This window comes from Salvelinus namaycush, chromosome 8, assembly GCF_016432855.1.
Source record: "Salvelinus namaycush isolate Seneca chromosome 8, SaNama_1.0, whole genome shotgun sequence".
NCBI lineage: Eukaryota > Metazoa > Chordata > Actinopteri > Salmoniformes > Salmonidae > Salvelinus > Salvelinus namaycush.
Window position 1 is genome coordinate 64,020,378 of NC_052314.1, and position 72,089 is coordinate 64,092,466.

Consider the following 72,089-nt stretch of genomic DNA (forward strand, 5'->3'; position numbering starts at 1 on the left):
ACTACAAACAAATACAACAATAGGTGTGTGTGTATGTGTGTGTGTGTGTGTGTTTGAGAGAGACAGCGACAGAGACAGAGACAGAGAGACAGAGACAGACAGAGACAGACAGAGAGAGAGAGAGACAGACAGAGGCAGACAGAGGCAGACAGACAGAGACAGAGGCAGACAGACAGACAGAGACAGACAGACAGAAAGAGAGAGACAGAGAGACAGAGAGACAGAGACAGACAGACAGCGACAGACAGACAGAGAATGAAGGAGGAAGTTGTCTGTACTGTAGGCTGCTGTGTTTTACAGTATAATGTCATGGTGATGATAAACCACTTTCTCACAAATCCAGTTGAGTTTCAGGTAACATGACAAGTCATTCCATGCCTCCAGAGGACTCTGATCAGTACGTATCTCAACACAGTCCTCGTCCCCATTAGGACCTGCATTATCAGGCTGTGGATTATGCCAGTACTTACAGGGTTAACAACAGTCAGATATCATGGTTAATACCAGTACCTACAGGGTTAAAACAGTCAGATATCATGGTTAATACCAGTACCTACAGGGTTAAAAACAGTCAGATATCATGGTTAATACCAGTACCTACAGGGTTAAAAACAGTCAGGTATCATGGTTAATACCAGTACCTACAGGGTTAATAACAGTCAGATATCATGGTTAATACCAGTACCTACAGGGTTAACAACAGTCAGATATCATGGTTAATACCAGTACCTACAGGGTTAACAACAGTCAGATATCATGGTTAATACCAGTACCTACAGGGTTAAAAACAGTCAGATATCATGGTTAATACCAGTACCTACAGGGTTAAACACAGTCAGATATCATGGTTAATACCAGTAACTACAGGGTTAAAAACAGTCAGATATCATGGTTAATACCAGTACCTACAGGGTTAACAACAGTCAGATATCATGGTTAATACCAGTACCTACAGGGTTAAAAATCGTCAGATAGCATGGTTAATACCAGTACCTACAGGGTTAAAAACAGTCAGATATCATGGTTAATACCAGTACCTACAGGGTTAAAAACAGTCAGATATCATGGTTAATATCAATACCTACAGGGTTAATAACCGTGAGATATCACAGTTAGAACATTACAATCCTAAAAAATATACATGTTAATATACATAACTAAAGATATCTTTGTTGACTGCTACAATCAATGACAATAACCTGTATAGAAACATTTTCATTGGAGCCTTATTGCCAGAGTAGTTAACATCTCTTACTTTGTGGTCAGTGGTGTTCCATCCACCCATTTCCAGGTCTTCTCTGTCTCTCTGTCAGTCAGACCAATCCAGACTCTCTTCTTGAAGGTGAAGAGAAACTCCTGTGGTTGAGAAAGATACAACTGCATTGAGTAAGCTCCAACGTTTTGGGACACTGACACATTTTTGTTGTTTTGACTCTGTACTTCAGCACTTTGTATTTGAAATTATACATTAAAGGTTAAAGTGCGGACCGTCAGCTTTCAGTTTCGAGTTTTTTCATCCATATCGAGTGAACCGTTTAGAAATGACATCACTGTTTGGACAAATTCACATATATGTGTATTAAAGTAGTCAAAGTTTTTAGTATTTGGTCCCATATTCCGTAGCACGCAATGACTAAATCTAGCTTGTGACTCTACAAACTTGTTGGATGAATTTGCTTTTAGTTTTGGCTGTTTCAGATTATTTTGTGCCCAATATAAATGAATGGTTAATAATGTATTGTGTCAATTTTGAGTGTAACGTTACATGTAAATAAGTATATAATATGTTTTCTAAACACTTCTACTTAAATGTGGATGCTACCATGACTATGGATAGTACTGAATGAATTGTCAATAATGATGAGTGAGAAAGTTAAAGATGAACAAATCCCATAAACTGAAAGCTGTCAGTCTGCCCGTTAACCTCATAGACATTGTATATTTCCAAATCCAAAGTGCTGGAGCACAAAGCCCCCCCCCCCCACCCCCCCACAAAAAAAACCATTTGTCAACGTCCCAATACTTTAGAAGCTCATTGTTTGACCATATCTACCCCCGACAGACCTATATCCCTCCTCCCCCCACCTCCCCCTTCTCACTATCTCCTCTCACCTGTTCCTCCCTGCTGTTTATGATCACCAGGTCTGTTCCTCTCTCCAGACAGTCCTGTCTGCTCTCCTCCCAGGTTTTCTCCTCATTAGAGATGAATTAACAACTGCATTCAAACTTCTTCCATCTGTCAGAACATGTTTTTTCTGTTTGATGACACAACACAACACTGATTCAATATGATACAATACAATAAACATCACATTTTATTTTCCATGATTCACTGAACTAGATCTCAATGAAACATTGACTTTATAATAAAGAAAGGTATGAAAACCAGCTCACTGACCACAAAGCAAATTCTGAAGCCTGTCTTTCTCTGTAGTCAGGTTGTTGTATCTGGTCTGTAGCTGGTCTCTCTCTTCAGTCAAGTTGTTGAATTTGGTCTGTAACTGGTCTCTCTCTTCAGTCAGGTTGTTGTATCTGGTCTGTAACTGGTCTCTCTCTTCAGTCAGGTTGTTGTATTTGGTCTGTAGCTGGTCTCTCTCTTCAGTCAGGTTGTTGTATTTGGTCTGTAACTGGTCTCTCTCTTCAGTCAGGTTGTTGTATCTGGTCTGTAACTGGTCTCTCTCTTCAGTTGTGTTGGTCTTATAAAGGGAAAAACTCTGTGACAAGTTGTTCCTTTTATCCTCAGAATCTTTGATGGCTCTGTTATCTACAAAATATTAACACATAGTTACTAGGTAAAACACCAGGTAAATAGGCTTAGTAACCAGCACTTAATACAACTATGTGAAAAGCAATGAACTTGTACACAAACTCACAGTAGACAGACAGGCCTATGATCCAAGCCAGAAGAACACACAGCAGCCCCAGACACACTGCAGCAACTAGGAAGGGTCTCTTCCCTGAGCTATCAGGCTCTGTGGACACATACAAGAGACTGTTATGTTTTGTGAGCGTGTGCGTGTGTGTGTGTCTGTGTGTGTGTGTATGTGTGTTACCTAAGTGCTGGTCTCCTGGTCCATTATTAGGAGCAGTGTCTGCTCTCTCTTCTCTCTTGGTGCTGGTCTCACCGTCTCTCAGTGTGTCTGCACTGACGTAGATATCCACAATCCTCTCCTCCATCTCACCTCTGTTAAACTTGACCTTCTTGGTCATATCTGGCACAGCATAGATGACCTCAGATATCTCCATGTAACTCTGTGTTGTTGTTTCTGTCGCACTGCTTTGCTTTATCTTGGTCAGGTCGCAGATGTAAATGAGAACTTGTTCTCAACTAGCCTACCTGGTTAAATAAAGGTGAAATAAATAAATAAAAATAATCTATAATAACTTACTGTGTTTTCTGTCTATATAGAGATTCTGGTCCTATAGTTGCCTCTGTCTGTTTCTTTACTGTACCTGTCTCTGCCCTGAGTCTTTGACTAACTGTTTATGATGTCATCCACAGAATAAAAGGGACATTTCAAAAGAGGAAGGTGATGAAATAGTAACATGGTGGTTGAGGTTAGGACATTTTCTTCTCCTGTTTGTAGTGTCTAATGTCCTGACCTCATGTTGTGTCTAATGTACTGACCTCATGTTGTGTCTAATGTACTGACCTCATGTTGTGTCTAATGTACTGACCTCATGTTGTGTCTAATGTCCTGACCTCATATTGTGTCTAATGTACTGACCTCATGTTGTGTCTAATGTACTGACCTCATGTTGTGTCTAATGTACTGACCTCATGTTGTGTCTAATGTACTGACCTCATGTTGTGTCTAATGTCCTGACCTCATGTTGTGTCTAATGTACTGACCTCATGTTGTGTCTACTGTACTGACATCATGTTGTGTCTAATGTACTGACCTCATGTTGTGTCTAATGTACTGACCTCATGTTGTGTCTAATGTACTGACCTCATGTTGTGTCTAATGTACTGACCTCATGTTGTGTCTAATGTCCTGACCTCATGTTGTGTCTAATGTCCTGACCTCATGTTGTGTCTAATGTACTGACCTCATGTTGTGTCTAATGTACTGACCTCATGTTGTGTCTAATGTCCTGACCTCATGTTGTGTCTAATGTACTGACCTCATGTTGTGTCTAATGTACTGACCTCATGTTGTGTCTACTGTACTGACATCATGTTGTGTCTAATGTACTGACCTCATGTTGTGTCTAATGTACTGACCTCATGTTGTGTCTACTGTACTGACCTCATGTTGTGTCTACTGTACTGACCTCATGTTGTGTCTAATGTACTGACCGCATGTTGTGTCTAATGTACTGACCTCATGTTGTGTCTAATGTACTGACCTCATGTTGTGTCTAATGTCCTGACCTCATGTTTTGTCTAATGTACTGACCTCATGTTGTGTCTAATGTCCTGACCTCATGTTTTGTCTAATGTCCTGACCTCATGTTGTGTCTAATGTACTGACCTCATGTTGTGTCTAATGTACTGACCTCATGTTGTGTCTAATGTCCTGACCTCATGTTGTGTCTCATGTCCTGACCTCATGGTGTGTCTAATGTACTGAACTCATGTTGTGTCTACTGTACTGAACTCATGTTGTGTCTACTGTACTGACCTCATGTTGTGTCTCATGTCCTGACCTCATGGTGTGTCTAATGTACTGAACTCATGTTGTGTCTACTGTACTGAACTCATGTTGTGTCTACTGTACTGTCCTCATGTTGTGTCTAATGTACTGACCTCATGTTGTGTCTAATGTCCTGACCTCATGTTGTATCTAATGTCCTGACCTCATGTTGTGTCTAATGTACTGACCTCATGTTGTGTCTAATGTACTGACCTCATGTTGTGTCTAATGTACTGACCTCATGTTGTGTCTAATGTCCTGACCTCATGTTGTGTCTAATGTACTGACCTCATGTTGTGTCTACTGTACTGACCTCATGTTGTGTCTAATGTACTGACATCATGTTGTGTCTAATGTACTGACCTCATGTTGTGTCTAATGTCCTGACCTCATGTTTTGTCTAATGTCCTGACCTCATGTTGTGTCTAATGTACTGACCTCATGTTGTGTCTAATGTCCTGACCTCATGTTGTGTCTAATGTCCTGACCTCATGTTGTGTCTACTGTCCTGACCTCATGTTGTGTCTACTGTACTGACCTCATGTTGTGTCTCATGTCCTGACCTCATGTTGTGTCTAATGTACTGACCTCATGTTGTGTCTAATGTACTGAACTCATGTTGTGTCTAATGTACTGACCTCATGTTGTGTCTAATGTACTGACCTCATGTTGTGTCTACTGTACTGACCTCATGTTGTGTCTCATGTCCTGACCTCATGGTGTGTCTAATGTACTGACCTCGTGTTGTGTCTAATGTACTGAACTCATGGTGTGTCTAATGTACTGACCTCATGGTGTGTCTACTGTACTGACCTCATGTTGTGTCTAATGTACTGACCTCGTGTTGTGTCTAATGTACTGACCTCGTGTTGTGTCTAATGTACTGACCTCATGGTGTGTCTAATGTACTGACCTCAAGGTGTGTCTAATGTACTGACCTCATGGTGTGTCTACTGTACTGACCTCATGTTGTGTCTACTGTACTGACCTCATGTTGTGTCTAATGTACTGACCTCGTGTTGTGTCTAATGTACTGATCTCATGGTGTGTCTAATGTACTGACCTCATGGTGTGTCTAATGTACTGACCTCATGGTGTGTCTTATGTCCTGACCTCATGTTGTGTCTTATGTCCTGACCTCATGTTGTGTCTAAAACAACACAGAGTTGCAAGTGGGATAAACAAACATACAGTCAATAACACAATAGAAAGATATACATACAGTGTGTGTAAATGTAGTAAGATTAGGGAGGTAAGGCAATAAATAGTCCAGAGTGGCGAAATAATTACAATTTAGCATTAACACTGGAGTGATAGATGTGCAGAAGATGAATGTGCTAGTTGTCAGGAAAAATATATGTAGTAAAAAGTATTGAAGTAAAGTGAAGTGAAATAAAATTTGTCAAAAATATAAATAGTAAAGTAAAGTACAGATACCCCCAAAAATGACTTAAGTAGTACTTTAAAGTATTTTTTCTTAAGTACTTTACGCCACTGCTCATTACTGTAAGTCACTCTGTTAAATGATGAAATTAGAGAGAGAGAGAGAGAGAGAGAGAGAGAGAGAGAGAGAGAGAGAGAGAGAGAGAGAGAGAAAGTTGTGTGCACTAGGCTGCTGTATATGTCACAGGATGTTGTCATGGTGAGGTTCAACCACTTTCTAACAAAACCGGTGAAGATTCTCCTCACGTGTTTCTGTGTTCGTCTCAGCATAGTCCTCCTCTCCAGCAGGACCCAGATTATTGCATTTGGATAGATACCAGTACCTAGATGGTTAACAACACAGAGGACCAGCGAGTCAGACACTGTGGTAGAAAACATGCTTGATAAGTACAGTGCCTTCAGAAAATATTCACACCCCTTGATTTATTCCACATTTTGTTTTGTTACAGCCTGAATTAAAAATTGATTCAATTGATTATTTGTCTCACCCATCTACACACAATACCCCATCATAACAAATTGAAAACATGTTTTAAAAATGTTTGCACATTTATTGAAAATGAAATGCAAAAAATAAGTGTTTATACCCCTGAGTCAATACTTCGTAGAAGATCCTTTGGCGGCTATTACAGCTGTGAGTCTTTCAACACCTAGATTGTGCAATATTTGCCCATTATTCTTTAAAAAAAATAAAGCTGTCAAATTGATTGTTGATCATTGCTAAAGAGACATTTTCAAGTCTTGCCATAGATTATCAAGCGAATTTAAGTCAAAACTGTAACTAGGCCACTCAGGAACATTCAATGTTGTCTTGGTCAAACTGTGTTTTAGTTTATTGTCCTGCTGAAAGGTGAATTTGTCTCCCAGTGTCTGTCGGAAAGCAGACTGAACCAGGTTTTCCTCCAGGATTATAGCTGTATTCAGTTTCTATTTCCTCTAGGATTATAGCTGTATTCAGTTTCTATTTCCTCTAGGATTAGAGCTGTATTCAGTTTCTATTTCCTCTAGGATTATAGCTGTATTCCGTTTCTATTTCCTCTAGGATTATAGCTGTATTCAGTTTCTATTTCCTCTAGGATTATAGCTGTATTCAGTTTCTATTTCCTCTAGGATTATAGCTGTATTCAGTTTCTATTTCCTCTAGGATTATAGCTGTATTCAGTTTCTATTTCCACTAGGATTATAGCTGTATTCAGTTTCTATTTCCTCTAGGATTATAGCTGTATTCAGTTTCTATTTCCTCTATGATTATAGCTGTATTCAGTTTCTATTTCCTCTAGGATTAGAGCTGTATTCAGTTTCTATTTCCTCTAGGATTATAGCTGTATTCAGTTTCTATTTCCTCTAGGATTATAGCTGTATTCCGTTTCTATTTCCTCTAGGATTATAGCTGTATTCAGTTTCTATTTCCTCTAGGATTATAGCTGTATTCAGTTTCTATGTCCTCTAGGATTATAGCTGTATTCAGTTTCTATGTCCTCTAGGATTATAGCTGTATTCAGTTTCTATTTCCTCTAGGATTAGAGCTGTATTCAGTTTCTATTTCCTCTAGGATTATAGCTGTATTCAGTTTCTATTTCCTCTAGGATTATAGCTGTATTTAGTTTCTATTTCCTCTGGGATTATAGCTGTATTCAGTTTCTATTTCCTCTAGGATTAGAGCTGTATTCAGCTTCTATTTCCTCTAGGATTAGAGCTGTATTCAGTTTCTATTTCCTCTAGGATTATAGCAATATTCAGTTTCTATTTCCTCTAGGATTATAGCTGTATTCAGTTTCTATTTCCTCTAGGATTATAGCTGTATAAAGTTTCTATTTCCTCTATGATTATAGCTGTATTCAGTTTCTATTTCCTCTAGGATTAGAGCTGTATTCAGTTTATATTTCCTCTAGGATTATAGCTGTATTCAGTTTCTATTTCCTCTAGGATTATAGCTGTATTCAGTTTCTATTTCCTCTAGGATTATAGCTCTATTCAGTTTCTATTTCCTCTAGGATTATAGCTGTATTCAGTTTCTATTTCCTCTAGGATTAGAGCTGTATTCAGTTTCTATTTCCTCTAGGATTATAGCTGTATTCAGTTTCTATTTCCTCTAGGATTATAGCTGTATTCAGTTTCTATTTCCTCTAGGATTATAGCTGTATTCAGTTTCTATTTCCTCTAGGATTATAGCTGTATTCAGTTTCTATTTCCTCTAGGATTAGAGCTGTATTCAGTTTCTATTTCCTCCAGGATTATAGCTGTATTCAGTTTCTATTTCCTCTAGGATTATAGCTGTATTCAGTTTCTATTTCCTCTAGGATTAGAGCTGTATTCAGTTTCTATTTCCTCTAGGATTATAGCTGTATTCAGTTTCTATTTCCTCTAGGATTATAGCTCTATTCAGTTTCTATTTCCTCTAGGATTATAGCTGTATTCAGTTTCTATTTCCTCTAGGATTATAGCTGTATTCAGTTTCTATTTCCTCTAGGATTATAGCTGTATTCAGTTTCTATTTCCTCTAGGATTATAGCTGTATTCAGTTTCTATTTCGTCTAGGATTATAGCTGTATTCAGTTTCTATTTCCTCTAGGATTATAGCTGTATTCAGTTTCTATTTCCTCTAGGATTATAGCTGTATTCAGTTTCTATTTCCTCTAGGATTATAGCTGTATTCCGTTTCTATTTCCTCTAGGATTATAGCTGTATTCAGTTTCTATTTCCTCTAGGATTATAGCTGTATTCAGTTTCTATTTCCTCTAGGATTAGAGCTGTATTCAGTTTCTATTTCCTCTAGGATTATAGCTTTATTCAGTTTCTATTTCCTCTAGGATTATAGCTGTATTTAGTTTCTATTTCCTCTGGGATTATAGCTGTATTCAGTTTCTATTTCCTCTAGGATTAGAGCTGTATTCAGCTTCTATTTCCTCTAGGATTATAGCTGTATTCAGTTTCTATTTCCTCTAGGATTATAGCTGTATTCAGTTTCTATTTCCTCTAGGATTATAGCTGTATTCAGTTTCTATTTCCTCTAGGATTATAGCTGTATTCAGTTTCTATTTCCTCTAGGATTATAGCTGTATTCAGTTTCTATGTCCTCTAGGATTATAGCTGTATTCAGTTTCTATGTCCTCTAGGATTATAGCTGTATTCAGTTTCTATTTCCTCTAGGATTATAGCTGTATTCAGTTTCTATTTCCTCTAGGATTATAGCTGTATTCAGTTTCTATTTCCTCTAGGATTATAGCTGTATTCAGTTTCTATTTCCTCTAGGATTATAGCTGTATTCAGTTTCTATTTCCTCTATGATTATAGCTGTATTCAGTTTCTATTTCCTCTAGGATTAGAGCTGTATTCAGTTTCTATTTCCTCTAGGATTATAGCAATATTCAGTTTCTATTTCCTCTAGGATTATAGCTGTATTCAGTTTCTATTTCCTCTAGGATTATAGCTGTATAAAGTTTCTATTTCCTCTAGGATTATAGCTGTATTCAGTTTCTATTTCCTCTAGGATTAGAGCTGTATTCAGTTTCTATTTCCTCTAGGATTATAGCTGTATTCAGTTTCTATTTCCTCTAGGATTATAGCTGTATTCAGTTTCTATTTCCTCTAGGATTATAGCTCTATTCAGTTTCTATTTCCTCTAGGATTATAGCTGTATTCAGTTTCTATTTCCTCTAGGATTAGAGCTGTATTCAGTTTCTATTTCCTCTAGGATTATAGCTGTATTCAGTTTCTATTTCCTCTAGGATTATAGCTGTATTCAGTTTCTATTTCCTCTAGGATTATAGCTGTATTCAGTTTCTATTTCCTCTAGGATTAGAGCTGTATTCAGTTTCTATTTCCTCTAGGATTATAGCTGTATTCAGTTTCTATTTCCTCTAGGATTATAGCTGTATTCAGTTTCTATTTCCTCTAGGATTAGAGCTGTATTCAGTTTCTATTTCCTCTAGGATTATAGCTGTATTCAGTTTCTATTTCCTCTAGGATTATAGCTCTATTCAGTTTCTATTTCCTCTAGGATTATAGCTCTATTCAGTTTCTATTTCCTCTAGGATTATAGCTGTATTCAGTTTCTATTTCCTCTAGGATTATAGCTGTATTCAGTTTCTATTTCCTCTAGGATTATAGCTGTATTCAGTTTCTATTTCCTCTAGGATTATAGCTGTATTCAGTTTCTATTTCCTCTAGGATTATAGCTGTATTCAGTTTCTATGTCCTCTAGGATTATAGCTGTATTCAGTTTCTATGTCCTCTAGGATTATAGCTGTATTCAGTTTCTATTTCCTCTAGGATTAGAGCTGTATTCAGTTTCTATTTCCTCTAGGATTATAGCTGTATTCAGTTTCTATTTCCTCTAGGATTAGAGCTGTATTCAGTTTCTATTTCCTCTAGGATTATAGCTGTATTCAGTTTCTATTTCCTCTAGGATTATAGCTGTATTCAGTTTCTATTTCCTCTTGGATTATAGCTCTATTCAGTTTCCATTTCCTCTAGGATTATAGCTGTATTCAGTTTCTATTTCCTCTAGGATTAGAGCTGTATTCAGTTTCTATTTCCTCTAGGATTATAGCTGTATTCAGTTTCTATTTACTCTAGGATTATAGCTGTATTCAGTTTCTATTTCCTCTAGGATTATAGCTGTATTCAGTTTCTATTTCCTCTAGGATTAGAGCTGTATTCAGTTTCTATTTCCTCTAGGATTATAGCTGTATTCAGTTTCTATTTCCTCTAGGATTATAGCTGTATTCAGTTTCTATTTCCTCTAGGATTAGAGCTGTATTCAGTTTCTATTTCCTCTAGGATTATAGCTGTATTCAGTTTCTATTTCCTCTAGGATTATAGCTCTATTCAGTTTCTATTTCCTCTAGGATTATAGCTCTATTCAGTTTCTATTTCCTCTAGGATTATAGCTGTATTCAGTTTCTATTTCCTCTAGGATTATAGCTGTATTCAGTTTCTATTTCCTCTAGGATTATAGCTGTATTCAGTTTCTATTTCCTCTAGGATTATAGCTGTATTCAGTTTCTATTTCCTCTAGGATTATAGCTGTATTCAGTTTCTATTTCCTCTAGGATTATAGCTGTATTCAGTTTCTATTTCCTCTAGGATTATAGCTGTATTTAGTTTCTATTTCCTCTAGGATTATAGCTGTATTCAGTTTCTATTTCATCTAGGATTATAGCTGTATTCAGTTTCTATTTCCTCTAGGATTATAGCTGTATTCAGTTTCTATTTCCTCTAGGATTATAGCTGTATTCAGTTTCTATTTCCTCTAGGATTATAGCTGTATTCAGTTTCTATTTCCTCTAGGATTATAGCTGTATTCAGTTTATATTTCCTCTAGGATTATAGCTGTATTCAGTTTCTATTTCCTCTGGGATTATAGCTATATTCAGTTTCTATTTCCTCTAGGAGTATAGCTGTATTCAGTTTCTATTTCCTCTAGGATTATAGCTGTATTCAGTTTCTATTTCCTCTAGGATTATAGCTGTATTCAGTTTCTATTTCCTCTAGGATTATAGCTGTATTCAGTTTCTATTTCCTCTAGGATTATAGCTGTATTCAGTTTCTATTTCCTCTAGGATAATAGCTGTATTCAGTTTCAATTTATCCTGAAAAAGCTCCCTTGTCCTTGTTGATGACAGGCATACCCATAACATGATGTAGCCACCACCATGCTTGAGAAAATGAAGAGTGGTACATAGTGGTGTGTTGGTTTTGCTCCAAACATAACACTTTTTATTCAGGTTTATTCAGGTTAGTATTGTGGAGCAACTGCAACGTTGTTAATCCATCCTCACTTTTGTCTCAACCATTAAGTCTTTGTCTCTGTGTGTGTGTGTGTGTGTGTGTGTGTGTGTGTGTGTGTGTGTGTGTGTGTGTGTGTGTGTGTGTGTGTGTGTGTGTGTGTGTGTGTGTGTGTGTGTGTGTGTGTGTGTGTGTGTGTGTGTGTGTGTGTGTGTGTGTGTGTGTGTGTGTGTGTGTGTGTGCATGCGTTTGAGAGCTTTCTTAACTCTTACCTGAACGATGGGTCTCAGTCTTCACTCTCCTCTCTGCTCTCATTTTCTTGAATGTTATTGTTTAATTTAATAACCTGGTCACTGACATAGTCATCCATCTTAACTGACTGTATGATTACCTTTCTAACTGACTCCCAATGGTAATATCTACTGTATGATCACCTTTCTAACTGACTCCTAATGGTAATTTCTACTGTATGATTACCTTTCTAACTGACTCCTAATGGTAATTTCTACTGTATGATTACCTTTCTAACTGACTCCTAATGGTAATATCTACTGTATGATTATCTTTCTAACTGACTCCTAATGGTAATATCTACTGTATAGTTGCCTTTCTAACTGACTCCTAATGGTAATATCTACTGTATGATTACCTTTCTAACTGACACCTAATGGTAATAGCTACTGTATGATTACCTATCTAACTGACTCCTAATGGTAATATCTACTGTATGATTACCTTTCTAACTGTCTCAAGTTTATTGTTTATATAGGCCTTCGTACATCAGCTAATATCTCAAAGTGCTGTACAGAAACCCAGCCTAAAACCCCAAACAGCAAGCAATGCAGGTGTAGAAGCACGGTAGTAATCTCCTAATGGAAATATCTACTGTATGATTACCTTTCTAACTGACACCTAATGGTAATATCTACTGTATGATTACCTATCTAACTGACTCCTAATGGTATTATCTACTGTATGATTACCTTTCTAACTGACTCCTAATGGTAATATCTACTGTATGATTACCTTTCTAACTGACTCCTAATGGTAATATCTACTGTATGATTACCTTTCTAACTGACTCCTAATGGTAATATCTACTGTATGATTAACTTTCTAACTGACTCCTAATGGTAATATCTACTGTATGATTACCTTTCTAACTGACTCCTAATGGTAATATCTACTGTATGATTACCTTTCTAACTGACTCCTAATGGTAATATCTACTGTATGATTACCTTTCTAACTGACTCCTAATGGTAATATCTACTGTATGATTACCTATCTAACTGACTCCTAATGGTAATATCTACTGTATGATTACCTTTCTACCTGACTCCTAATGGTAATATCTACTGTATGATTACCTTTCTAACTGACACCTAATGGTAATATCTACTGTATGATTACCTTTCTACCTGACTCCTAATGGTAATATCTACTGTATGATTACCTTTCTAACTGACTCCTAATGGTAATATCTACTGTATGATCATCTTTCTGACTGACTCCTAATGGTAATATCTACTGTATGATTACCTTTCTAACTGACTCCTAATGGTAATATCTACTGTATGATTACCTTTCTAACTGACTCCTAATGGTAATATCTACTGTATGATTACCTTTCTATCTGACTCCTAATGGTAATATCTACTGTATGATTACCTTTCTAACTGTCTCCCAATATTAATATCTACTGTATGATTACCTTTCTAACTGACTCCTAATGGTAATATCTACTATATGATTACCTTTCTGACTCCTAATGGTAATTTCCACTGTATGATTACCTTTCTAATTGACTCCTAATGGTAATATCTACTGTATGATTACCTTTCTAACTCACTACTAATGTTAATATTTACTGTATGATTACCTATCTAACTGACTCCTAATGGTAATATCTACTGTATGATTACCTTTCTAATTGACTCCTAATGGTAATATCTACTGTATGATTACCTTTCTAACTGACTCCTAATGGTAATATCTACTGTATGATTACCTTTCTAACTGACTCCTAATGGTAATATCTACTGTATGATTACCTTTCTAATTCACTACTAATGGTAATATTTACTGTATGATTACCTTTCTAACTGACTCCTAATGGTAATATGTACTGTATGATTACCTTTCTAACTGACTCCTAATGGTAATATGTACTGTATGATTACCTTTCTAACTGACTCCTAATGGTAATTTCCACTGTATGATTACCTTTCTAATTGACTCCTAATGGTAATATCTACTGTATGATTACCTTTCTAACTCACTACTAATGTTAATATTTACTGTATGATTACCTATCTAACTGACTCCTAATGGTAATATCTACTGTATGATTACCTTTCTAACTGTCTCCTAATGGTAATATCTACTGTGTGATTACCTTTATAACTGACTCCTAATGGTAATATTTACTGTATGATTACCTTTCTAATTGACTCCTAATGGTAATATCTACTGTATGATTATCTTTCTAACTGACTCCTAATGGTAATATCTACTGTATGATTACCTTTCTAACTGTCTCCTAATGGTAATATCTACTGTGTGATTACCTTTATAACTGACTCCTAATGGTAATATCTACTGTATGATTACCTTTCTACCTGACGCCTAATGGTAATATCTACTGTATGATTACATTTCTAACTGACTCCTAATGGTAATTTCTACTGTATGATTACATTTCTAACTGACTCCTAATGGTAATATCTACTGTATAGTTACCTTTCTAACTGACTCCTAATGGTAATATCTACTGTATGATTACCTTTCTAACTGACACCTAATGGTAATAGCTACTGTATGATTACCTTTCTAACTAACTCCTAATGGTAATATCTACTGTATGATTACCTTTCTAACTGACTCAAGTTTATTGTTTATATAGGCCTTCGTACATCAGCTAATATCTCGAAGTGCTGTACAGAAACCCAGCCTAAAACCCCAAACAGCAAGCAATGCAGGTGTAGAAGCACGGTAGTAATCTCCTAATGGAAATATCTACTGTATGATTACCTATCTAACTGACACCTAATGGTAATATCTACTGTATGATTACCTATCTAACTGACTCCTAATGGAAATATCTACTGTATGATTACCTTTCTACCTGACTCCTAATGGTAATATCTACTGTATGATTACCTTTCTAACTGTCTCCCAATATTAATATCTACTGTATGATTACCTTTCTAACTGACACCTAATGGTAATATCTACTGTATGATTACCTTTCTAACTGACTCCTAATGGTAATATCTACTGTATGATTACCTTTCCTAACTGACTCCTAATGGTAATATCTACTGTATGATTACCTTTCTACCTGACTCCTAATGGTAATATCTACTGTATGATTACCTTTCTAACTGACTCCTAATGGTAATATGTACTGTATGATTACCTTTCTAACTGACTCCTAATGGTAATATCTACTATATGATTACCTTTCTGACTCCTAATGGTAATTTCCACTGTATGATTACCTTTCTAATTGACTCCTAATGGTAATATCTACTGTATGATTACCTTTCTAACTCACTACTAATGTTAATATCTACTGTATGATTACCTTTCTACCTGACTCCTAATGGTAATATCTACTGTATGATTACCTTTCTAACTGACTCCTAATGGTAATATCTACTGTATGATTACCTTTCTAACTGACTCCTAATGGTAATATCTACTATATGATTACCTTTCTGACTCCTAATGGTAATTTCCACTGTATGATTACCTTTCTAACTGACTCCTAATGGTAATATCTACTGTATGATTACCTTTCTAATTGACTCTTAATGGTAATATCTACTGTATGATTACCTTTCTAATTCACTACTAATGGTAATATTTACTGTATGATTACCTTTCTAACTGACTCCTAATGGTAATATCTACTGTATGATTATCTTTCTAACTGACTCCTAATGGTAATATCTACTGTATGATTACCTTTCTAACTGTCTCCTAATGGTAATATCTACTGTGTGATTACCTTTATAACTGACTCCTAATGGTAATATCTATTGTATGATTACCTTTCTACCTGACGCCTAATGGTAATATCTACTGTATGATTACATTTCTAACTGACTCCTAATGGTAATTTCTACTGTATGATTACATTTCTAACTGACTCCTAATGGTAATATCTACTGTATAGTTACCTTTCTAACTGACTCCTAATGGTAATATCTACTGTATGATTACCTTTCTAACTGACTCCTAATGGTAATATCTACTGTATGATTACCTTTCTAACTGTCTCAAGTGTATTGTTTATATAGGCCTTCGTACATCAGCTAATATCTCGAAGTGCTGTACAGAAACCCAGCCTAAAACCCCAAACAGCAAGCAATGCAGGTGTAGAAGCACGGTAGTAATCTCCTAATGGTAATATCTACTGTATGATTACCTTTCTAACTGACACCTAATGGTAATATCTACTGTATGATTACCTATCTAACTGACTCCTAATGGTAATATCTACTGTATGATTACCTTTCTAACTGACTCCTAATGGTAATATCTACTGTATGATTACCTTTCTAACTGACTCATAATGGTAATATCTACTGTATGATTACCTTTCTAACTGACTCCTAATGGTAATATCTACTGTATGATTACCTATCTAACTGACTCCTAATGGTAATATCTACTGTATGATTACCTTTCTAACTGACTCCTAATGGTAATATCTACTGTATGATTACCTTTCTAACTGACTCCTAATGGTAATATCTACTGTATGATTACCTTTCTAACTGACTCCTAATGGTAATATCTACTGTATGATCATCTTTCTAACTGACTCCTAATGGTAATATCTACTGTATGATTACCTTTCTACCTGACTCCTAATGGTAATATCTACTGTATGATTACCTTTCTAACTGACTCCTAATGGTAATATCTACTGTATGATTACCTTTCTAACTGACTCCTAATGGTAATTTCTACTGTATGATTACCTTTCTAACTGACTCCTAATGGTAATTTCTACTGTATGATTACATTTCTAACTGACACCTAATGGTAATATCTACTGTATGATTACCTATCTAACTGACTCCTAATGGTAATATCTACTGTATGATTACCTTTCTAACTGACTCCTAATGGTAATATCTACTGTATGATTACCTTTCTAACTGACTCCTAATGGTAATATCTACTGTATGATTACCTTTCTAACTGACTCCTAATGGTAATATCTACTGTATGATTACCTTTCTAACTGACTCCTAATGGTAATATCTACTGTATGATTACCTTTCTACCTGACTCCTAATGGTAATATCTACTGTATAATTACCTTTCTAACTGACTCCCAATGGTAATATCTACTGTATGATTATCTTTCTAACTGACTCCTAATGGTAATATCTACTGTATGATTACCTTTCTAACTGTCTCCTAATGGTAATTTCTACTGTATGATTACCTTTCTAACTGACTCCTAATGGTAATATCTACTGTATGATTATCTTTCTAACTGACTCCTAATGGTAATATCTACTGTATGATTACCTTTCTAACTGTCTCCTAATGGTAATATCTACTGTGTGATTACCTTTATAACTGACTCCTAATGGTAATATCTACTGTATGATTACCTTTCTAACTGACTACTAATGGTAATATCTACTGTATATTACCTTTCTGACTGACTCCTAATGGTAATATCTACTGTATGATTACCTTTCTAACTGACACCTAATGGTAATATCTACTGTATGATTACCTTTCTAATTGACTCCTAATGGTAATATCTACTGTATGATTACCTTTCTAACTGACTCCTAATGGTAATATCTACTGTATGATTACCTTTCTAACTGACACCTAATGGTAATAGCTACTGTATGATTACCTTTCTAACTGACTCCTAATGGTAATATCTACTGTATGATTACCTTTCTAACTGACTCCTAATGGTAATATCTACTGTATGATCATCTTTCTAACTGACTCCTAATTGTAATATCTACTGTATGATTACATTTCTAACTGACTCCTAATGGTAATATCTACTGTATAGTTACATTTCTAACTGACTCCTAATGGTAATATCTACTGTATGATTACCTATCTAACTGACTCCTAATGGTAATATCTACTGTATGATTACCTTTCTAACTGTCTCAAGTTTATTGTTTATATAGGCCTTCGTACATCAGCTAATATCTCGAAGTGCTGTACAGAAACCCAGCCTAAAACCCCAAACAGCAAGCAATGCAGGTGTAGAAGCACGGTAGTAATCTCCTAATGGAAATATCTACTGTATGATTACCTTTCTAACTGACACCTAATGGTAATATCTACTGTATGATTACCTATCTAACTGACTCCTAATGGTATTATCTACTGTATGATTACCTTTCTAACTGACTCCTAATGGTAATATCTACTGTATGATTACCTTTCTAACTGACTCATAATGGTAATATCTACTGTATGATTACATTTCTAACTGACTCCTAATGGTAATATCTACTGTATGATTATCTTTCTAACTGACTCATAATGGTAATATCTACTGTATGATTACCTTTCTAACTGACACCTAATGGTAATATCTACTGTATGATTACCTTTATAACTGACTCCTAATGGTAATATCTACTGTATAGTTACCTTTCTAACTGACGCCTAATGGTAATATCTACTGTATGATTACCTTTCTAATTGACTCCTAATGGTAATATCTACTGTATGATTACCTTTATAACTGACTCCTAATGGTAATATCTACTGTATAGTTACCTTTCTAACTGACGCCTAATGGTAATATCTACTGTATGATTACCTTTCTAACTGACTCCTAATGGTAATATCTACTGTATGATTACCTTTCTAACTGACTCCTAATGGTAATATCTACTGTATGATTACCTTTCTAGTTGACTCTTAATGGTAATAACTACTGTATGATTCTAACTGTACTGACAAGTAGTTTAGTAGTTGTCCTGATATGCGTCTCCACCAGGTACTTCTCTGATATCGGTCTGTGGTCCACTACAGTTGATAGAATGTCTTAAATATCCAATCCCCTCAAACAGGAAGTTATACTTTGCAAGGTTATACTGTTTGTGGCATCGTTCATAAGGAAGTCATGTGATGGCTTACACTCGATGGACATAAAGTCATCATTGTGAAGAGATATTGAGAAGTGTGTGTGGGAAATGTGTGTATTAATTCATACGCATGTGGATCTCCGTCTCTCTCTCTCTCAGTGCATGCTGGGAGTTTTTGGGATTTTGAGTGTGGAGGGCTCTTCTCTCTCTCTCTCTCTCTCTCTCTCAAGTTTTTTTGCGTTTTAGTGTTTGGTGTGGAGGTCTCTGTCCTAACTAACTTTCGGATTAATGCACTATCTGTTTTAGCGGTATCCACAGTTTTTGTCAAAGTTAGGGTGGAAGAGGACAGAGTTAGTTCCCTGGGATTTGGAAGGTGTGGTTTAAATGATGGGTGGTCAACAAGGGTGGTAGTTGCAAATTTGCCTCAGTTTATTACGGATGATCAAATCAGGAAAGAGCTGAGTCGTTTTGAAAAGTTTACTAGTAAGTGTTTATGTTTCCGAATAACAATGAGCAACAGCTAAATGTGCATTTTTAAGTGAGGCATGGGTAGGGGCTCTCTACGCAGGGTTTGCCAGCACAGATAGTCTACGTGTTTTGAGTGTGGGGATTTGGGGCATAAGAACTTTACGTGCCCACATAAAGGCCATAGAGAAGGTGAGGGCACAAGTGCCAGTGGAGGAAATCGAGGTCAACGTGCAGGGGTCAATGATATGCAGACAGCAGAGGCTGGGCCTAGGCATGCAAGGGATGGTGGTGTAGATGAGGCTGGGCCTATTCATGCAAGATATGGTGGTGTAGATGAGGCTGGGTCTCGTCATGCTAGAGATGGTGGGGTAGCTGAGGCTGGGCCTAGTCAGGCTAAAGATGCTGAGGCTGGGCCTAGTCATGCTATGGATGGTAGTGTAGATGAGGCTGGGCCTAGTCATGCTATGGAGGGTGGTGCAGATGAGGCTGGGCCTAGTCATGCTATGGATGGTGGTGTAGATGAGGCTGGGCCTAGTCATGCTATGGATGGTAGGGTAGCTGAGGCTGGGCCTAGTCATGCTATGGATGTTGGTGTAGATGAGGCTGGGCCTAGTCATGCTTTGGTGGGTGGTGCAGATGAGGCTGGGTCTAGTCAGGTTATGCTAGTGGATAAGGAGAGTATAGTGGGGAAGTGTAAGAGATTAGGGGGGAGGAGGAGGGTGTCAAGCGGAAAAGGAAAAAGGGTGTGGACAAAGGCACCATGGAACCTTTGCCTGTTGCTGTGGGTGAGGCCCTAACCAGAGAGGAAGGGCAGGTGGTCAGGATGGGAGATGGAGATGAGGAGGAAAGTGAGTCTGTCACGTTCTGACCATAGTTCTTGTGTGTTTTGCTTGTTTTAGTGTTGGTCAGGACGTGAGCTGGGTGGGCATTCTATGTTGTGTGTCTAATTTGTCTGTTTCTATGTTTGGCCTAATATGGTTCTCAATCAGAGGCAGGTGTTTTGTGTTGTCTCTGATTGGGAATCATATATAGGTGGCTTGTTTTGTGTTGGGGTTTGTGGGTGGTTGTTTCCTGTCTTTGTGTTTTCTCTGCACCAGATAGGGCTGTATCGGTTTGCCACATTTGTATTATTTTGTATTGTTGTAAGTGTTCACGTTATTCGTAATTAAACATGTTGAGCACTGGCTACGCTGCGTGTTGGTCCGATCCCTGCTACACCTTCTCTTCTTGTGAAGAGGAGGAAGGCTGCCGTTACAGAGTCTGAGGAAGAGGATGATGAGTTTCTTTTTCAGACTCTTCAATAGGTCCGGAGCTGGCAGCCAGTCAAGCAGAGGGGTCAAAGTACATGTTGAGGGAACTGACAAGGTTACCGAATGATACCAAGGGGGGAAAAAAGTTAATCTTGAGGCTTTTTTTCCTGATCCGAGAAAGTTTGTAAGATCAGTACAACATGCTATGAAAAATGAGGGGCATGGTGTCCTCTCACCCAGGAAACGGTTTAGGTTAAGAAAGTGGGTCACAACAGTGCGTAAGGGTCTTCCTTCAGACACTGTTTAGATGTATAGTTTTTTTCTGGCACTGGGGCTTTTTGAGCTTTGCTATTGGTCTCTTTCTCTGCTGGCTTTTCTCCCACTTCTTATGGAGACTCTTCGGGTAGGCTCGCTTAATATAAATGGCGCCAGAGATGCGGGAAAGAGGAGTGTGTTGGGTGAATATGTAAAACAAAAAAAAGTACATGTGTTGTTTCTGCAGGAGACACATAGTGATGTGGTGAATGAAGTAGATTGGGGGCTCTGGTGGAAAGGGGCAAGTGTGTTGAGCCATGGGACAAATCTTAGTGCAGGGGTGGCAGTCCTTTTTGCACCGGGTCTGTCTGTAAAAATTTACTCCTCAAAGGAGGTGTGTAGGGGTAGGCTGCTTGTTGTGAAAGCAGAAATTAACAACATGGGTTTTGTCTTTATAAATGTGTATGCACCTAACACAGGGAGAGAGAGGGGGGTTCTATTTGGGAGTCTTAGACAGGAACTCTCACAGGTAGTGCCTGAGGAGACGCTGGTGGTCGGCGGGGACTGGAACTATACAATGGATTTTACAAAAGACAGAAGTGGGGAAGATCCTCATTCAGTGTCAGTGGGAGTGTTAAGGGACATCATTAATCAGTTCAACCTAGTGGATGTTTGGAGAACCAAACATCCCAACACAAGACAGTATACATGGGTGAAGGTTTTTGGGGCTAGGGTGAGTGCAGCCCGACTTGATCGGTTTTACATGTCCAGGAATCGGAGCAATAGGAATTGGGCGCTACCATTCTCCCGGCTGGGTTTTCGGATCACCACATAACCATGGCTCGCACGTCTATTTCACCAGGGCCCCGGCAGGCATCCTATTGGAAGTTTAATGTAAAGCTCTTACAAGATGACACTTTTTGCTCAGGTTTCCAGACCTTTTGGGAAAGGTGGGGGCAGCAAAGAGTATGAGTCCCTGAGTCAATGGTGGGATGTGGGGAAAGTCCAAATTCGGCTTTTCTGTCAACAGTATACAGCTCTCTCATCCTCAGAGGCTATGGGAGTATTGGGGTAACTAGAGCGTTGTATTAATGAGATGGAGGTAGAGATGGTGGGGCAAGGCAATGTAGGCCTCCAAGCTAATTTGGCTGAATTACGTAGGGACCTGGGTAGTTTTTTCCAGGTTAAAGCAAAGGTGGCACTTGTAAGAGCTAGGTTCTCCATGCTCAAGGAGATGGATGCTCCCAGCTCCTTCTTCTTTGGTTTGGAAAGACAGAGCGGTGAAGCTAAGGGTATGCATTGTCTACGGCTGTCTGATGGGCGGGTGACCTCTGTGGTGGGAGAGATGCGGGAGTGAACTGTGGAGTTTTATACTGAGTTGTATAGGGCAGAAATGTGTGATCCTATGTGTGCTCAGGTCTTGTTCGCAGGACTCCCTAAGCTTTCTCTGGAACAGAGGGATGAAATGGGCATTCCTCTGTTGTCCCATGAACTGGCAAAGGCCGTAACCCAGATTTCCCCCAGGGGTCGATGGACTCCCAGTGGAGTTTTATAAAAAATTCTGGGGAATAATTGGACTGGACTTCTTTTGCGTGTTGCGTGAATGCGTTGGGGTAAGAAAGTTGCCGGTGAGCTGCCGTCGAGCTTCTCTGACTCTCCTGCCCAAAAAAGGGGACTTGTGTGAACTTAAGAACTGGAGGCCTGTGTCATTGATCTGTGCGGACTACACAATATTTGCCAAGGTCCTCTCTAACAAACTGAAGTCCCATCTGGACTCGATAGTACATAAGGTCCAAACATATTGTGTACCGGGACGCTCAATCACGAACAACTTGTTCTTAATCAGGGACATGTTGGACTTATCGAGATGTTCTAATGTGAACTTAAGACTGGTCTTTTTAGATCAAGAGGAGGCTTTTGATAGAGTGGACCATAAGTATCTGTTTAATGTGATGTCTGTGTTCGGGTTTGGAAAGAGTTTTTTGACCTGTGTGAAGATGTTGCATGCGGGGGCATCATGTATGGTCAAGGTGGGAGGGGGGCTCATTAGGCCAGTCTGGGTGAGACGGGGCATTAGACAAGGATGACCTCTATCTGGCAGTTATATACACTAGCCATTGAGCCTGTTTTGGGCCTGCTGCGCAGGAGACTGTAGGGAGTGTGCTGGACAGGCATGGGTGTGGTGACGGGCATAGCAGTGTCAACATATGCTGATGACATTTCTCTGATGGTAGAATATGCAGGTACTAGAGACCAGTCGGAAGGTGTACGAGGGAGCTTTGTCAGCTAAGGTAAACTGGGGCAAGAGCAAAGCTCTGTTATGTGGGGCATGGGGGGATAGGGCCCCTCCTTTGATTCCAGTGGGGTTATGAAGGGCTTAAAGTTTTGTAGGTGTACCTGGGCTCGGAGAGGTGGGTCAGGAAGAACTGGGAGGGGCTGTTACAGGCAGTGGTGTCAAGACTGGCCAGGTGGAGGTGGCTCCTGTCCCAAGTGTCATATAGAGGGAGGATGGCCGATAGATGGTGTGCAGAGTGGGGGTTTCGGTACTCAGGGCTGAGCGGTGCTTGTACCCAAGGGTTCCGGCAGCACTCTACAGCCATCAGTGGTGACATCAAAGCCATGTTTCATCAGATTCGTCTACTGCCTTCCGACACCACACTGCTCCGGTTCATATGGCGAGATATGGAACGAGACGCAGAGCCCACCATCTATGAATGGGAAGTACTCCCATTTGGCACCACCTGCAGTCCTTGCTGTGCCATATACGCTCTGCAGAGACACGCACGGGAGCACCCAGACAGTGACCCAGAAGTATGGGATTCAGTGGAAAATGCCTTCTATGTGGATAACTGCTTACAGAGCATCCCATCCACGGCTGAAGCGAAAGCACTCCTCGATAAAGTACGGACTCTCCTGTCCAAAGGGGGATTTGAGGTCCGACAGTGGGCGAGTAACAGAGCGGAGGTTATCCAGCACCTCCCGACACAAGCTAGGTCCAGTAGCAGTGAACTATGGCTATCGCAGTCTGGTGCTAACCCACAAGAGCCCACTCTAGGACTGAGATGGAGCTGCATACCGGATACCCTTGGGTACAAGCACCGCTCAGCCCTGAGTACCGAAACCCCCACTCTGCGCACCATCTATCGGACACTGGCCAGTCAATACGATCCCCTTGGGTATATCCTGCCATACACAACCCGGCTGACCTAGTGGAACGATGGATCTGTTGGGAAACAGAGTTATCGGAGCTCTCTGAAGTCCAAATGCCAAGATGTTATGTACCACCCTGTGCTGATCAACTGGGATCATGCCTGGAATTGCATGTGTTCTGTGACGCTTTGGAGCGAGCTTATGGGGCGGTTTCCTATCTAAGAGTGGAGGATAAGGCAGGACACACCCATGTCTCCTTTGTCATGGCCAGGTCCAGGTTCGCACCCAAGAAGCAGTTGTCAATGCCTAGGCTGGAACTCAGTGCTGCCCTTTCCGGAGCCCAGTTGGCCTCTACCTTGCGAGCCGAGCTCACCTTGCCAATCCAAAGGGTCATCTACTGGAGTGATTCGACCACTGTATTGACCTGACTCACATCGGAGTCCTGCAGGTATAAGGTGTTTGTCAGAACTCGCATTGCGGAAATCCAAGACCTGACAGAAGTCCAGGACTGGAGGTATGTTGATAGCATAAACAATCCTGCTGATGACGTTACTCGCGGTAAAACCCTTAAGGAACTGGCTCAACCCCATCGCTGGAGCTTGGGACCACCATTCTTGTCCCAACCAGAGAACGAGTGGCCGAAAGCCCCCAGGCGTGCGGCTCCTCCGCAACCATTTGAAGCTCATGAGTTAAGGAAGTCCGCCCAATGTTACAGCATCTCTACGGAACCAACAACAGCTCTCCCTGACCTAGCACAATCCCAAACACTGCCGGATCTGATCGCCGCCACAAACCAGACCTCAGATGGGGTGGCTTCTATACCCACCTCCCTCGCGGCAGAGACACTACTCCTCCAGCATGCACAAGCAGTTAGCTTCCCTGAGGAGCTAAAAGCTCTGAAAGCTGGTAGGGAAGTTGCTAAGGAGAGCCGTCTTCTCTCTCTCGCCCCAGAATATGATCAAATCCTTGGAGTAATCAGAGTCGGAGGGAGGCTGTGCCGAGCAGAAGTTTTGGACCCCGACGCTATCCACCCAATTATCCTTGACTCCAGACACCCTCTTACCAGGCTCCTCATCAAGAGTTATGATGAAAAGCTTCTCCACCCAGGGCCAGAGAGGGTCTATGGGGAGATGAGGCGGAAGTACTGGATACTTGGAGGACGAGGAGCCATTCGTAAGCACCAATACGCCTGCGTAGAATGTCAGAGATGGCGGGCTGGAGCCACTGTGCCCAAAATGGCAGATTTACCCCCTGCTCGCTTGCGCCTTCTCAAACCACCCTTCTGGTCAACAGGAGTAGATTGCTTTGGCCCCTTGACGATCAAGCTAGGTCGTCGAGTGGAAAAGCGCTGGGGCATTCTATTCAAGTGTTTGACGACTAGGTGTGTCCACCTGGACCTACTGGAGAGTTTGGATACTGAAGCCTTCCTCATGGCCCTACGGCGGTTTATCTCCCGACGGGGGAAACCCTACGAGAACCTGGCTGACAGAGGCACAAACTTCAAGGCAGGAGAAGCCAGGTTGGAGGAAGCCTTCCAAGCCATGGAACCCAACCTCCAGGATCAGCTGATGGAAAAACAAATCTTATTCAAATTTAACCCTCCGGGAGCTCCTCATTTTGGAGGAACATGGGAGCGAGAGATCAAATCTGTAAAGACGGCCTTACGAGTCGTCCTGGGGGACCAAACTGTCACTGAAACTGTCTTGCGGACCGTCCTGATAGAGGTGGAAGGGATATTGAACTCCAAACCCTTGGGATATCTCTCTGCAGATGTCGCTGACCCCGATCCGGTTACACCGAATATGCTCTTGATGGGACGCCGAGATGCGTCACTTCCTCAAGCCATGTATGCTGATACCAACCTCGTTGGCAGACGCCGGTGGCGACACAGCCAGATCTTGGCTGACCATTTCTGGGCCCGATTCATTCGGGATTACCTACCAAGCCTACAGCACAGACGGAAATGGCGGAGAGAAATGGCCAGCCTGGAAACTGGCCAAGTAGTAATGGTGGTGGACCCTCAGCTGCCTCGAGCCTCCTGGCCGGTGGGACGTATCACTAAGACCATGCCTGGGACCGATGGTCGCGTTAGATCAGTGGAGATCCAGGTAAAGAACCGGACATATATTAGGCCAGTTGCTCGACTAATTCCTCTTCCTGAGATGACGGAGGACGGGGAGCAATGAGCCTTTTTGAGGAGTGTGGAATTTAACACATTTCCAGGGTGGCTGTAGAAAAGGCCCATGGAGTTGGTGGAATAATCCTTTAATTCATGGCCACTTACTCAGCTGGGCCAGGGGCGCTTTAATTAGGTCAGGTGGCAATGACCGACAGATCTCATCCACATAAAAGGAGGAAAACGGCATCGCCTGATCTCGCTGCTTTCTCTTCCTTAACTCCGTCTGCTCGAAGTTCTGTGCGTCCATGAATCCACGTAAGTCCACCGACTGTTACCTTTCATCTGAACTATCTGTTGCGAGCGGGAGAGTGGGCCATCAGTTATTGTTTATAGTTATTATCGCGGCGCGCGGCTTGGAGCGCACGCTTCAAACATATTGTGTAATGTGAATTGTAAATGATCGCGGCCATACGGATCCTCATAGGCCAATTATGCAATCGATATGGTTAATATGTAATTCAATTAATTCCATGTACACATGAAGACCAATTGAAAGGGTGAAATGAGAAACGTCATTGTTTGCTAACTGATCGACTTTGATATCAAACTAAAGGAGATTATAGATTGAATGACCATTCACTGTTTGTATTTATTTCATGATTTATGATAAATAGTTAAGAGCCTAAATGACTCACAGGTGATTACTATTGACTTCTTAATGAACTGGATTGTTGAATTCCCTAATTATGTTAATAATGAATGATTGTTATGATTTGATCTTTGTGATTATGAATTTGATTGGATACATGTTATTTTGTTTCCTTTGTTATGCAGCACAGACTACTCAGTAAATATACAACTTTATGGTTAAAGAAATTCCTGCCTCAGTCTCATCCATTCTTCTGTCACCTGACACATGACCACCTGTTCACCTTCACTGTCAGTCATCCTACCTGTCCAGCTACCCACACAGATTCCACTAATCTTTCACTGATAATCAACAACCTGGTGGCATAAACTGGCTGTCATCAACCCTTCCGCCGGTCTGCTCACAGACCTGCAACGCAAGCTGGTGGACTTTTTCTGGTTGGGCCATCACTGGCTGAGGGCGGCAGTGTTGTACATGACCGTCCACGAAGGAGGACAGGGCCTGGTGGAACTGGAGAGCAGGATGGCTGCTTTCCGACTAAAGGCGGCGCAGAGACTGCTGTTACCATGCTGATGTTGGCTGGAGGGAACCAGCATGCGCGCTGCTGAGGAGAGCTGGCGGATTAGGGTTGGACCGGCAGCTGTTCCTCATGAAGCTGGAGAGGCTTTGTACAGCAGGTCTCTCAGATTTTTACTCTGCAGTGCTGAGGGCCTGGCAGCTGCTAAGGCCCACAGGAGAAGGGGGTGTAGAGCCTGGGCTGTGGGTGTGGGAGGAGCCTATCTTCCACAACCTAGCCATCCCTTTGAGATCGGTTCAGTCGGTCACCCTGCAGAGGCAACTGAGGGCAGCGGGTTTACAAAGGCTGGGTGACCTGCGACTGCAGGGAGAGGAGGGGTGGAAAACTCCGGAAGTCCTGGCACAACAAACAGGAATAACGTCTCTTAGGCTGCTGGAGAGATTCCTGGAGGAGGTCCAGGAGGCACTGTCTGAGCAGGTAAGGGGGATGTTTGAGCAGCCAAAGGGAGAGGGGCCACCAATGTTCCCGCCACTGCAGGTGACGGCAGAGACTGGAGACTGGCAAGGGGGTCTGGAGGACTTGTTAGATTTTAACACTCCGAGCCTGGGGGAGTTTGAGGGGGTGGGAGGTAAAGCCCTCTACAACCTCTCCATTAAGGTAAGGAACATTAGGAGCCTAACAAGAGTGAAGGCACATCAGTGGCAGGGGTATGTGGGGCGGAGAGTATGGTGGGTCTTAGATGGAGGGGGATTTACAAAGGGGGGTTCTTCATGGAGCCCTTGCCACTAACAGCTGGTTGGTACGGTTTGGAACGGGAATCGGGCAGGGGTGTCCTTTCTGTGTTATGAAAGAAACTGTGATTCATGTGTTTTATGTGTGCGCCAGGTTAATGCCACTGTTGGAATGTCTGTGTGAGAGGTTGGGGGTGGTTTTTACTGTTGGTATGTTTTTAATGGGGTACAGGTATTCGAATAAGGAGAAGGCCAAATGTGCTTTTAATGAAATGAGAATGTTTCATTAAAGAAAGACCAAAAGTCAAAAAGTCTCTCTCTCTCTCTCTCTCTCCCCCCCCCCAACCCCCTGTTCCTCTCTGCTGTTTATGATCACCAGGTCTGCTCCTCTCTCCAGACAGTCCTGTCTGCTGTAAGCCCAGGTTTTCCTCTCAGTAGACAGGAAGCAACATCTGAATCCCAACAGCCTCCATCCTTCAGGACACCTCAACACGGTACTCATCGTTGGGACTGCAATGTCCCTCTCTTCCACCACTGTTCTAGTACCTACATACAACACAGTGTCCACCATATTGGTTTTTAAATATTCTAATCTGAATTGCGTTCAAATAATATCTCCTTTCTCCAAAAGTGTTTGTTTGTCCAGTAATTCCCACAAATCTAAAAGCATTGGGTTGGTGTAGGTATGGGCACTAGAGTGAATTCCCATGTACCAGTCATTTACATTCCATTCATGGAAAGAGAACACGTGCTCACACCTGGAGAAAGTAGAGATTATTGTGACAAGTTTCCTTCAGGACAGGTTTTCCTGATTTTCAGACAACTGTTTAGCTCTGTTGAAGAAATCTTCTGTATGTCACACAAATTCTAACGCGGTATTTAACTGGTACACTCCACCCCAATGAACTAGTGTGAGGAATATGGTGGAAACTCCCCCCAGCCATGTTTGCACCAATGCAATGCACACTTCTGGAAAAGGGTAGAGAATCAGAATGCAGCCAGTGTCTAAGTCTATACTGCATGTGCACACTTCAGGAGAAAGAAGGTTAGAGTAGAGGAATTGAGTCCTAGTAACTGACTTAACTACACACCAAACTCGGAGAGCCTCTTCTCCAGCGCCACCTTCTCATTGGTCTAAACACTGAACCTGACCTTGACCCACTCTGCCTCAGTAACTGGTCTATCTCCCTCAGTAACTGGACTCTCTGCCTCAGTAACTTATCTCTCCCTCAGTAACTGGTCTCTCCCTCAGTAACTGGTCTCTCTCCCTCAGTAACTCGTCTCTGCCTCAGTAACTGGTCTCTCTGCCTCAGTAACTGGTCTCTCTGCCTCAGTAACTGGTCTCTCTGCCTCAGTAACTGGTCTCTCTGCCTCAGTAACTGGTCTCTCTGCCTCAGTAACTGGTCTCTCTGCCTCAGTAACTGGTCTCTCTCCCTCAGTAACTGGACTCTCTGCTTCAGTAACTGGTCTCTCTCCCTCAGTAACTGATCTCTCTCCTTCAGCAACTGGTCTCTGTCTGTAAACAGGTCAGTGATACCACTACTGGTATCTGGCTGGTCTCTGTCATGTGCCAGGCCAGTGGTGTTGTAACAGGCCTCTATTTGGTCTCTTTCTTATGTGGAGCCGGCTAAAATAACACATATGGAGTCAGATGTTTTCCCTAGACGCTGATCTTGGGTCAATTTTGCTTTTCCCCCTGCTAAATGGTTAAGGTTAGAATTGGGGGAGGAGAAGTTGATCCTAGATCTCAGTTCTCTATTGACGTTGTCTACAGTTTTTATGTTTGTTTCAATCTACAGTTCCCACTAGCTATGTAACGTCAAGTCTCATCTGTATCTGGTCTCTTGTGATACTTGCTGTAGTGAGATAATGAAATACAATTTATGTTCCAAATTGCACCCTATTCCTGGCAGCCTATTCTGGTCAAAAGTAGTGTACTAAATAGAAATAAGGTGCCATTTAGGACACAGAACTCACTCACAGAAAGCCAGTCTCAGGGAGATGTTGAGAATGACTTGTAGAACACACAGCACTCCTAAACACACAGCAGCCAGCCTGTAGAGTCTTGTTCTTCCATCTGCAGAGGAACACGCACGGACACACACTAACACACCGACCTACACGCACGCGCGCACACACACTCAACTTACATCACTAACGATGACAACTGAACCAAGTGCAAATCAAAACTAGACGTTGAACTGATGTCTGTACCCAGTGGGATGATTTTACCAACTGAGACACAGAAGAAAATCTGTCAAAACTTCACTAGTGTTGTTTTATTATATGGTATTAGTGTTTGTCTAGTTATGTGTGTGTGTGTCACAGGAGGTTGGTGGCACCTTCATTGGGGAGGACGTGCTTGTGTTAATGACTGGAGCAGAATAGGTGGACAACACCAGAATGAAGGGTTGGATCATAAATAACCTTCCAAAAACATTAAAAAGAGGAAGAAAGATGTCAGGAACAGAATGAACAAGGGATGGAGAGGACGTTATACACAACAGTCTGGTCTTTAAGGGTGCGTCCCAAATGGCATCCTATTTCCCTATGTAGTGCACTATATAGAGAATAGGGTGCCATTAAGGACACATTTCAGGTCTGTTTCTTATTGGTGGATAGAGCCTTGACACATCCTGTCACCTGCTGTGGTCCACAGACAGAGAACAGAGAGGGAGAGGGTGGAGACCCCATTAGACACCATGATGAGTGTGTAGCAGACAGGTCCTCTGGTGCTTGGTGTTGCCATTGGTTACCTACACGTTGTCCCTTGTACAGTGAAGGTTGTGAGTCATTCTCACCTATCATTAGCATTGTTTTTGTTTGTGTGTGAGTGTGCCCTCTCAGTATCCAATCAGGAAGCTGGTATACCTTGTTAAAGACAATTGTTCCTTTTTTTTCTCAAAAGTGACTTTGTTATTCATATCATTAAAGTGATAAGCATTGGTTAATAATTGGTCCCAATTTTATTTTACTAAGCATAAGTCTATGGTAAATCACATGACATGTTTCTAATAAAAATAAAGAATAATCATTTTACAGAGGACAGTACGTCTACATACTCTCCTCTAAATCTAAACACAACAATCATTTGTCTTATTGTTTCTCTCTTCCTCATTCTCTTAAGTTTCTTCCTCAACCTCTATGTCTCTCTCTGACGCTAAGGCTCTATCTCAATTAGTCTTTCCTAGATTCCTCTCCTCCTATCTCCTATCCTCCTTTCAACCCTATTAGAGGAGAAGGTCCAAGGTCCCTCCCCTAAGATTCTATTCTCCAATGTGTTTTGATAAGTCTGTAATATCATTATTTCACCTCTATGGTGAGTTCATCTGTCACTTTAACCACTAGGTGGAATCATCACTTAACCATTCAGGACCTTATCCAACCATTAGAGGGAGAGAGAAAGAGAGACAGAGATAATGTTTGTTACTGTGGGTTATTGTTACACCACTTTCTCACAGATCCAGTTATGATATTTGTCACATTTGTCATCATTCCATGTCTGTACAGGGTCATCTTGTCCATAGTATATCTCAACACAGTCCTCTTGCCCACTATTATCAGGCTGTCCTGTCCCCCAGTACCTAAACAACACAGAGAACCAGACAGTCAGACACTGTGGTACAAACATCCTCCTCAATTATACACATAGTCCTATGTTTTACAAACACACTCTGTAAGATGATCATACCATTATCAAGAATGGACCATCAACACATTTAGTTTACATTTTCACATGTAAATATTACCTGGTTTCTATAATACATCTATAGTTCTCTTCAATGACATTCATGAGTGGAAACATACCTTTTTATTGAACATGATTGGAAGCAATATATCTTTGTTGTTTTTTATCTCCATATCACAAGGTAAAATGGTCAAATCTCTCACCCTGTGGTTAGTGGGGTGTCGTCCACCCACTTCCAGGTCCCCTCAGTTACAGAGTCAGTCAGACCAATCCAGGCTCTCAGGTGGAGGTTGAAGACAAGTGTATGTTGTCGAGAAAGATGAAGATTATGTCACAATTGATAATTTTTAAAATACTGCACACATATTAGTGTACTGATGAAAAGTATACTTGCTCCACCTCTCTCTCTCTCTCTCTCTCCCTCTCTCATTTATGATCACCAGGTCTGCTCCTCTCTCCAGACAACCTGGGAGGAGAGCAGACAGGACTTTCTCCTCAGTAGAGAGGAAGTACAAACTGGAGTCAAAGTATCTCCATCCCTCCTGACAATGCTGCTCTGTTGAAGAGCAAAGGTGAACACATTGAGAAACTTAGTCAGTATCTTTATACTCATAAACCCATTGATATATAATTATTGTTGATTTATCTTCTAATTTATCAGAGTTTATATCTCAAAAAGCTTTGCCTGAATATGGCCTTTCTCTTCAGTCAGGTTGTTGTATCTGGTCTGTAGCTGGTCTCTCTCTTCAGTCAGGTTGTTGTATCTGGTCTGTAGCTGGTCTCCCTCTTCAGTCAGGTTGTTGTATCTGGTCTGTAACTGGTCTCTCTCTTCAGTCAGGTTGTTGTATCTGGTCTGTAGCTGGTCTCCCTCTTCAGTCAGGTTGTTGTATCTGGTCTGTAGCTGGTCTCTCTCTTCAGTCAGGATGTTGTATCTGGTCTGTAGCTGGTCTCTCTCTTCAGTCAGGTTGTTGTATCTGGTCTGTAGTTGGTCTCTCTCTTCAGTCAGGTTGTTGTATCTGGTCTGTAACTGGTCTCTCTCTTCAGTCAGGTTGTTGTATTTGGTCTGTAACTGGTCTCTCTTCAGTCAGGTTGTTGTATCTGGTCTGTAACTGGTCTCTCTCTTCAGTCAGGTTGTTGTACTTGGTCTGTAACTGGTCTCTCTCTTTAGTCAGGTTGTTGTATCTGGTCTGTAACTGGTCTCTCTCTGCAGTTGCGTTAGTCTTATAAAAGGAAAAATTCTGTGACAAGTTGTTCCTTTTTATTCTCAGAATCTTTGATGGCTCTGTTATCTATAAAGTATAAACACATAGTTACTAGCTGAACTCCAGGTAAATAGGCCTAGTAACCTATACTTCTTACAATTAGGTGATAAGCAATGAACTTGGACACAAACTCACAGTAGACAGACAGGCCTATGATCCCAGCCAGTAGGAGAACACACAGCAGCCCCAGACACACTGCAGCAACTAGGAAGGGTCTCTTCTCTGAGCTATCAGGCTCTGTGGACACATACAATATAGTGTTATGTTTTGTGAGTGTGTGTTTTACCTGAGTGCTGGTCTCCTGGTCCATTATTAGGAGCAGTGTCTGCTGTCTCTTCTCTCTTGGTGCTGGTCTCACCGTCTCTCAGGGTGTCTGCACTGACGTAGATATCCACAATCCTCTCCTCCATCTCACCTCTGTTAAACTTGACCTTCTTGTTCATATCTGGTTCAGTATAGATGACATTTGACATCTTTAACAATGCCTGGGTCTTTCTATGTAGGTCTACTGCAGGGGTGAAAAGCTGATATCAACTTTGGATTGGACAATTACATGACATCTTCTCAAGAGCAATTCCTGAGGGTGACACCAAAAGTAGTGCTGTAACACATACCCTACGTTTTAATATGTTAAATGTAAAATGTTACATGTATATTGAGGAACCATAATTACTACAACTGGATAATTGATAGGTACAGTAGTTAACTGAAGGGTTGTCCCAACTTGTTCAAATGTTTAAATCATTATAATACTACTAATAATAATAGTTATAGCAGTGTTCCTTATCAGTCCAGTATGTAGGCAGGTATTTGTATTTACAACCAGCAATACCAAGAAAGGCCAGTAGGTGGCAATGGTACTGTAGACTGTGTATTGGTGCAGTTTTCAGAAATACAATGAACATGGTGTGATCTCATCTAAAATAATCTCTATTGAGAACCATCACAAAGTTGGTCTCCGTATTGAATTGACCTTTTTATTTTACTTTTTTATTTATATAGTCATTAAATATGTGCCACAGTCTACTACAATAGCTTTACATGAACAAAAAGCTCAAAATGAGTACAGTTCTAAAAGCAAAATAACTACTTCAATGAAAAACCCAAATAAATCAACCAAAATATCCTTCAAAAATACTTATTGTTCAGTCAGTGTCTCAACTCTTCAAACAGCAGCTATGGACAAGTATGTCACACAATGTATGTAATTTTAAATACAATAACATTAAATAAATAATTAGTAAGTGTAATGTCATGTACTAAAAACTACTAAACAAAAGCACAAATATCATAATATACACCAGGGGTTCTCAAACAGGGGTCCGTGGACCAAAAGGGGTCCCTGGTGTAATTGCAAAGGGTCGGTGAAATAAAAAAGTGTAATGAACATATTCAGAACCACAAGGATTCCAGTAACTTTACATATAATATAGAGGGGTTGGAGGTCCCTGACGACCACTCAAAACCTTGCCTCAAAATATGCAGGGGTTCCAGTACCCAAAAAAGGTTGAGAACCACTGCTAAACACACTACTGAACAAAATAAACAAACATATGTTTCTAGGTTTCAAAGGATCTTTAATGGTCTCGTTGCAAAAGATAAATCATTTCTACTGTTTACCCCACGCGCTGGATAACTGGGCACTGATTGGATTTAGCTGGTGTGCTGTTACATCTACAAAGTGGCGGTGGGTTTGGCAGTTTTGATGTGCTGTGAATTTTACAATGGCTTTTCTCCAGGTCCTAAATCCTGCACTAATGAAGGCAACATCCGCTCTTTGGCCAAAAGATGTCTGGCTTGAAAACCCTTGACTACAGTGAAAACACAACACTCCTTTTATTGATGGATTATAATGTAGCCAGGGGAAACCGCAAAACCATCTCTCTTGAAACCTCAACACTCTGTAGGCAAGAATTTGTGGTTCTATAAATTGTGCGTGTGGCTGATATGGTTTTGTGCCATCGCTGAGGTAACTGGACAATGCTGTGCCACTGTCCCTTATACTGGTGCTGCTGGCAACAAGGGTGACACCTGGTCCTGCCGTGGCTGTGACACTGTCCTCTGAAGTCTCTCTCCGTGGCTCTTTCCCTTTCACCACCCTCACTGCCTCACAGTCTGTCTCCTGGAAAATAAATAAGGTGCCATACTCCTAACTACTGGTACCCAAAACTACACAATTAATCACAACAACAATACCATTGCCTTTAACATATCTTAGTTCAGTCACCAGTTTAAGTTGAGAGTGGGGGTATCCATGGCATTTTCCAATTATGTCCCAATTTTACAAGTCTTAATAAAAAGAGAGAACCTTTCAGAATGTTGCCAAACAAAGACTCAACAAACTTACCTGAGACTCCCCGTCTCTGCCAGTCTGTCCCTAGCTCTGCTGTCTGTGTGCCATCTGTTGCCTGCTCTGCCTAATGACATCATTATGAAACATTTACATTATCATTTCACTTCTTTCAAATGATTATTTTATCAACTAGTCTTTGAGATATTAGGCTAGTAGGGGGTTCTTACTTTGCGTTTTGGTGTACTGAAAAATACTCTTGATGTCCGTCTTTTTTCTGCCATTTTTCTACCTGGCTGGCTGGCTACACACGCACAGTGTGCAGGTTATTTACAGTAGGAGATGGGCTTCTATCATCTTCTATCATTCTAGATGTTCTTCTACCATCTATCATTCTAGATGGGCTTCTATCATTCTAGATGTTCTTCTACCATCTATCATTCTAGATGGGCTTCTATCATTCTAGATGTTCTTCTACCATCTATCATTCTAGATGGGCTTCTATCATTCTAGATGTTCTTCTACCATCTATCATTCTAGATGTTCTTCTACCATCTATCATTCTAGATGGCTTCGATCTAAAAGGAAGCTAGCTAGTCAGCTAGCAAATGTGAAACGGATTGCAGTGACAAGGGTTGACAGCTGTATGAGTTCACCATTTACACAACGTATGCTGCAACCTTTTGTAATTTTAATATAGTTTATGTTTTATATTGGCTGGCTTCCAACAATAGCTGAATTTGCAGAGCTAGCGAGCACCAATTCTGTTTCTGTGGTGTTTGCTATAATCTTTGCTATCGTCAGTTTACTCCAAGATCGGCACACATGTGCTTCAAAGACCCCCAGCAACAATTTAGCTTTTGCAACGAGACCATTAAAGATATTTAAGACAATGGTATAAGAGAGTGTAGTTCTGTTCAGTTTATCGCTAACCTTATCGCAGGGACTTTGAAGCACTACAGCTGCATGCTGATGTTGGAATAAACTGACGATAGCAAAGATCCACCTTTGACGACGCCACATACATGGAATAGGTTCTAGCTAGCTTGTTAGCTAATGTTTGCACGCTAGCTCTGCAAATGTAGCTATTGTGTGTGTGTGAACCCTGCCAAAATAAAACAACATCGCTATGGTGCGATTGACTGGATCACCCTCACGTTAGTTACGTGCATTGAGGGCCTTTCAGATGGTGGACACGAACCCTCTGTTACCTTGCCAGCTAAGGAACACTACATTGCATTGCTAGCTTCTCTCATTGACTCAAATTCAAATAGCTGCAAAAACTGGTTGATGTTACTGTAGCTAGCTAGCAAACATAAGTTAACCGCTAGCTAACATAGAGAGTGATCTGTAAGTTAATGCAGCGAAAATGAAGACTGGTGACGGTTATAAATGTGTCTTCTTGTATTGAGTGGTAAAAGAAATGTCTAACATATCCTTTGTTTGAACTACTTACTGGAGGTCAGCCACCAACAACAGACTATGTCAGAATCCCACACATGCACAGTACCTGCATCATGTGACACTGCTGGGTGGTGGGAGGCAGTGGATCAAACCATTGTGAGGCAAAGAGCGGGGGTGTCGCAATCTTTTGAAACTTAAAAACACACTATTAAGTGTCTATAATCAGCACAAGTGCTTTCATTGCGTATTATTAATATTATTGATATTACATAGCTATGTTTACAGTGATATATTGGGGGATGGGATTTCCGCCGATGGTCTACTGTACATTAAGTCTCTTGTTCTAGAATTAATGTGGTGGTCTTCCAACATGGCAGCCTTGAGGCAAGGTAGGTCAACTGCAGGCCCTCTATACGTTAAATTTATGCTTCTAGTGATATCTCTGTCTCTGAGTTATCTGTGGGTCTCTGTCTGTGTGACAGCTGTAGGTATTAACTCTAGGGAAGTATCAGCAAAATGACACGGGTAGTTGTGGCTATGCTAATACAAAAAATGGAACAAGTTTTCAAACATGTGTGCATACTTGTGTGCGTGCTTGTGTGCGTGTGAGAGATACAATGGTTATTGTTAAAGCATTTTCTGCGGCACAATATAAATTATTCCATTTCTCTACATGGTCATCTTGTCCAGAGTATATCTCAACACAGTCCTCCTGCCCAGGGAACAGGACTTGCTATTTGTGATGATGGACAGGACACTATCATACCAGGAAGATATAGATCATAGAGGGGAAGTGGACAACAAAGGCTAGTTGTTAACATATATTAAATATCATATGTAACAGCCCCAAGATAATTCAGGGAGTTTCCAGAACTCCCCCTTCCTTTCTGCTGATCTGGACCCTCTGTTTACTCCCAAATATACATCAACATGTTCAGGAGGTCCAGGACTACAAACATGGGTCATTATAATGTCCATACAATAGATTTGACAGTACAAACTGCTCCAAGTGGATATTGAGGGTGGGTAGTCTTAAACCAGTGAGGATGAGATTTTGAGTGACAGCTGTTTGAACGACTGAAAATATCCACTTCACTCTTTTGGGACCGTTATATGGGAACAGCAGTCAGATATGAGCATTTGATATTGTATGTGACTTGACAACAAAGACTGATGGTCAAAGATGATTAAGTAACATCCTTTGAGATCCTTTTATATCTCTACTGCACTCATTGATTAGTGATACAGTCAACTCCTATACAGTGTATGTAATGGTGGTTTGGTACTGTTGAGAATGTTATCACCAGGCCTAAACTGGAGCATTTAAATATCTGTAGAATACATTTGAATTGAACATTATTTGTATGCACTAAGTCAAGTGTACTAACTTTATGTTGCCTCTGATGATATGTCAAACATAACTACTGGTACACAGGAAGCTACAAACAGGAAATAAGTAGGACTTTTATTAATATGATACAACAAACAAATACAACAATAGGTGCATTTGAATGCTTGTGTGTACCTCCATGCATGTGTGCGTGCGTGCGTGTGCGTGTGTGTGTGTGTGTGTGAAAATGTGTGTAAGTGTGATAGAGAGAGAGTCTGTGTGTGTGTGTGTGTGTGTGTGTGTGTGTGTGTGTGTGTGTGTGTGTGTGTGTGTGTGTGTGTGTGTGTGTGTGTGTGAGAGAGAGAGCAAGAGAGAGTATGAAGAACAAAGTTGTGTACACTATAAACTGCTGTATGTGTTATAGTATGTTGTCATGGTGATGTTAAAACACTTTCTCACAAATCCAGTTGAGTTTCCTGTCACATGACATGTCATTCCATGCCTTAAGTGGAGTCCAATCTTTATGTATCTCAACACAGTCCTCTTCCCCAGTAGGATCTTCACTATCAGGCTGCTTGTCATTCCAGTACCTACAGGGTTAACAACAGTCAGATATCATGGTTAATACCAGTACCTACAGGGTTAACAACAGTCAGATATCATGGTTAATACCAGCACCTACAGGGTTAAAAACAGTCAGATATCATGGTTAATACCAGTACCTACAGGGTTAAAAACAGTCATTATATCATGGTTAATACCAGTACCTACAGGGTTAATAACAGTCAGATAGCATGGTTAATACCAGTACCAACAGGGTTAAAAACACTCAGATATCATGGTTAATAGCAGTACCTACAGGGTTAAAAACAGTCATTATATCATGGTTAATACCAGTACCTACAGGGTTATAAACAGTCAGATATCATGGTTAATACCAGCACTTACAGGCATAAAAACAGTCAGATATCATGGTTAATACCAGTAGCTACAGGGTTAAAAACAGTCAGATATCATGGTTAATAACAGTACCTACAGGGTTAAAAACAGTCAGATATCATGGTTAATACCAGTACCTACAGGGTTAAAAACAGTCAGATATCATGGTTAATACCAGAACCTACAGGGTTAAAAACAGTCAGATATCATGGTTAATACCAGTACCTACAGGGTTAAAACAGTCAGATATCATGGTTAATACCAGCACCTACAGGGTTAAAAACAGTCAGATATCATGGTTAATACCAGTACCTACAGGGTTAACAACAGTCAGATATCATGGTTAATACCAGTACCTACAGGGTTAACAACAGTCAGATATCATGGTTAATACCAGAACCTACAGGGTTAAAAACAGTCAGATATCATGGTTAATACCAGTACCTACACGGTTAAAAACACTCAGATATCATGGTTAATACCAGTACCTACAGGGTTAAAAACAGTCAGATAGCATGGTTAATACCAGTACCTACAGGGTTAAAAACAGTCAGATATCATGTTTAATACCAGTACCTACAGGGTTAAAAACAGTCAGATATCATGGTTAATACCAGAACCTACAGGGTTAAAAACAGTCAGATATCATGGTTAATAACAGCACCTACAAGGTTAAAAACAGTCAGATATCATGGTTAATACCAGTACCTACAGGGTTAACAACAGTCAGATATCATGGTTAATACCAGTACCTACAGGGTTAACAACAGTCAGATATCATGGTTAATACCAGTACCTACAGGGTTAAAAACAGTCAGATATCATGGTTAATACCAGTACCTACAGGGTTAACAACAGTCAGATATCATGATTAATACCAGTACCTAAAAGGTTAAAAACAGTCAGATATCATGGTTAATACCAGTACCTACAGGGTTAAAAAAATTCATTATATCATGGTTAATACCAGCACTTACATGGATAAAAACAGTCAGATATCATGGTTAATACCAGTAGCTACAGGGTTAGAAACAGTCAGATATCATGATTAATACCAGTACCTACAGGGTTAAAAACACTCAGATATCAGGGTTAATACCAGTACCTACAGGGTTAAAAACACTCAGATATTATGGTTAATACCAGCACTTACATGGATAAAAACAGTCAGATAGCATGGTTAATACCAGTACTTACAGGGTTAAAAACACTCAGATATTATGGTTAATAGCACTACCTACAGGGTTAAAACAGTCAGATATCATGGTTAATACCAGTACCTACAGGGTTAAAAACACTCAGATATCATGGTTAATACCAGTACCTACAGGGTTAAAAACAGTCAGATAACATGGTTAATACCAGTACCTACAGGGTTAAAAACAGTCAGATATCATGTTTAATACCATTACCTACAGGGTTAAAAACAGTCAGATATCATGGTTAATACCAGTACCTACAGGGTTAAAAACAGTCAGATATCATGTTTAATACCATTACCTACAGGGTTAAAAACAGTCAGATATCATGGTTAATACCAGTACTTACAGGGTTAACAACAGTCAGATAGCATGGTTAATACCAGTACCTACAGGGTTAAAAACAGTCAGATATCATGGTTAATACCAGAACCTACAGGGTTAAAAACAGTCAGATATCATGGTTAATACCAGTACCTACAGGGTTAAAAACAGTCAGATAGCATGGTTAATACCAGTACTTACAGGGTAAAAACACTCAGATATTATGGTTAATAGTAGTACCTACAGGGTTAAAACAGTCAGATATCATGGTTAATACCAGTACCTACAGGGTTAAAACAGTCAGATAGCATATTTAATACCAGAACATACAGGGTTAAAAACAGACAGATATCATGGTTAATACCAGTACCTACAGGGTTAAAACAGTCAGATATCATGGTTAATACCAGTACCTACAGGGTTAACAACAGTCAGATATCATGGTTAATACCAGTACCTACAGGGTTAAAAACAGTCAGATATCATGGTTAATACCAGTACCTACAGGGTTAAAAACACTCAGATATCATGGTTAATACCAGTACCTACAGGGTTAAAAAAAGTCATTATATCATGGTTAATACCAGCACTTACATGGATAAAAACAGTCAGATATCATGGTTAGTACAAGTAGCTACAGGGTTAAAAACAGTCAGATATCATGATTAATACCAGTACCTAAAAGGTTAAAAACAGTCAGATATCATGGTTAATACCAGTACCTACAGGGTTAAAAAAATTCATTATATCATGGTTAATACCAGCACTTACATGGATAAAAACAGTCAGATATCATGGTTAATACCAGTACTTACAGTGTTAAAAACACTCAGATATTATGGTTAATAGCACTACCTACAGGGTTAAAACAGTCAGATATCATGGTTAATACCAGTACCTACAGGGTTAAAAACACTCAGATATCATGGTTAATACCAGTACCTACAGGGTTAAAAACAGTCAGATAGCATGGTTAATACCAGTACCTACAGGGTTAAAAACAGTCAGATATCATGTTTAATACCAGTACCTACAGGGTTAAAACCAGTCAGATATCATGGTTAATACCAGAACCTACAGGGTTAAAAACAGTCAGATATCATGGTTAATAACAGCACCTACAAGGTTAAAAACAGTCAGATATCATGGTTAATACCAGTACCTACAGGGTTAACAACAGTCAGATATCATGGTTAATACCAGTACCTACAGGGTTAACAACAGTCAGATATCATGGTTAATACCAGTACCTACAGGGTTAAAAACAGTCAGATATCATGATTAATACCAGTACCTAAAAGGTTAAAAACAGTCAGATATCATGGTTAATACCAGTACCTACAGGGTTAAAAAAATTCATTATATCATGGTTAATACCAGCACTTACATGGATAAAAACAGTCAGATATCATGGTTAATACCAGTAGCTACAGGGTTAAAAACAGTCAGATATCATGGTTAATACCAGTACCTACAGGGTTAAAAACACTCAGATATTATGGTTAATACCAGCACTTACATGGATAAAAACAGTCAGATATCATGGTTAATACCAGTACCTACAGGGTTAAAAACAGTCAGATATCATGTTTAATACCATTACCTACAGGGTTAAAAACAGTCAGATATCATGGTTAATACCAGTACCTACAGGGTTAACAACAGTCAGATATCATGGTTAATACCAGTACCTACAGGGTTAAAAACAGTCAGATATCATGGTTAATACCAGTACCTACAGGGTTAAAAACACTCAGATATCATGGTTAATACCAGTACCTACAGGGTTAAAAAAAGTCATTATATCATGGTTAATACCAGCACTTACATGGATAAAAACAGTCAGATATCATGGTTAGTACAAGTAGCTACAGGGTTAAAAACAGTCAGATATCATGATTAATACCAGTACCTAAAAGGTTAAAAACAGTCAGATATCATGGTTAATACCAGTACCTACAGGGTTAAAAAAATTCATTATATCATGGTTAATACCAGCACTTACATGGATAAAAACAGTCAGATATCATGGTTAATACCAGTACTTACAGGGTTAAAAACACTCAGATATTATGGTTAATAGCACTACCTACAGTGTTAAAACAGTCAGATATCATGGTTAATACCAGTACCTACGGGGTTAAAAACACTCAGATATCATGGTTAATTCCAGTACCTACAGGGTTAAAAACAGTCAGATAGCATGGTTAATACCAGTACCTACAGGGTTAAAAACAGTCAGATATCATGTTTAATACCAGTACCTACAGGGTTAAAAACAGTCAGATATCATGGTTAATACCAGAACCTACAGGGTTAAAAACAGTCAGATATCATGGTTAATAACAGCACCTACAAGGTTAAAAACAGTCAGATATCATGGTTAATACCAGTACCTACAGGGTTAACAACAGTCAGATATCATGGTTAATACCAGTACCTACAGGGTTAACAACAGTCAGATATCATGGTTAATACCAGTACCTACAGGGTTAAAAACAGTCAGATATCATGATTAATACCAGTACCTAAAAGGTTAAAAACAGTCAGATATCATGGTTAATACCAGTACCTACAGGGTTAAAAAAATTCATTATATCATGGTTAATACCAGCACTTACATGGATAAAAACAGTCAGATATCATGGTTAATACCAGTAGCTACAGGGTTAAAAACAGTCAGATATCATGATTAATACCAGTACCTACAGGGTTAAAAACACTCAGATATCAGGGTTAATACCAGTACCTACAGGGTTAAAAACACTCAGATATTATGGTTAATACCAGCACTTACATGGATAAAAACAGTCAGATAGCATGGTTAATACCAGTACTTACAGGGTTAAAAACACTCAGATATCATGGTTAATACCAGTACCTACAGGGTTAAAACAGTCAGATATCATGGTTAATACCAGTACCTACAGGGTTAAAAACAGTCAGATAACATGGTTAATACCAGTACCTACAGGGTTAAAAACAGTCAGATATCATGGTTAATACCAGTACCTACAGGGTTAAAAACACTCAGATATCATGGTTAATACCAGTACCTACAGGGTTAAAAACAGTCAGATAACATGGTTAATACCAGTACCTACAGGGTTAAAAACAGTCAGATATCATGTTTAATACCATTACCTACAGGGTTAAAAACAGTCAGATATCATGGTTAATACCAGTACCTACAGGGTTAAAAACAGTCAGATATCATGTTTAATACCATTACCTACAGGGTTAAAAACAGTCAGATATCATGGTTAATACCAGTACTTACAGGGTTAACAACAGTCAGATAGCATGGTTAATACCAGTACCTACAGGGTTAAAAACAGTCAGAAATATATGGTTAATACCAGTACCTACAGGGTTAATAACAGTCAGATAGCATGGTTAATACCAGAACCTACAGGGTTAAAAACAGTCAGATAGCATGGTTAATACCAGTACCTACAGGGTTAAAAACAGTCAGAAATATATGGTTAATACCAGTACCTACAGGGTTAATAACAGTCAGATAGCATGGTTAATACCAGAACCTACAGGGTTAAAAACAGTCAGATAGCATGGTTAATACCATTACCTACAGGGTTAACAACAGTCAGATATCATGGTTAATACCAGCACTTACATGGATAAAAACAGTCAGATATCATGGTTAATACCAGTAGCTACAGGGTTAAAAACAGTCAGATATCATGATTAATACCAGTACCTACAGGGTTAAAAACACTCAGATATCAGGGTTAATACCAGTACCTACAGGGTTTAAAACACTCAGATATTATGGTTAATACCAGCACTTACATGGATAAAAACAGTCAGATAGCATGGTTAATACCAGTACTTACAGGGTTAAAAACACTCAGATATTATGGTTAATAGCACTACCTACAGGGTTAAAACAGTCAGATATCATGGTTAATACCAGTACCTACAGGGTTAAAAACAGTCAGATATCATGTTTAATACCAGTACCTACAGGGTTAAAAACAGTCAGATAGCATGGTTAATACCAGTACCTACAGAGTTAAAAACAGTCAGAAATATATGGTTAATACCAGTACCTACAGGGTTAATAACAGTCAGATAGCATGGTTAATACCAGAACCTACAGGGTTAAAAACAGTCAGATAGCATGGTTAATACCATTACCTACAGGGTTAACAACAGTCAGATATCATGGTTAATACCAGCACTTACATGGATAAAAACAGTCAGATATCATGGTTAATACCAGTAGCTACAGGGTTAAAAACAGTCAGATATCATGATTAATACCAGTACCTACAGGGTTAAAAACACTCAGATATCAGGGTTAATACCAGTACCTACAGGGTTAAAAACACTCAGATATTATGGTTAATACCAGCACTTACATGGATAAAAACAGTCAGATAGCATGGTTAATACCAGTACTTACAGGGTTAAAAACACTCAGATATTATGGTTAATAGCACTACCTACAGGGTTAAAACAGTCAGATATCATGGTTAATACCAGTACCTACAGGGTTAAAAACAGTCAGATATCATGTTTAATACCAGTACCTACAGGTTTAAAAACAGTCAGATATCATGGTTAATACCAGAACCTACAGGGTTAAAAACAGTCAGATATCATGGTTAATACCAGTACCTACAGGGTTAAAAACAGTCAGATAGCATGGTTAATACCAGTACCTACAGGGTTAAAAACAGTCAGAAATATATGGTTAATACCAGTACCTACAGGGTTAATAACAGTCAGATATCATGGTTAATACCAGAACCTACAGGGTTAAAAACAGTCAGATAGCATGGTTAATACCATTACCTACAGGGTTAACAACAGTCAGATATCATGGTTAATACCAGTACCTACAGGGTTAAAAACAGTCAGATAGCATGGTTAATACCAGTACCTACAGGGTTAATAACAGTCAGATATCATGGTTAATACCAGTACCTACAGGGTTAATAACAGTCAGATATCATAGTTAATACCAGTAGCTACAGGGTTAAAAACAGTCAGATATAATGGTTAATACCAGCACCTACAGGGTTAATAACAGTCAGATATAATGGTTAATACCAGCACCTACAGGGTTAATAACAGTCAGATATCATAGTTAATACCAGAACCTACAGGGTTAAAAACAGTCAGATATCATGGTTAATACCAGTACCTACAGGGTTAAAAACAGTCAGATATCATGGTTAATACCAGTACCTACAGGGTTAAAACAGTCAGATATCATGGTTAATACCAGCACCTACAGGGTTAATAACAGTCAGATATCATGGTTAATACCAGCACCTACAGGGTTAATAACAGTCAGATATCATGGTTAATACCAGCACCTACAGGGTTAATAACAGTCATATATCATGGTTAATACCAGCACCTACAGGGTTAATAACAGTCAGATATCATAGTTAATACCAGCACCTACAGGGTTAATAACAGTCAGATATCATAGTTAATACCAGCACCTACAGGGTTAAAAACAGTCAGATATCATGGTTAATACCAGTACCTACAGGGTTAATAACAGTCAGATATCATAGTTAATACCAGCACCTACAGGGTTAAAAACAGTAAGATATCATAGTTAATACCAGCACCTACAGGGTTAAAAAGAGTCAGATATCATGGTTAATACCAGTACCTACAGGGTTAATAACAGTCAGACGTAATTTAGAACATCGCAATTCTAAATAATGTACAGACATGTTTCATAGTTAACTTTGTTGCCTGCCATCAATGACAATTACCTCTATAGAAAAAGGTTGATTGTTTTATTGATAGATTAGTTATCATCTCTCACCCTGTGGTCAGTGGGGTGCCGTCCACCCATTTCCAGGTCCCCTCAGTAACAGAGTCAGTCAGACCAATCCAGACACTCTTCTTGAGGTTGAAGAGAAACTCCTGTTGTTGAGAAAGATAAATATATATTAATGTTTGATCATTTCTAACTATCTCTCTCTCTTTCTCACTCCCACCTGTTCCTTATCACTGTTTATGATCACCAGGTCTGCTCCTCTCTCCAGACAGTCCTGTCTGCTCTTCTCCCAGGTTTTCTCAGTCGTCTCAGACAGGAAGTACCAACTGGATTCAAATTTCTGCCAGCCTTCAGGACAGGTTTGTTCTACAATAATATAACATGAATTTCCTTCAACTTATCACCCTGGATACTTAATGAAAGAACACAGACACACTATACAGTTTGTTGGATGAATGATAATTTGTTACTGTAGGTTTACTCACTGCAATTGGTAAGCCTCCCGCTAAGAAAATCTCTCTCAGTCTGTAGTTGGTCTCTTTCTTTAGTCAGGTTGTTGTAACTGGTCTGTAGCTGGTCTCTCTCTTTAGTCATGGTGATGTAAATTGTCTGTAGCTGGTCTCTCTCTTTAGTCAGGTTGTTGTAACTGGTCTGTAACTGGTCTCTCTCTGTAGTCAGGTTGTTGTTACTGGTCTGTAGCTGGTCTCTCTCTTTAGTCAGGTTGTTGTAACTGTTCTGTAGCTGGTCTCTCTCTGCAGATGAGTTCTTTGAGACGTTGCTGTCTGCAACAACAATAAAGACGAAGTTGCTTACTAAAATAGATCATATCAGAACTATTAAATCTGAATTATAAGAACTATTTAAATAGTGAACAAAAATATAAATGCAACATGTGTTGGTCCCATGTTGCATGAGATGAATTTAAAGATCCCAGAAATGTTCCATATGCACAAAAAAGATTATTTCTCTCAAATGTGTTTACATCCCTGTTCGTCAGCATTTATCCTTTGCCAAGATAGTCTATCCACCTAACAGGTGTGGCATATCAAGAAGCTGATTAAACAGCATGATCATTACACAGGTGCACCTTGTGCAGCAGAGAATAAAAGGCCTCTTTAAAATGTGTAGTTTTGCCACAGATGTCTCAAGTTTTGAGGGAACGTGCATCTGGCATGCTAACTGCAGGAATGTCCACCAGAGCCGTTGTCAGATAAATTAATGTTCATTTCTCTAACATAAGCTGACTCCAATGTTGTTTTAGAGAATTTGGCAGTACGTCCAACTGGCCTCACAACCGCAGATCACGTGTAACCACGCAAGCCCATGACCTCCACATCTGGCTTCTTCACCTGTTGGATCGTCTGAGGGAGGGTGCTGAGGAGTATTTCTGTCTGTAATAAAGCCCTTTTGTGGGGAAAAACTCATTCTGATTGGCTGGGCCTGGTTCCACAGTAGTTGGAATCTGGCTGCCAAGTGGGTGGACCTATGCCCTCCAAGGCTCACCCATGGCTGAACCTTTGCCAGTCATATGACATACATAGATTAGGGCCTAATGAATTTATTTCCATTGACTGATATGAACTGTAACTCAGTAAAATCTTAGAAATGTTTGCATGTTGCATTTATATTGCTGTTTAGTATAGATATACTGTAGACTTACATTGGAAAGACTGGCCTATGATCCCAGCCAGTAGGAGAACACACAGCAGCCCCAGACACGCTGCAGCAATTCCAGAGAGTCTCTTCCACCACTGAAAATGTACTGAATCACAAATGATTAAATATCTTTGGTAATGTGTTTTACTGTATCATCCAGGATTGGGACAAATACATCTGTAGTACTACAGGATAATCTCACCTGTTATATGTATTGTGTGTGTAATTTATTTGCGTGTGTGTGTGTGTGTGTGTGTGTGTGTGTGTGTGTGTGTGTGTGTGTGTGTGTGTGTGTGTGTGTGTGTGTGTGTGTGTGTGTGTGTGTGTGTGTGTGTGTGTGTGTGTGTGTGTGTGTGTGTGTGTTTTACCTGAGTGCTGGTCTCCTGGTCCATTATTAGGAGCAGTGTCTGCTGTCTCTTCTCTCTTGGTGCTGGTCTCACCGTCTCTCAGGGTGTCTGCACTGACGTAGATATCCACAATCCTCTCCTCCATCTCACCTCTGTTAAACTTGACCTTCTTGTTCATATCTGGCTCAGCATTGATGGCCTCAGACATCTCCAAAAACTTACTGTGTTTTCTGTCTGTACTCGGGTTCTGGTACTATCGTTGTCTCTCTGTCTGTGTCTGTTTCTGTCTCTGCTCTGAGTCTGTGACTAACTGTTTATGATGTCATCCTCAGAATAAAATGGAAATGTAATAATACAAAAATGTTTACAAGTTTGAAAACTTGTGTGCGTAGTTGTGTGCGTAGTTGTGTGAGTGTGAGAGATTGTTACAGTGGTTATTGTTAAAACATTTTCTGCAGCACAATATAAATCATTCCATGTCTCTACATGGTCATCTTGTCCAGAGTATATCTCAACACAGTCCTCCTGTCCAGGGAATGGGACTTGCTATTTGTGATGATGGACAGGACACTATCATACCAGGAAGATATAGATCATAGAGGGGAAATGAAGAACAAAGGCTAACTGTTAACATATATTAAATATCATATGTAACAGTCAAACATGAGCATTTGATGTTGTGCTTATATGTAACTTGCCAACAAAGACTGACTGTCAAAGATTATTAGAACACACAGCAGCCCCAGTCACACTGCAGCAACTCCAGAGGGTCTCTTCCAGCAAGTGCCAGGACTGTTTCCTAAAGTTGATTCAGCTGCGGGATCGGGACACCACCAGTACAGATCTTGCTCAGGAATGGCAGCAGGCAGGTGTGAGTGCATCTGCATGTACAGTGAGGCGAAGACTTTTGGAGGATGGCCTGGTGTCAAGAAGGGCAACAAAGAAGCCACTTCTCTCCAGGAAAAACATCAGGGACAGACTGATATTCTGCAGAAGGTACAGGGATTGGACTGCTGAGGACTGGGGTAAAGTCATTTTCTCTCATGAATCCCCTTTCGGATTGTTTGGGGCATCCGGAAAAAAGCTTGTCCGGAGAAGAAAAGGTGAGCGTTACCATCAGTCCTGTGTCATGCCAACAGTAAAGCACCCTGAGACCATTCATGTGTGGGGTTGCTTCTCAGCCAAGGGAGTGGGCTCACTCACAATTTTACCTAAGAACACAGCCATGAATAAAGAATGGTCCCAACGAGAGCAACTTCTCCCAACCGTCCAAGAACAGTTTGGTGATGAACAATGCCTTGATGATGGAGCACCTTGCCATAAGGCAAAAGTGATAACTAACTGGCTCTGGGAACAAAACATCGATACTTTGTGTCCATGGCCAGGAAACTCCCCAGACCTTAATCCCATTGATAACTTGTGGTCAATCCTCAAGAGGCGGGTGGAATAACAAAAACCCACAACTCCAAGCATTGATTATGCAAGAATGAGCTGCCATCAGTCAGGACGTGGCCCAGAAGTTAATTGACAGCATGCCAGGGCGGATTGCAGAGGTCTTGAAAAAGAAGGGTCAACACTGCAAATATTGTCTCTTTGCATCAACTTCATGTAATTGTCAATAAAAGTCTTTGACACTTATGAAATGCTTGTAATTATACTTCAGTATTCCATAGTAACATCTGAACAAAACTTTTGGCCACGACTGTACATTGAGATGCAGAGAAAGAGAGAGAGAGAAGAGTGTCAGAGAGAGAGAGAGACAAAATGAGAACGAGAGAGAAAGAACAGAAAGACAGAAAGAAAAACAGTATTGAAAACCCTTGTAACCACAAACTTGGTGCTCTCTATGATGGTGGTGACAGTCAATAGAGGCTGGTGGGAGGAGCTATAGGAGGATGGGCTCATTGCAGTGGCTGGAATGAAATTTTGGTAAAACGTGTGGATTCCATATACTTGATGTGTTCCATGTATTCCAATCCAGCCATTACAATAAGCTTGTCCTCCTATACCTCCTCCCACCAGCCTCCACTGGTTCCTGTGTGTGTGTGTGTGTGTGTGTGTGTGTGTGTGTGTGTGTGTGTGTGTGTGTGTGTGTGTGTGTGTGTGTGTGTGTGTGTGTGTGTGTGTGTGTGTGTGTGTGTGTGTGTGTGTGTGTGTGTGTGTGCTCTACAGTGCAGTGTCTTTAGCAGGAGCATCAGTGAACACAAAGATCTCAGAGGAGGGTGGTGTCGCCATGAGGGCCAGCTGGGAATAACAACACATACACACCAGTCAGACCACACTAGGATCAAGTACTGGAACTCTATGGGAAGTAACATTTTCAGTCCACTGGCTAACTAACCAGCTACCAAAACAGGCAACCACATTTCAAATGCAGCCATTCAAATACAGCCTTCATATTGGCATTGTAAAGAGAATTGAACAATAATCCTATTTTGGAGAATGTGTAAATGGTCCCAGGGAAACCAGCTACGACCCGGTCCGTTTTGTTTCATGTTTGTGACCTCATGAAAGACAATACAGCCACATTACCCTAACTCTGTTTATACAGGTGTCGAAGTTATGAGGTTTGCATCTAATTCCTGTATAAAATGAATGAGTAAAGATGAAACAATTTGCGAAATTATGTAATGTGATGTTAACTTTTAAAATGAGAAAATCATCTTCCCTGTAAAGTTTAACTAAGTCAGTAGCCACGCCCAAGTGAATAGGCATTGGTTGGAAATTATGAACCAACCCCTTTTCTACATTTCTATAAAAGGCCTGTGACCCAAAGCCACGTCAGTTCCGAATACCGTGAGGATTTGTCCTCACGTTTAAAAGGGCTAATTCTAATGTCAACCATACAAGCCAGGAAACGTGGGAGCTTGCTCTATACGTGAAATGGTATGAACTCTGAACTACTGATCGCTCAAGAAGAAGTGAGTCCTAGATGACAGCCTAACAGACTGCAGCTGGAAAGGTAGCAAATCTAGTAGGAGAACACTGATCGACGTGAACCATTCTCCAGAGTGAGATGAACCTCTCAGACCAGACCAACTTCTCACACGACGACCCGGAAGATTCCACAAAGGACAGGGTGACATCGACTGGGCAAACCAGAGCCTCACATCACCAACTTCACGTAAACAATAAGCATTGCTTTTCCGAATGAGCAATAGTTAGTGGCATATGTATTTATGTGACAATAGCTTCCCAGGTCTGATAAAGACCAATGTTCCTTTCTTCCAAAACCCCCTTCTCTTCTCACTGATTGTACTGTGTTATAACCAAACTGTTTTGTCTTGTTTAGTCCACAAGGGATGGTATTTTACTGTATAATGTTATTATGTATTGTATATTATGTAATTGTTTAATTAGTTAGTAAATACATAATTGAGTCAATTGGTGTATGGATTATTCAGAGTAGAGGCTGGGTTCATGCAGATAACCAACAATTTACGACGTTCAGATGAGACTGACAAAGGTAATAAGAATAATTAATGACTGATTGACTGCTGTTGATATAAAATATCTCAGATCTTTAAGAGTGGATTCGGGAGATATATATATAAACAAATTATTCCATTGTGCCCCGACTTCCTAGTTAATTTAATATACATGATTAGTTTAATCAGGTAATGATAATTACAGATAATTGATTTGATAAAATAGCAGGTCTTCACATTTAATGACAAGCCAGAAACACTGGCTCTTTCCCCGGTGAGTCACCAGCGGACATTTTCTCCACCTTATTTTAATTACGTTGTCGTTTTTAAATTAGCTTATTTTTTACATTGTTGTTGTTTTTTTTATTACCTTGTCGGGTTTTATTTAATGCTTTTTTTGTCAGAAAAAGTTAACGTCAATCCATGGAGGATAAAGCGAAGGCAGGGCCAGAAAAGTCATGTTTGGAAAATATTTGGTGAAGTGGTAAAAGAGTATGATAGCAGTGTTATGTTATGCTATGTTATATGTGATGATTGTGAGGTGCTACACAAATTTGACAGTCATAAGATGGGACTTCAAATAGGCGTATGACACATCAAGGGGAACTGTAGCCTACTGTTTAGATGGGTTAAATAGAAACTGAAATCTGGACACTGACTATAGTAAAATGATACACCAAATGTAGGCAAAGCTTGGACATGGGAACAGGAGTGTAGAAATAGGATTTATTTATTGTGGTAGTGTGCCAGAGTCCAGCAGGGGGAGTTTTTTGGTGCGTCTGAGGGGAGAGAGCAACAGCACCACCACCAAATCATCACCTAGCCTCTTCCAGAGACAGGCCTCCACTCAGATAAAGACTTCCAGCATCTCTGTTACGGTCAGTTGGTTTCCTCTTGTAGAACTCTCTGTCTGGGTCTGAAAGTGCACACTTTTCCTCTGGACCAGGGCCCCGAGTGTTCTGGTGAAATGTAGTGGAGGAACCTTTACCGTCCGAGACATCAACGACCTTCACTTCCTCCTTCCCCACCAGCATCTCCATGGTGACCCTCATAGCGCCTGCCAGCACTCTGTCGGGAACGGACGTCACCCTGAACATCGATTCCGTTGGAGCCACATACTTGAACTACGCTGTCCTGCGTCTCTCTGTTGTCAACAAGGTAAGGGTCATGTTCCAAAACTCTAAATTGGGCCTCCTCTCTTCATATTGTCTCTCTGGTCACTGATTTGAAAGGACTTTGTTGGTGTAAGATACCAGCTTTGCTGGTCAGAGATGGTGCCACCTCTACCACCACAATCGACACAACCACCACTACCACTACCACTACGCTAAGCCAATTGTGCGTCGCCCCACGGACCTCCCGGTCGCGGCCGGCTGCGACAGAGCCTGGGCGCGAACCCAGAGACTCTGGTGGCGCAGCTAGCACTGCGATGCAGTGCTCTAGACCACTGCGCCACCCGGGAGACAACCACCACCACAACTACCACCACCACAACGGCCACTACCGCCACTACCACCACTACCACCACAACCACCACCACAACCACAACTACCACCACAACCACCACCATAACCGCCACAACGGCCACTACCTCCACAACCGCAACCGCAACCACAACAACCACAACCACCACCATAACCGCCACAACGGCCACTACCTCCACAACCGCCACCACAACAACCACAACCACCACCACAACCGCCACCAGAACCGCCACTACCGCCACTACCACCACAACCACCACAACCGACACTACCACCACTAACACCACAGCGACAACTGCCACCACAGCCGCCACCACCACCACCACAACCACCACCACTACCGCCACTACCACCACTACCACCACAACCACCACAACTACCAACAAAACCACTACAACCACCACAACCACCACCACAACCACCACTACCACCACTACCACAACAACCGACACTACCACCACAACTACCAACAAAACCACCACAACCACAAACACCACCACAACCACCACTACCACCACAACCACCACAACTACCAACAAAACCACTACAACCACCACCACCACAACTACCAATACTACCACCACCACAACCGACACTACCACTACCACCACAACTACCAATACTACCACCACCACTACCACCACAACAACCACAACCGCTACCACCACTACCTCAGTTGTCTGACTAAGCGCTGTCTCTCTCTCTCTTAACCACTCACTCTCTCCCACTGTCTCTCTCTTTCTCTGCCTGTTCCATCTCCCCTTCCTCCAGGTGACAACCCCCCCCCCCCCCCTCGTCCACCCGGCTGACTGCAGTGCCTCTTTACTGGCAGCTCTCTGCCAACCTGACCGGCATCGTCTGTGTCACCCTATGCCAAGGCAACGGGACCCTGAACACTGCTATGGCGTTGGGCCCCAGGGCCGAGAACGTGACCCGGGTGGCTTGCATCACCACCTGCTGTTCAAAGAAGGTGGAACTGATGGTAGTGGACAGGGCAGGCAATGTGGGTGCGTCTCAGGGCTCAATGAAGGACTCTGTTGAGATGGTAGGGAGCTCTATAGCCCAGGGCCCCGTTTCCCAAAAGCATTTTAAGGCTCCATCGTTATTACCACAGGATCCTATTGTTCTAAGATTAATTTAGCCTTAATATGCTTTGGGTAACTGTGTCCTGGTCTCTGTCACCAACTGTAGTACCTGTAGTTAATACTACATCCACCCAGGTCTCTGTCACCAACACTACAGCTGTACCTGTAGTTAGTACTACATCCACCCAGGTCTCTGTCACCAACACTACATCTGTACCTGTAGTTAGTACTACATTCACCCAGGTCTCTGTCACCAACACTACAGCTGTACCTGTAGTTAGTACTACATCCTCCCAGGTCTCTGTCACCAACACTACAGCTGTACCTGTTATTAGTACTACATCCACCCAGGTCTCTGTCAACAACACTACAGCTGTACCTGTAGTTAGTACTACATCCACCCAGGTCTCTGTCACCAACACTACATCTGTACCTGTAGTTAGTACTACATTCACCCAGGTCTCTGTCACCAACACTACAGCTGTACCTGTAGTTAGTACTACATCCTCCCAGGTCTCTGTCACCAACACTACAGCTGTACCTGTTATTAGTACTACATCCACCCAGGTCTCTGTCAACAACACTACAGCTGTACCTGTAGTTAGTACTACATCCACCCAGGTCTCTGTCACCAACACTACAGCTGTACCTGTAGTTAGTACTACATCCACCAGAGGGACACCTTTGACTCTGTCCCTGTATTTAAGGATCTGTGTGATGCTTTCTCTCCTCCTGTGGAATAGAGTAGAGCTGTAGAGTTGTATAATAGTTCATGTAGGTAGATGTCATGTGGAACAGTGGAATCAGTGCAGAGAGAGTTGTGTCATTAGATGTAACCAGTATGTATATGTTATGTTGTACTGAAAGACAGGGTGGAAATATGAACTTTTTGTCATAAAACATGTGAAGGGTTTTTATTCTTTCTATTCTCTTAAAACTGAAACTATGGAGATGTTGTCAGAACTTCTGCTTTTTCATTCTGAGTAACTCTTCACATTCAGCATAGATAGAACAAAGAGCCTATATGGTACAGATCTAGAATCAGGTTTCCCTCCCAAAATCCTAACTTTAACCATTTGTGGTGGAAATTCAAAACGGACCTAAGATCAGTGTCTTGTGGCAACTTCCCCCTGCACCGCCGGTCACAGAGTGCAAGACATAATTGTCTCTCCATTTGAAGGCAGGGGGGCTGTAAATTTAGTCAGGATACATGTAGGGTATATGTGAATGTATCCAAAATTACGACCCTGTGACGCACTCATACATCATATAGCATGATATAGAGTCATATCATGTAGTATATTATCACTTAAGTTGAATCACATGTTTAAAACTGATGAACACTGGGAAACAAACATGTTCAGATTAGGAACTAAGGCTGGTTCAAGTCACGTGGTGACCAGTTTCCCCTTCACTGTGGTTGAACGTTTAAAAAATAGTGTCACTACAGTAAATCACACAGACGCAGGACAGTGCAGGGAGAAGACACAGCTACAGACATACATTAGAGTTGAGGTTAGAAGTAGAAGTTACTGTATTTGAGCACAAGTGTGTTAAGATGTCAGAGGGAGTTTATGGAAACTCAGATGGATTTGAAGACGATGAGCCTGATGCAATGAAGAACACAGACATTGATGGCCAATTATATGGCAACGTAAGAGACTTCAAACCCAGTCCAAGAGATGGAATTGGTGCTTCTGGTAAGATCACACACACACACACACACACACACACACACACACACACACACACACACACACACACACACACACACACACACACACACACACACACACACACACACACACACACACACACAAAATACACACATTGAACAGGTGATATTACCCTGTATTGCTATAGCTTTATTTGTCCCAATCCTGGATGATACAGTAAAACACATTACCAAAGATTACTTTACTTACTTTAACAATTTGTGATTTAGTGCATTTTCAGTGGTGGAAGAGACCCTCTGGAATTGCTGCAGTGTGTCTGGGGCTGCTGTGTGTTCTCTTATTGGCTGGGATCATAGGCCTGTCTGTCTACTGTAAGTTTAGTATGTTGTCACTGAGACTTAAGTAGCCTACTTAATCAACAAAGGTGAGGAAATTACATTTTTAATTAACTCTTCCTTTTTACAGATGGAGTCATTGGTCATCACTACTCAACAGAGAGAGACCAGCTACAGGCCAGTTACAACAACCTGACCAAAGAGAGAGACCAGCTACAGACCAGTTACAACAACATGACTGAAGAGAGAAACCAGCTACAGACCAGTTACAACAACATGACTGAAGAGAGAAACCAGCTACAGACCAGTTACAACAACATGACTGAAGAGAGAAACCAGCTACAGACCAGTTACAACAACATGACTGAAGAGAGAAACCAGCTACAGACCAGTTACAACAAGCTGACTGAAGAGAGAAACCAGCTACAGACCAGGGTTAGGTTCTATGGTGAGTGGAGTTGATTCATTTCATTTAGTACATAGAAGAGATGTAGTATATTTGTAGACTTTTGAATGCCTGCTGTTCTGTTGTGTTTCTCAGAGAAACCCTGTCTAGCTGGATGGTGGAAGTTTGGCACCAGCTGTTATTATCTCTCCTCCACGATGAACTCAGCTGGGGCCGGTCAGAGGGAGTGCAGAACAATGAAAGGAGAGTTGGTTATTATAAACAGCAGAGAAGAACAGGTAATAGATAATACATTATTAATACTACAATACTACAGTTTCTTTATTATCATCTACTTCTCTGATTAGTATTCAACATGTATAACCAACTGCATTGCAAATGTTCAAATCACTGTCAATTTTTTTAATACATTTCCTCTCAGAAACGAAAGTTTGCATGAAATTATATAAACTCAGCAGAAAAAGAAAAGTCCTCTCACAGTCAACTGTGTTTATTTTCAGCAAACTTATCATGTGTAAATACATATTTCTATGAACATAACAAGATTCAACAACTGAGACATAAACTGAACAAGTTCCACAGACATGTGACTAACAGAAATGGAGTAATGTGTCCCTGAACAAAGGGGGGGTCAAAATCAAAAGTAACAGTCAGTATCTGGTGTGGCCACCAGCTGCATTAACTTCTTATGGCTACAGGGGCAGTATTGAGTAGCTTGGATGAAAGGTGCCCAGAGGTGCCCATATTAAACGGCCTGCTCCTCAGTCCCAGTTGCTAATATATGCATATTATTATTCATATTGGATAGAAAACACTTTGAAGTTTCTAAAACTGTTTGAATGATGTCTGTGAGTATAAAATAATTCATATGGCAGGCAAAAACCTGAGAAAAAATCCAAACAGGAAGTGGGAATTATGAGGCTGGTCGATTTTCAACCAAGATCCTATTGAAATCACAGCGAGATATGGATGAGTTTGCACTTCCTACGGCTTCCACTACATGTCAACAGTCTGTGGAACTTTGTCTGATGCCTCTACTGTGAAGGGGGGCCGAATGAGATGGGAATAAGTCAGGTCTGCCATGACCTGACCATGCTCTAACCATGCGCGTTCACATGAGAGGGAGCTCTGTTCCATCGCTCATCTGAAGTCAATGTAATTCTCCGGTTGGAACGTTATTCAAGATTTATGTTAAAAACCTTCTAAAGATTGATTCAATACATCATTTGACATGTTTCTACTGACTGTTACGGAACTTTTGGACATTTCGTCAGCTTTTAGTGAACGTGCTTAGTGACTTTGGATTTGTTTACCAAACGCGCTAACAAAAGTAGCTATTTGGACATAAATGATGGACATTACCGAACAAAACAAACATTTCTTGTGGAAGTGAGAGTCCTGGGAGTGCATTCCGGCGAATATCAGCAAAGGTAAGTGAAGATTTATAATGCTTTTTATGAGTTTTGTTGACTGCACAATTTGGCGGGTAACTATATGGCTTGCTTTTGTGGCTGAACGCTGTTTTCAGATTATTGAATATTGTGTTTTGCCGTAAAGCTTTTGGAAATCTTTAATTCTATGTAAAACATGTATCTTTCATCAAAGTTTATGATGAGTATTTATGTTATTTGACGTGGCTCTCTGCAATTTCTACGGATATTTTGGAGGCATTTCTGAAAATGGCGCCAATGTAAACTGAGGTTTTTGTACATAAATATTAACTTTATCGAACAACACATATATGTATTGTGTAACATGAAGTCCTATGAGTGTCATCTGATGAAGATCATCAAAGGTTAGTGATTCATTTTATCTCTATTTCTGCTTTTTGTGACTCCTATCTTTGGCTGGGAAAATTACTGTGTTTGTCTGTGATTTTGCGGTGACCTAACATAATCGTTTGTGGTGCTGTCGCTGAAAAGCCTATTTGAAATCGGACACTTTGGTGGGATTAACAACAAGATTACCTTTAAAATGGTATGAGATACATGTATGTTTGAGGAATTTTAATTATGAGATTTATGTTGTTTGAATTTGGCGCCCTGCACTTTCACTGGCTGTTGTCATATCGATCCCGTTACCAGGATTTCAGCCATAAGAAGTTAAGTACTGCAGCGCATCTCCTCCTCATGGACTGCACCAGATTTGCCAGTTTTTGCTGTGAAATGTTACCCCACCCTTCCACCAAGGCACCTGCAAGTTCCCTGACATTTCTGGGGGGAATGGCCCTAGCCCTCACCCTCCGATCCAACAGGTCCCAGACGTGCTCAATGGGTTAGAGATCCGGGCTCTTTGGCAGAACACAGACATTCCTGTCTTGAGGGAAATTACGCACAAAACGAGCCGTATATGTCACGCCCTGACCTTAGAGAGCCTTTTTATTTCTCTATTTGGTTAGGTCAGGGTGTGATTTGAGGTTGGCATTCTAGTTTCTATATTTCTTTGTTGGCCGGATATGGTCCCCAATCAGAGGCAGCTGACTATCGTTGTCTCTGATTGGGGATCATACTTAGGCAGCCCTTTTTCCCACCTTCAGTTGTGGGATCTTGTTCTCTGTTTAGGTTCTTAGCCTTACAGAACTGTTTTGGTGTCATCAATAAAAAGACGATGTACGCCTACCACGCTGCGCCTTGGTCTCGGAATGGAGGACATCATGAACATGGGAGGAGGTAATGGCAGGGCATGAGAGCCTGCCGTGGAAACAGGCGGAAGGAGCGAGTGAGGAACGGCGGCGATACCAGGAGTCACGGCAAGGACGGAAGCAAGAGAGGCAGCCTCCCCAAAAAATTGTGGGGGGGCACACGGGTTGGCGAGCGCAGCGAGCGGAACGAACGGAACTAAGGGGTGAATGAGAACCAACTCCCTGTAAACACAATGAGGAGTTGGTCACGGTTCAAGTGCCACGTTTTCCGGTTCTGTGCACCGTGCCTTCAGTGCGCATCCACAGCCCGGTGCGCTCTGTGCAAGCTCCCCGCAGTTGCCGTGCTAGAGTGGGCATTCAGCCAGGACGGATTGTGCCGGCTCAGCGCTCCTGGTCTCCGGTGCGTCTCTTCAGCCCAGGATATCCTGCGCAAGCTCTACGCACGGTATCCCCAGTTCACCAGCACAACCCAGTGCGGCCTGTGCCAGCTCGCCGCACTTGCCGTGCTACAGGGGTATTCAGCCAGGACGCGTTGTGCCTGCTCTACGCTCCAGACCTCCAGTGCGCCTCCATGGCCCGGAACCTGTAGTAATGATCCATGGAACGAAGCCTCCAGTGATAATCCATGCCCGGAGCCTCCAGCGACGGTCCCCCGCCCGGAGCCTGCAGCGACGGTCCGCAGTCCGGAGTCTCCATCGATGGTCCTCTGTCCGGAGTCTCCAGCGACGGTCAGCAGTCCGGAGCCTCCAGCAATGATCTGCAGTCCAGTGTTTCCAGCGAGGAGCTGCAGTCCAGAGCCTCCAGCGGGGGTTCCCAGTCCAGAGCCTCCAGCGACGATCTGCAGTCCGGAGCCTCCAGCGACGATCTGCAATCCAGAGTTTCCAGCGACAAGCTGCAGTCCAGAGCCTCGAGCGGTGGTTCCCAGTCCAGAGCCTCCGGCGATGATCCACGGTCCGGTTCCTCTGGCAACGATCCATGGTCCGGAGTCTCCGGCGACGATCCCACGGTCCGGTCCCACAGAAGCGGTGGGATCAGCTTACGGAGCGGGGGCTACATCTCGAACCGAAGCCACCACCGAGGATAGATGCCCACCCAGACCCTCCCCTATTGAGTCAAGTTTTGCGGCCGGAGTCCGCACCTTCTTGGGGAGGGGGGTACTGTCACGCCCTGCCTTTTTATTTCTCTATTTGGTTAGGTTGGGGTGGGCATTCTAGTTTATATATTTCTTTGTTGGCCGGGTATGGTTCCCAATCAGAGGCAGCTGACTATCGTTGTCTCTGATTGGGGATCATACTTAGGCAGCCCTTTTTCCCACCTTCAGTTGTGGGATCTTGTTTTCTGTATAGTTTCTTAGCATTACAGAACTGTGCGCTTTCGTTATTTTGTCTTTGTTGTTTTGTTTTGGTGTCATCAATAAAAAGACGATGTACGGCTACCACGCTGCGCCTTGGTCCACTCCTTCTACAAACGAGAGCCGTAACAGTATGGCTGGTGGCATTGTCATGCTGGAGGGTCATGTCAGGATGAGCCTGCAGGAAGGGTACCACATGAGGGAGGAGGATGTCTTCCCTGTAACGCACAGCGTTGAGATTGCCTGCAATGACAACATGCTCAGTCCGATGATGCTGTGACACACCGCCCCAGACCCTCCACCTTCAAATCGATCCCACTCCAGAGTACAGGCCTCAGTGTATGTTCATTCCTTCGACGATAAACGCAAATCCGATCATCAACCCTGGTTAGAAAAAAATGTGACTCGTCAGTGAAGAGCACTTTTTGCCAGTCCTGTCTGGTCCAGCGACGGTGGCGACGTAAATGCCGATGATGTCTGGAGAGGATCTGCCTTACAACAGGCCTACAAGCCCTCAGTCCAGCCTCTCTCAGCCTATTGCGGACAGTCTGAGCACTGATGGAGGGATTGTGCGTTCCTGGTGTAACTCGGGCATTTATTGTTGCCATCCTGTACCTGTCCTGCAGGTGTGATGTTCCGATGTACCGATCCTGTGCAGGTGTTGTTACACGTGGTCTGCCACTGCGAGGACGATCAGCTGTCTGTCCTATGCGTTGAAGAAATATATAAATTATATTTTATACATAATTTAGAAGATTTTTTTTTCTAATAAATAATTGTATATGAAAACAAACAATTAAATATTGACCTCCATCCCTATATTGTCATAGAAATCACAATGAAACCTGCAGTGGAACCAGTGCTGTCAGTCACAGCACACCCATGGCACATCGGACTCACACTCCTGTGGGGAGCTTGCAAGCAGATAACGCTCTCAGCAGCGAGCACTGCAGGTGGTGTCTTGTTTAATAAAAAATTATAATTAAATTGATTAACATGGTTTATAAATGTAGAAGTACTGCAGCAATACTAGTAATTGACACAACTGAGAGAGAAAAACAACCAGATGATGAAGTACCTGAGGGTGGAGCCATGGGTGGAGTGACAGAGGTGGCTGCTGGAGCTGTTCTCTTCCTTTTCTGTGCTGCAGAGAGAAACAGTCGTGTCAGACAGAGCATGTTTCATGAAAATAATTTTCTACTTTTTACATCAATACCTCTGGAGGAAGCTGCAGAAGTTTCGGAGGAGTTGGACATGCCTTGAGAGCTGGTGCTATGGACTGTAGATATGTAAAGAGAAACATTTAAAACATTGCAGTTTAAAAAAAAACATTAACAGTCTTTTTTTCATAATTGAGCATGCGTTCATGGAGGTGGCTGTATTCAAATTGCAGGGGGCAGGGACACCAGACAAGGCTGCTGTGGTGGTGTGACTAGAGGAGATGGAGGAAGTAATTGGTCCAGAGGAGGCCGCTTCAGTGGTGACAGACAGGGGGGTGGTGTGCATCGTGGTGGTGGATGAAACCGCTGACAATGGCTTGGAGGAGCTAGTGTTTGTGGTGGTGGGGTTGAAGGACCGACAGTGGTGTGGCTGAGAGAACAGGCACGTGGTCTACTTCGGCAGCAAGAGGCTCCGGCGGCTCCTACAGGTGTTGCACACTGGGAGGCACTGGCGGTGGTGACGCAGCTGTCAGGAGGGATTCCTGTGAGGCGTCCAGCAGAGGCGATGGTATCAATGGTCTCATGCATAGCAGCCCTCTCCTGTGCCCTCTGTGTTCTGAGGGCTGCCCGATGCCCTTTCTCCTCTGCCTCGGCCCTCTCCTTCCCACCCGTCTCCTGCCACTGGCACGTGTGTTCCTCCCCGGTGAGGCATGCGGCAACAACTGGGAGTCTTCTGTATCGGTATAGCCGATACTTCAGGACAGTTAGGATGTGCCCCAGGTCCTTCGCTATCAGCCCCTCTATTAGGGGGTGCTCTTCTAGGGCTAGGGCTGGGACTGGAGCAGGGGCTGGGGGTCCTCCTGTGGTCGCTGGGGAGGAGGTGCTGGTGGACGACACAGTGCTGCTATTCAAGGAGAGGCGGTGGTGGGACCAGGTAGGGACCAAGACGGCATTAGACGGGACCTTTCAATGGCTGAAGGGTCAAAAAGGAAGAAGCCACATTTCTTAAACCCTTCCACCACATAGCGCATGTCCTTGCAGCGCTGGGACGGGTAGCGGAATACTCTGGCAAATTCTGATTTGTTTACCATGTAGGAGTGGTCAACATGGCTGAGGTCTCCAGCTACCTTGGAGAACTCAGCCTTTAAAAAGCCAGACTATGCCACGTCCAGAGGCTACAGGGCATAGGTGCAGTGTGGTGGAAGACAAAGAAGTCTTCCCTTAGTGCTGCCGCCATCACCTCCGGGGTCCACGTGGATCTTGTGCCCATCGAAGAGAAGAAGGAGAGGGCGCTCTTTCACTGTATGCTTATTGAAGTACTCAGACCACTTCTTTTAACAGGTCCCCGTCAATGTAGCCACTCTTTTACCGTCCAAAATACTGCCTCGATATAGTTGTTGTAAGATGAAACACAGCCTACAGTGATAGGTGTCAAAAAGTGCATGGTTCAAAGTAGAAATGACCCCGTCAGACGACAATTTACCCTATCAAAAACAATTTTGATACGGTAAAGCTTGACAATGTTCAGCTGTTTTTGTGAAATGTATTATCTTACACTTAAACTCATTTATTTTTTGGTTACTAAGCAGTTTTATCAACATTTAGTGACCAATCTAGCAATATTAGCAATGCCGTTAGCTGTATTTCAGAGATAAAAAGTTGGATATTACATGATGTGTGGTCTGTTGCGCAGTCAAATTTTACAACATACAGAGTCTCCCTCAAAATGTGTATATATATATACTGTATATAGTACTTTTTTGAAAACTCTCATAACCTAACTGAACTTGAATAAATTGTAATGAAAATCAGTGGTCAGCTAGCTAGAAGGGTGTATTTAGTCGCAAAACTTACCGTTATCTTCTTCAAGTCCATTTAAGTGTTCAGCTCGAGGTGTCTGATATTGGGGGGAAATTGGGTGGAAATTAGCTACAGTACAGTAGTACTACTACTACTGCTATTATGCCATTACTATTATACTACTACTATCATGATATTTTGGGAATGTGTACTTTTACTTTCTACTTACTTTTCCAGCAGTGGTGGAAAAAGTACCCAATTGTCAAAGTAAAGATACCTTAATAGAAAAGGACTGAAATAAAAGTGAAAGTCACCCAGTAAAATACTACTTGAGTAACAGTCTAAAAGTATTTGATTTTAAATATACTTAAGTATCAAAAGTAAAAGTCTAAATGATTTCAAAATCCTTATAAAGCAAACCGAACAGCATAATTGTCTTGTTTTTTTTATTTACAGATAACCATGGGCATGCTCCAACACCCAGACATAATTTACAAACAAAGCATGTGTTTAGTGAGTCTGCCAAATCACAGGCAGTAGGGATGACCAGGGATACCCTCTTGATAAGTGTGTGAATCAGACCAATTTCTTGTCCTGCTAAGCATTCAAAATGTAACGAGTACTTTTGGGTGTCAGGGAAAATGTATGGAGTAAAAAGTATATAATTATATTTAGGAATATCGTGAAGTAAAAGTACTATTATACTACTACTGTTATACCACTACTATGATAATAATACTATTATACTACCACTATTATACTACTACTACTACTACTACTATCATACTACTACTATTATGTATGTCTCTGCCGTGGAGATCAAATAATGGCCATTGTTTTTCTTCCAAATTTATATTATAGATATTCATTCATGAATTTAAGAAGAATGTCTGGATTGGTACTTATAAAAAAGACGGAATCTGGCAGTGGGTTGACAACACACCATTTAAACCTACGTGAGTGATTGACAGTTCTGAATTTCTTTTACTATCTGTTTCTCTGTTGTTGCAATGATCATTTTTACAGTCCGATAACCTCATCTCCAGCCAGCTCTCTCTCTTTCTCTCTGTCTCTCTCTCTCTCTCTTTCTCTCTGTCTCTCTCTCTCTCTCTCTCTGTCTCTCTCTCTCTCTCTCTCTCTCTTTCTCTCTCTCTCTCTCTCTCTCTGTCTCTCTCTCTGTCTCTCTCTGTCTCTCTCTCTCTCTCTTTCTCTCTGTCTCTCTCTCTCTCTCTCTGTCTCTCTCTCTCTCTCTCTCTCTCTCTCTCTCTCTGTCTCTCTCTGTCTCTCTCTCTCTGTCTCTCTCTCTCTCTCTCAAATGGTAGCAGTAAAGCCTGGTGACGAGGTTAACAGACTGATTCTCTATGATGTTTTAGACGATTTTCAACTCTGATTCACTGTGTGGTTTATAGGTATTGGATGGAAGGGGAACCTAATAACCTCAATGACAAGGCAGCTTGTGTTGAGATCTCACAGACAGCAACAGACCCATTGAAGAGCTGGAAGGATGGACCGTGTATTCCAAAACACTGGGTCTGTGAGAAACCAATCACACCGTAATTATTGGTTATCCCTGTGATAGGCTTAAGATGCTTTTGTCTCTCTCTCTCTCTCTCTCTCTCTCTCTCTCTCTCTCTCTCTCTCTCTCTCTCTCTCTCTCTCTCTCTCTCTCTCTCTCTCTCTCTCTTGTTGTTTACTGGTAAGTGATGATGTCTAGTAGTTATCATGTTGATGGTCATGATGAATGGTTAAGTGATGATGACTAGTAGTTATCATGTTGATGGTCATACTGAATGGTTAAGTGATGATGACTAGTAGTTATCATGTTGATGGTCATGATGAATGGTTATGTGGTGATGACTAGTAGTTATCATGTTGATGGTCATACTGAATGGTTAAGTGATGATGACTAGTAGTTATCATGTTGATGGTTATGATGAATGGTTAAGTGATGTTGGATAGTAGTTATCGCGTTGATGGTCATGCTGAATGGTTAAGTGATGATATTTAGTAGCTATCATGGTGATGGTCATGATGAATGGTTATGTGGTGATGACTACTAGTTATCATGTTGATGGTCATGCTGAATGGTTAAGTGATGATTAGTAGTTATCATGTTGATGGTTATGCTGAAAGGTTAAGTGATGATGGCTAGTAAACTCAGAAAAAAAGAAACGTCCCCTTTTCCGAACCCTATCTTTCAAAGATAAAATCCAAATAACTTCAGATCTTCATTGTAAACGGTTTAAACACTGTTTCCCATGCTTGTTCAATGAACCATTAATAATTAATGAAAATGCACCTGTGGAACGGTCGTTACGACACTAACAGCTTACAGATTGCAGGCAATTAAGGTCACAGTTATGAAAACTTAGGACACTAAAGAGGCCTTTCTACTGACTGAAAAACACCAAAAGAAATATGCCCATGGTCCCTGCTCATCTGTGTGAACGTGCCTTAGGCATGCTGCAAGGAGGCATGAGGACTGCAGATGTGGCCAGGGCAATAAATTGCAATGTCCGTACTGTGAGATGCTTAAGATAGCGCTACAGGGAGACAGGACAGACAGCTGATTGTCCTCACCGTGGCAGACCACGTGTAACAACACCTGCACAGGATCGGTACATCGGAACATCACACCTGCAGGACAGGTACAGGATGGCAACAATAACTGCCTGAGTTACACCAGAAACGCACAATCCCTCCATCAGTGCTCAGACTGTAATAGGCTGAGAGAGGCTGGACTGAGGGCTTGTAGGCCTGTTGTAAGGCAGGTCCTCACCAGACATCATCGGCAATAATGTCGCCTATGGGCACAAACCCACCGTCGCTGGACCAGACAGGACTGGCAAAAAGTGCTCTTCACTGACGAGTCACTTTTTTTCTCACCAGGGGTGATGATCGGATTTGCGTTTATCGTCGAAGGAATGAGCGTACACCGAGGCCTGTACTCTGGAGCAGGATCGATTTGGAGGTGGAGGGTCTGGGGCGGTATGTCACAGCATCATCGGACTGAGCTTGTTGTCATTGCAGGCAATCTCAGCGCTGTGCGTTACAGGGAAGACATCCTCCTCCCTCATGTTGTACCCTTCCTGCAGGCTCATCCTGACATGACCCTACAGCATGACATAGCCAACAGCCATACTGCTCGTTCTGTGCGTGATTTCCTACAAGACAGGAATGTCAGTGTTCTGCCATGGCCAGCGAAGAGCCCGGATCCCAATCCCATTGAGCATGTCTGGGACCTGTTGGATCGGAGGGTGAGGGCTAGGGCCATTCCCACCAGAAATGTCTGGGAATTTGCAGGTGCCTTAGTGGAAGAGTGGGGTAACATCTCACAGCAAGAACTGGCAAATCTGGAGCATTCCACGAGGAGGAGATGCACTGCAGTATTTAATGCAGCTGGTGGCCACAACAGATACTGATTGTTACTTTTGATTTTGACTCCCCCTTTGTTCAGGGACACATTATTCCATGTCTGTGGAACTTGTTCAGTTTATGTCTCAGTTGTTGAATCTTATGTTCATACAAATATTTACACATTTTAAGTTTGCTGAAAATAATCGCAGTTGATGAGAGGACGTTTTTTTTTTTGCTGAGTTTAGTTATCATGTGTATAGTCATGCTGAATGGTTAAGTGATGATGGCTAGTAGTTATCATGTTGATGGTTGGATACAGTGCTGAATGGTTAAGTTATGATGTTTAGTAGTTATCATGTTGATGGTTGGATACAGTGCTGAATGGTTAAGTGATGATTTCTAGTAGTTATCATGTTGATGGTTGGATACAGTGCTGAATGGTTAAGTGATGATTTCTAGTAGTTATCATGTTGATGTTGGATACAGTGCTGAATGGTTAAGTGATGATGTCTAGTAGTTATCATGTTGATGGTTGGATACAGTGCTGAATGGTTAAGTGATGATGGCTAGTAGTTATCATGTTGATGGTTGGATACAGTGCTGAATGGTTAAGTGATGATTTCTAGTAGTTATCATGTTGATGGTTGGATACAGTGCTGAATGGTTAAGTGATGATTTCTAGTAGTTATCATGTTGATGGTTGGATACAGTGCTGAATGGTTAAGTGATGATTTCTAGTAGTTATCATGTTGATGGTTGGATACAGTGCTGAATGGTTAAGTGATGATTTCTAGTAGTTATCATGTTGATGGTTGGATACAGTGCTGAATGGTTAAGTGATGATGGCTAGTAGTTATCATGTTGATGGTCGGATACAGTGCTGAAATGTAAGTGATAATTCCACCTAGTGGTTAAAGTGAGATATCAACTCACCATAGAGGTAAAATCGTGGTATTACAGACTTGCCAATGGTTCTTTCTCAATGAATCCATTCTCCTCGCATCCTTCCTCCTCTGCTCCTCAAAACACATTGGATAATATGGTCCAAGAGGAGTGACCTTGGACTTTCTCCTCTAATAGTGTTGTGAAGGAGGAGAGGAGATAGGAGGAGAGGAGACAGGAGAGAAATCTAGGAAATACTAATTGAGATAGAGCCTTAGTGTCAGAGAGAGACATAGAGAAAGAAGAAAATTAAGAGAATAAAAACAAAAAAACTAAAACATTGAATTGTTTTAGATTTAGAGGATAGTATGTAGACATGCAATCAGTAAAATGCTTGTATTAATAGTTTTTATTAGTATGTAAGTCGCTCTGGATGAGGGCTTCTGTTAAATGACAAAAATGTACATTTAATGTAATTTGCCATAGGCTTATGCTTGTTTTTTTATTTATATCTTGATATTTTTTTTTGCATATTAAATAATTAGCATAAATGGTTTTTATCATAACAACAAAGTAAAGTAATAAAGGAACAATGTCCTCTAACCAGCTTCCTGATGGAATGTGATTGGATTATTAAAAAAGTATCGTTTGCAGTTGGACACACACAGAAAGCAGAACAGTACTGAGAGGGCACGCCCAAATGAATGCATGAGCACACACACAAGTCTGAAGTTCCCCTTTTACAACCTCTGAGAAAGATGCAAACATCGATTCATAGGTCATAATAGTTTATAACGGAGGAAACCATCTTGTCCATGAGAGTCTCAGCTTTCAATAGAGTGGTTATAATAGTTTATAATGTAGGAAACCATCATGTTCTTTAGAGAGTCTCAGCTTTCAATAGAGTGGTTATAATAGTTTATAATGTAGGAAACCATCGTGTTCTTTAGAGAGTCTCAGCTTTCAATAGAGTGGTTATAATAGTTTATAATGTAGGAAACCATCGTGTTCTTTAGAGAGTCTCAGCTTTCAATAGAGTGGTTATAATAGTTTATAATGGAGGAAACCATCATGTTCTTTAGAGAGTCTCAGCTTTCAATAGAGTGGTTATAATACACTGCTCAAAAAAATAAAGGGAACACTTAAACAACACAATGTAACTCCAAGTCAAACACACTTCTGTGAAATCAAACTGTCCACTTAGGAAGCAACACTGATTGACAATAAATTTCACATGCTGTTGTGCAAATGGAATAGACAAAAGGTGGAAATTATAGGCAATTAGTAAGACACCCCCAAAAAAGGAATGGTTCTGCAGGTGGTGACCACACACCACTTCTCAGTTCCTATGCTTCCTGGCTGATGTTTTGGTCACTTTTGAATGCTGGCGGTGCTCTCACTCTAGTGGTAGCATGAGACGGAGTCTACAACCCACACAAGTGGCACAGGTAGTGCAGTTCATCCAGGATGGCACATCAATGCGAGCTGTGGCAAAAAGGTTTGTTGTGTCTGTCAGCGTAGTGTCCAGAGCATGGAGGCGCTACCAGGAGACAGGCCAGTACATCAGGAGACGTGGAGGAGGCCGTAGGAGGGCAACAACCCAGCAGCAGGACCGCTACCTCCGCCTTTGTGCAAGGAGGTGCACTGCCAGAGCCCTGCAAAATGACCTCCAGCAGGCCACAAATGTGCATGTGTCAGCATATGGTCTCACAAGGGGTCTGAGGATCTCATCTCGGTACCTAATGGCAGTCAGGCTACCTCTGGCGAGCACATGGAGGGCTGTGCGGCCCCACAAAGAAATGCCACCCCACACCATGACTGACCCACCGCCAAACCGGTCATGCTGGAGGATGTTGCAGGCAGCAGAACGTTCTCCACGGCGTCTCCAGACTCTGTCACGTCTGTCACATGTGCTCATGTGCTCAGTGTGAACCTGCTTTCATCTGTGAAGAGCACAGGGCGCCAGTGGCAAATTTGCCAATCTTGGTGTTCTCTGGCAAATGCCAAACGTTCTGCACGGTGTTGGGCTGTAAGCACAACCCCCACCTGTGGACGTCGGGCCCTCATACCACCCTCATGGAGTCTGTTTCTGACCGTTTGAGCAGACACATGCACATTTGTGGCCTGCTGGAGGTCATTTTGCAGGGCTCTGGCAGTGCACCTCCTTGCACAAAGGCGGAGGTAGCGGTCCTGCTGCTGGGTTGTTGCCCTCCTACGGCCTCCTCCACGTCTCCTGATTTACTGGCCTGTCTCCTGGTAGCGCCTCCATGCTCTGGACACTACGCTGACAGACACAACAAACCTTTTTGCCACAGCTCGCATTGATGTGCCATCCTGGATGAACTGCACTACCTGAGCCACTTGTGTGGGTTGTAGACCCCGTCTCATGCTACCACTAGAGTGAAAGCACCGCCAGCATTCAAAAGTGACCAAAACATCAGCCAGGAAGCATAGGAACTGAGAAGTGGTGTGTGGTCACCACCTGCAGAACCATTCCTTTTTTGGGGGTGTCTTACTAATTGCCTATAATTTCCACCTTTTGTCTATTCCATTTGCACAACAGCATGTGAAATTTATTGTCAATCAGTGTTGCTTCCTAAGTGGACAGTTTGATTTCACAAAAGTGTGATTGACTTGGAGGTACATTGTGTTGTTTAAGTGTTCCTTTTATTTTTTTGAGCAGTGTAGTTTATAATGTAGGAAACCATCGTGTTCTTTAGAGAGTCTCAGCTTTCAATAGAGTGTTTATAATAGTTTATAGGCGTTTTTGTGAGAAGACCGATTTTTGGGACGTATCATGGTCTGAAAAACACCCCTCTAACACTGCCACGTTTCACCAGAGATGTGGAAGTGTGATATCGGCGGATGAGATGGATTAAGACGCAGTCCATGCAAAAAAACACAGATCTTTAGTTAAAACAAACAGATTTTGATGGGGATTTCTTAGTTATGTTAATTAGATTTCGGCAGGGCACGACCATTGTAGTCAAAGGGTTAAGTAATGAAGGAACAATGTCCTAGCAGGTCTAACAGCTTCCTGCTTAAATGTGATTGGATCATTAAAACAGTGTGACCTGCAGTTGGACACACACACACACGCACGCACGCACGCACGCACGCACGCACGCACGCACGCACACACACACACACACACACACACACACACACACACACACACACACACACAAAGTCCCCTTTTAAACATATGAGAAAGATGCAAGATTAGATTTCCCACACACACTTCTGAATAACAGAATAGATAGAAAAATGGCCCCTATATGGCATAGGGCCATTGGTGATGTATAAATAAATAGGTTGCTGGCCACAGAGTGCAACCCATAACGTGACCTCAGTTTGAAGGCTGGGGTGTCAAAGCCTCAGTAATGCTATATGATCATTGTGCAAATTCACTGAGTCCAATATTTTATCTGATAAAATATATGATTACTTCAATTCTATCTTGAATCATACTGAATGTTTCAAACAGATGTGCACGGTGGAACACAAAATGTTTCCATTAAAACAGTGTGACCTGGACACACACAGAGGGCAGAACAGTACTGAGAGGGCACACACACATACACACACACAAAATTATGCTAATGAATTGTGATAATGACTCACAGCCTTCACTAAACAAGGGACAACGTGTAGGTGACCAATGAAAACACAATGCACCAGTGGACCTGTCTACTACATACCCACACACTCATCATGGTGTCTATCTGCTGTTGTGTCTCTTCCTGGAGGTTGCTGTCTGCTACATACCCACACACTCATCATGGTGTCTATCTGCTGTTGTGTCTCTTCCTGGAGGTTGCTGTCTGCTACATATCCACACACTCATCATGGTGTCTATCTGCTGTTATGTCTCTTCCTGGAGGTTGCTGTCTGCTCAAACCACTGGTTAAGGTGTGAAGTCCTCCCTACATCTATAACACTGTACGTTCTCAGACACAACAGACTGTTAAACTAAAGCAGCTGTTTAACAGGATATAAAACATAATATACTGTCTGGTGTACTGTGTGCAGAAACAAAGTACCACAGTATATTTTAAGGTAGTAATTAGAATTAGCCTTTATATGGAGCAGTCTGAGGATATTTATGCTAATGTAAATTTTGCCAGACTAACAACCTATCCCTCAACGTAGCCAAGACTAAGGAGATGATTGTGGACTACAGGACAAGGAGGACTGAGCACGCCCCCATTCTCATCGACGGGGCT

The 72,089-nt window shown here is 41.4% G+C and overlaps 3 long non-coding RNA genes across 3 annotated transcripts; 1 reads left to right on the plus strand and 2 right to left on the minus strand.

The window, feature by feature from the left end:
• Window positions 1-30,927: 30,927 nt before the first annotated feature.
• LOC120053057 lies at window positions 30,928-46,373 on the minus strand. The gene is made up of 2 exons (XR_005477435.1): window positions 46,301-46,373; window positions 30,928-31,636 (listed from the first exon to the last, which is right to left on the minus strand). It is a non-coding gene; the product is annotated as an uncharacterized LOC120053057 (long non-coding RNA).
• On the minus strand, window positions 35,373-36,096 carry LOC120053058. Its single transcript, XR_005477436.1, has 3 exons — window positions 35,845-36,096; window positions 35,523-35,639; window positions 35,373-35,419 (listed from the first exon to the last, which is right to left on the minus strand). It is a non-coding gene; the product is annotated as an uncharacterized LOC120053058 (long non-coding RNA).
• A 10,453-nt stretch (window positions 46,374-56,826) lies between the features above and the next one.
• On the plus strand, window positions 56,827-65,399 carry LOC120053059. Its single transcript, XR_005477437.1, has 3 exons — window positions 56,827-56,950; window positions 64,486-64,580; window positions 65,034-65,399. It is a non-coding gene; the product is annotated as an uncharacterized LOC120053059 (long non-coding RNA).
• The last annotated feature ends 6,690 nt before the right edge of the window (window positions 65,400-72,089 follow it).